This window comes from Athene noctua, chromosome 4, assembly GCF_965140245.1.
Source record: "Athene noctua chromosome 4, bAthNoc1.hap1.1, whole genome shotgun sequence".
Lineage (NCBI taxonomy): Eukaryota > Metazoa > Chordata > Aves > Strigiformes > Strigidae > Athene > Athene noctua.
Window position 1 is genome coordinate 56,725,016 of NC_134040.1, and position 72,089 is coordinate 56,797,104.

The 72,089-nt window shown below is 40.4% G+C and overlaps 1 protein-coding gene across 1 annotated transcript; it reads right to left on the minus strand.

Annotated features, from left to right (window-relative positions):
* Positions 1-14,914: 14,914 nt before the first annotated feature.
* On the minus strand, positions 14,915-50,768 carry ENPEP (glutamyl aminopeptidase). The gene is made up of 20 exons (XM_074903969.1): positions 50,155-50,768; positions 45,023-45,164; positions 42,321-42,452; positions 38,049-38,169; positions 35,745-35,899; positions 35,000-35,113; positions 33,179-33,313; positions 29,228-29,293; positions 27,749-27,814; positions 26,339-26,490; positions 22,480-22,559; positions 20,736-20,863; positions 20,566-20,621; positions 19,579-19,729; positions 18,753-18,826; positions 18,549-18,650; positions 18,270-18,440; positions 16,213-16,353; positions 15,316-15,394; positions 14,915-15,064 (listed from the first exon to the last, which is right to left on the minus strand). Exons 1-20 carry the CDS (start codon positions 50,766-50,768, stop codon positions 14,915-14,917), a joined length of 2,829 nt encoding a protein of 942 aa, XP_074760070.1.
* Between the last annotated feature and the right edge of the window lie 21,321 nt (positions 50,769-72,089).

The following is a 72,089-nucleotide window of genomic DNA, read 5'->3' on the forward strand; positions in this document are numbered from 1 at the left end:
AATTCCATTTTTGTGTGATTTTTTTTAATGGCTCCCATTCAGACACCAACAAAACAAATCAGACACAAGTATTATTTGTTGTACCAGTAAATGCTAGAGTCCCTGGAAGAATTTAGCAGCAATTACTTTTTTTCTAAAGATTTGGGAAGGGAGGTGTGTTTGAAGGAGGAATAGAAGGAAGAGAGGTAGCTTGAGAACAAAGAGAAGGGTAATTAATAGAGTACAACCTTCTTTATCTTCTTTGTCTCCAGATACCAAAAATATTCAGGTGAGTAAGGAAAATGGCAAGTAGGTGTTACATCCCCGATGAGAACCTCAGTCAAATGAAACATACTTTCAGATAAATCCATTTTCTTCTTCAGATTAATATATTCAAAAAGGCACAAGCTTGTCAGCTTGGGCTCTAGACTTATTTTTAAACATTTATCTAGTCAGCATGCCAAGCTCCTAGATATGCTCACAAGCAAAATTCTTAAGCTCAGTGCTTTATAACTGCAGAATGGCTCTGTTGGCTTTCTTGGGAAATGCATTATTTTGGCTGGGTCTGCACACAGAAGCTGTGTCTCTTCGACCATTCGGGCATAAGAGCACCAGCGCAACCTTTCCCCTCTCCCCCACGTTGTGACTGCCATTATACCAACATAAAGACCCCATACTGATATTATTATTCCTTGCCAGGCAAAGGAGTGAATTGCAAACACCTTCCTGCCACTGTAAGTGAATTGATACCAGGAGCTGTAGATGCAGTTAAAAGACCCCCGTCATGCTCCCCGCCCCCCCCCCCCCCCCCCCCCCCCCCGCCCGCCAGGTCTCCCACACATCCGACACAGTTACACTTGTACAAAATCTAGCTATAGAGCAGGCTTTCATGGACCAGAAGTCTTAGTCTTTACCCTTTTTTAATCCACTTAGATTAACAACAGTGCACTGCTAATTCATATGGCAAAGGGCAAAGGCCTTTTTGCAAAGCACAACTTTTTCTTGTAGCAAAAATAGATGAACCCACTTTCCTCCAAAGAACTGATTACTGGATGCCTTTGTGGGTTTTGTACAGCACTATGGTCATGTGAATTAGGTGTAGTTTGGTGAATGCAAAAGCTTAACCCCCCTTCTTCCAACCATATGTGGGGAAGGAATGAATTTGTGTTTAAGTTTAGGATTGTAAAAAATACAACAGCTGTATTTTTTTTTTTAACACATAACATTTTTGGGTTTACATGTAGTAGCAAGCATTTTAAAATAACAGAAATACAGAGCTCTCCAAAGTTTTCCTAAAATATCTGTCATGCTAAGAATCTCAATCTCCATTAAACCAGCAACCATTTTAATGGGAAACAAATAAAATAAAAAATTGGTTAAGGGCTAACTTTGTCCTGTTAACATTGCTGCTAGTCCAAAGGATCCTTGGTCCATAAAGAAGTTTTTTATGAGATGGAAAACTAAATAGTATGAATTTATTAAATATTAAAGGATTATATGTACTTTACATACATAACTTGTTTAGATTGGTTTTTAGGCCACTCACGATTTTTTGCCAAAAAATCAAGCAATTCAGAATCCAGGCTATTGCTGCTGCCTCTGTTGAGCTAAACTGCTAAAGGAATTTTTAGATATTACATTGTCTCCTATGTACTATCCCACCACTTGGCTACATCAGTACTATTTGACCTAATATGATAAAGATAGGTGCTGTAATAACTCTAAGAGAACAGAAATACATGTATATACACACAGTGACAGGAGTCACCAGCAATGATTGCAAGCTGGAGGGGAGGCACATGAAGGCAGTTTTCACCCATATTCATTTAAATTTTTAAAATTTCCTTTAGTACTCAGAATTTCCTTTCTGGAAATTTTCTCAAAGCAGTGGGAATTAAATGAAGATGCAAATATTTTAAAATTTCTAACACTGGGTGTACATATATGAACTCAGTCAGTGACATTATTCACATAGTTTAAGTTGGGCTTGTGCTTCAGTATTTTGCTGAAAGAAACAAACAGATTTTTCTCTGCTCACTCAGCAAAAGAATTTACAACGGTGTTAACAAAAAGACTTTTTGTATGAACTGGTTATTAGTCACATTCTGTCAGATTTTGCTTCCTCCTTGCCTGACATCACATCTACTAAATCTCCATTCACCTGTAGAGTAAGGCAAATAGAATAAACCAGGACCTGATTTTTTTGTATAAAGTATTACCAGAAAACCTCAGGTTGGAACCAAAAAGAAAAAAACCTCATAGATTAGTAGAGATTAAAACTACAGAAAGTTACTTCCTCCCACTATTCAATCACATTTGAGGGTAGCCTTAAATCTGCACTCACTTGAGCTTGCCATTCATTTAAAATCTTCCAGTGAAAATGGAGATTTGATTTTCTTGACAGTAAAATGTCAGCAACAGTGAAAGAGAGCCTGTTCTTCCAGGCCATGGTAGAGATGAAGATTGCATGGCCAGCTCTCCTTTTCTTCTTCCCTTCCTCTGTCTGTTTTAGTTTCTTACCCTGTGATAAATGGCACTGAGGTCCAGGCGGATCCTGCTGTATCGCAAGCACGGCTTCCTTAAGCATAACATCGTGCTCTCTGTACCAGTACACGGCCAGAACCTGGGGTAGTGCAGAGTGCATACCTCCATCCAGCCTCCTGAAATGCAGCAAGGATATGGGCATAACCTATCCTCTTGTGTACATCAGATCTGGAAAGTAAAAACTGATTTTTATTTGTATAAACCATAGAGTCAACATTGTCACCAAACATAACTGCGATGCTGATAATTTCTAAGTTTGGTCTAATGTGTATCATGGGGGGTAGTGATGTTATCTTGCTTGCGAACAGGTAGACCTTTTCAGCTCCCATCCTGCAAATTATATCACACAGTTGGTGCTCCACAGAGAGAAGGCTCCTCTTTACTCGACCAGACGGCAGGTTTAGGGCTTTTAAAGGCTGTATCCAAAATGCACTGGAGCATAACAGACTCAGTCATTTTGTATCCAGTGACTCTTTTCTGAGCATGTGAAACAAAGCTAGCTGCGGCACTCACATAGATGAACAAAGCTGATCATTTTGGCTTTGTGAGGAGGGATTAATTCCTGGTGTCTGTGTCTTGCCTGTGGAACAGGGCTGCTCCATATTACTGCATCTCATCGAGGTCACTCTGGTTCCCTCCCAGCACACAGACCTCCTTTCCTCCCTCCAGACTGGGCAGGGGGCAAAGCAGAGGGATTGCATTCCCACATTTCATCCCAACACAGAGTCAAGACGTAGCTGAGGCAGACAGCAAGGACCCAGGAGCTAAGCAGTACTCAGGGTCAGACTGCATAAACACAGTCAGTATTAAACCTGTATTATTTGCTTTCGCTGCAGTGCCTCGGGTCTCTGAGAACCTTATTGTGCCAGGCACTGTACAAGTCCAGAACAAACTTACCCTGATATAGACTGAATAAGAACAGTATTGAACCGTGACAGATTTAGAACGCAGCCTTTAAATATATCATTTAAAATATTTTAAAACCCTGGGGGTTTTGAGCAATACCACCCCTCACCCCTTTAGAGAGGAGCCCTTGTCAGGCACTAAATAAATGTTTACAGAAAGGTGTTTATGACTCAACATTAAATAATGATTTAAGATGGAAATGTTGACAGACCCTGAGTGCTAGCAATACTTCTAAGAATCTTGATGCATCTGGGAATTTATTTCCATTTACAGCCTATGATAAAAAAGAGAATAGCTCTATCCAAGTTTTAAATCAAAGCAAAATTTCACATCAAGGGCTAAACAAAATTCCCTTGAAAATGGGAATCTCTACTGGAAACAGGGACAAAAAACTATCTCCATATGTTGCATAGATTCCTTTTTCTATTTGCAACTCATTGTTTCAGAAGTTAGGATTTTTAAATAGCGCTGTCTTTTCATTTCTCTATTCTCCTTGTTTGTCTTTTTATCTTAAAATGTGTATTTGCCTCAGAAAAGTCTTCTTAATTCTGACCCACTAGTGGCCTAGCTAAGCGCTGAGCTAATATTGACTAATATTTCAAAATAAATTGCTCCCTCTAGTGAGATTGCAGCAGTACTGAAGTCTAGCAGATGTGACTGAAAACTGCTTGAATGTGTTTTTCTGTGCCACTCGATTAAGCGGTTGGCTCATTATGGATTTGATTCTGTGCTCCTTACTCAGACAAAACTCCAGATGATCTCAAGAGGAGATTTGCCTGAGCAAGGAGTGCATGATAAGGCCTTCTGCATTTAAGATAATATTATTTACAAAGGCTTATGCCTCCTACACCATTAAAACCTTTTCTTAAACAACGCGCCAATTAACTAGCAGACCCTTGGAGAAGCACCCCAGCTTGCAGAATGCTAAAGCCTTTGCTATGAATAGGTTTCATACAAACAATACTGTTATCACTGTCTCTGTCTCTTTCAGCTTCAAGTTATTTGAAAAAAAAAAAATCCAATTAAAGGTAGACCTCGCTCCAAACATGAGCCAGATTCTTCTGGATGCTCCTCTACATCCAGCAGCTTTTAAAGGAAAAAATATTAATATGGCATATTTTGTGTCATCTTCAAGAGGCTCCTGAGTAAAGAGACATTAAAAAGGAATAGCATTAGCATTCTTTTCAGCACCTTCTACCATGTTGGCATGGTAGTATCAGAAGTAAAGCATTTCAGAAGGAAATGGATGCCCTTTCTCTTTTTGATTAATAGTCTTACTATGGGAACACTTGGGAATAACTCCCAGAGAGGCAAGTACCGGGGTGCTGGGATGCTTCTCTGCTAATTGTGAGCTCCTCACTAGCAGTATTATTTTGAAGCTGGCTATGCAGTCACTGCAAGTGCTGCAGACATCATCTCCCTCCCCGAGCATCTGAGCCATGCAGTCTGGAGAGGCCAATTGCCCGTGGAGGCCCCAACCCCAGCCCCAGCGGCCTCCCCTCCCAGCACACACAGGTGGCAGCTCCCCAAGAAAAACCATGCTGTTAGAGAAGTGGAAAGCGAGTAATTGCTGTCTTGTTATCAGCCATCCTGCTCTCTTCTCCCTGCTGTCTGCCTAGCAGGGCAGGGGCTGCTGCTGGTGGGGGGCTTGAGCCCATGCTGCCAGAATGGCTGGCAGTGGACCTGCTGCCTGTGCCCACCACGGGAGTGGGTATGGGGGGCTCTCGGCAGAGCCAGCACAGCTGACCCAATGCCGAGAGCAGCAGCGCTGTGAAGTGATCTGGCTGCTGCAGGGTGATTTCATTAGCAGCGCAGCCTGATTTCATTAGCGGAATGATTGGATTAGCATCCGATGAGTGGCTGTAACGAGAGCGTCCCTGGCCACCCGTCTCTGCCCTCCCTCGCGCGCCAGCGGTGTGGGGGGGTTGACCTGCTGAAGGTTTGGGTGTTGCCCAATCTCACACAGGGGGCATGGGGCACGGCAGGACCACACAGTATGGAGGCAGCGCCTTTCTTTTTCCCTTCCACATCCCTGCCTGCTACGTGCAGAAGACACAAACACTTGGCAGGCTCCCAGCCCCAGGAAAGAGGTCTCCCTCACGATGGCGGCCTGTTGTGCCGGGAGGGGCCATCCCCTCCTTCAGGCTGAGCTCATCCCCAAGCGCTGCTGCCATCCGTTCCCCACAGTGGTGAGGAGGCAGAGCGGGCTACGGGTGACCCTGCCGAGGAGGCCCCACGAGGGGAGCTGAGGCAGTGACATTTTTGGGGGTTGTGAAGAGAGCTCACTGCCCAGTGGCCAGTGTGAGGTGAAGCCAGAGCTGCCCTGGGCACTCACAGGGGTGCAGCAGCAGGAGGCCGCCATGCCACAGGGGCCCAACTCAGCTGCTGCCCAGAGACCAGTGGCAGCGCCAAGCCCCAGCCTGTGCTCTCAGGGAGAGGCTTTTTACTTTAAAAGAAAAATGACGGCTCGACTAGTGTGAGATGAGTCTCTGGAAGAGGTCTCAGCCCCCTCGGACTGTGTAAGAGCAAGGTCACCTCACCGGAGCAGGTAGGTGTGAGGGGAGGCAGGAGACATGCCTGAATACAGGGATTGTGCTCCAAACCCTCATTTCTCTTTGAGTGAACTTTGCCCCACCTCTGGGCACAAGGCTTTGTTCACCATAGCCTGTGGAAAGGGAGGCCTGTCCCTCCACTGGCTTCTCCTCCTGGTCTGCCTGTCTGGCTGCCTGAGGGAGAGGGGTGCTGCACTGCCTGTGCTAGATGCTGCCCTTCCATGCTGAGGGGACAGGTGCCCAACTCCTGGCTGCTGACACCTGTCCTGAGACACCATTTCCTGGCCTCACTCTTGCTCTCCAGCCTCCCTTTTTAACACCATGAAAGTGTCACTGAACCGTTGAGGCTAGAGACACAGTCATGACTGTGAGCCTGGGTCCATTTTCTGTAAGCAAAGCTTGACTGGCCAAAGCAGTTCTCTGGAGGTCTGAGCAGACCCATGTCTGCAGGGGAGCAGCTGCCACAGGCAGCGGTGAATGATTTGTTCTACAAATGAAGTAGTGACTTAAAGGCAGGTGCTAAGGTTCTTAAACAAATATTTCCTAACTTCTTTTCAGTGAGGAATAAAAGAACATATGACTCCCAAAAGCAATGGATTAAAAAACCCAAACACAAGCCCATTTTGGAAATGTTGAGGGCTTTGTTGCAGACTACTGGCAGGCCTGAGGGGGAGACTGCCTCTGGGGGGACGCGACTCTGCAGCACCGGCCCTGCCATTCCCTGCCACACCTCTGGCAGCAAGAGCTTGTACTCAACTGCAGCGTGGGTCCTGCCATGGCCCCTCAGCGTTTTGCTGAGCGCAGCGAGTTACCCAGCATGATCACGGGCAGATGCTTGTTTCCACAACTCCTCGAAGCATAAGTGTGTGTTCATAAAGAAAGTCAGGTTTGCAAGGAGAGGTAATATCTTTTTAAACGCCTCCGTGCTATAGGTGAAAAAAGCTAATACTTGGCTCAGGATGGTGTAAGGACATTTATGGGCATTTATGATTGCTACAAATTACACATGGCTGTTTTTGCTAGGAAGCTTTCTTTTTAAGTTGTGAACAACTGCTTGAGCTAAAATAGCCATCCTGCCCGAGCCCAGTGGGCCTGCTGCGTATAGGTGTGTGCGTAAGCTCATCTCAACTGTCTGGAGCTCTGAGTCCTTGTCTTCTTGGTCCTTCATAGCAGTGCCCACTGCTTTTTGAAACATAACTTGCATTTTCAGCAATTTCTAATGATTCAGATGGTTACATGGAATCTTCAAAAGTGACATAGAAACTTATTTTATGGGTTGGATTTTTTTTTTCATGCCTACAAATTTTAGCCTTAATGATTGCCATTTATTCTAGGTCAAGCAGTCTTATCGGATGTTACTTAGAAGCCCCTGTGTGCTTAATGACTGCTGTTTATGAGATCTCTAAGGCAACTTTGTAGTATTTTTAAGATGTACCACAAAAAGTTAAAGAAGTGTTTCCGTAAGCATGCATGCTGTGTTAAAACCGGTATAATTAAATGTAATGGCCACCAACTGTCACTAGAGGCTGCTCTTAATACACTGTGGAGAAATAAAAACAGGGAAAAACACTGCATGTCCTCCATCTCCCATAAAGGATATTTTTTTCCTTTTATGAGAGGAAAAAAAGTTCATCACCGAGACGCATCTGCATGGTTATCCTATTTATCTCCATTGCTAAACCACTCGTTTAACCATAAAATCATTCTAGCTATTACAAGCTTGTGAGATTAGGCAATACATGGACAAACCACATTTCCCAGATCACCAATATTCTTTTTTTTTTTTTTTTCTACTGCACACAGAAAATAGATCAAAAGTTTTGAGCTGCATTTTAAGAAGTATTTGAGCAATAGCTCCTAATTATAGTAGGAAAATTATGTTTTATTTTACCATGTTTTTGGACTAATACATTTCTCATAGTAAAAACTGAATGATAATTCACCCATATGTTTTCTGAAGCTTGTTGTTTTCTGTCCTTAATCTTCCCCATCTGATTTGTCTTTGATAGGTTGTATTCATCTCCTGTGTAAGGAGTCCTAGCTAAAATAATAAAAATCTCTTCAATATTTTGTTCAGAACTGTTAAATATTTTGTGCAGAACTGTTAACATCTAAACCAGGTGTGTTTAAATAAACAAAACACAAGCTCTTTGTGTTGCTAGGACATGCATGTCAACCTACTTTGGCAATTTAACTACCTCTCTGTTTCCCTGTCCTGCACATTGTTTCCATGTTCGTTTGGACAGCCCAGGAGGTACACCAAAAATGTCTTTTTCCTGAGTAGACCCACCCATCCATTAGATCAGAATGAGCAGTTTGTTTCAGCCAAATGAGGTGTTCTCTGTTCTTTCGAAATGGCCAAACATTTCTTGCCCTGCCCTGTTCTCTTTTAGCCGTTCATCTGCAGACATGAGTAGGGGACATGGGGAGCAGTCTGGCTGGGGTGCAGAGCAGAAGGTGCTGTATTGGCACATTAGCCTAGCATCATGCTTGCATGAATAACGTCCTTCGTCCTAGCCCTGACTTTTCTGACTGGGCCACTCCAGTGCCAGCTAAGACATGCTCTTTGGCATTGTACCTGATTTCCCCCTCCTGCAATCTGATCTTAGCCATAACTGACCTTCCCCTCGGTTGTGTTGTTTCAATGCTAATTATGCATTGTTGGCTCTGCTGGCTGTTCCGTTTTTGTAATACGTGGTGACTGACTCAGTGTTCATTAAAACCAGTCCCTGCTTGCATCAGCCTTTCTCAAATTATGCAATTGTGTGCTTCTGTTTTGTGGCTAGGGCACTACCTGAGGGTGTAGTTTGCTCCAGTTCACCTCCTAGTTTGCACTGGTTCACTTTTGTGCCTGGAGCTTGTCTTTCCTCTGTTGCAGTCTGGCCGGGGAGCTCAGCAGCTCATATGTGATGCCAACAGTCATGTTATTTCGGGGCAGTAGCTGGGGGAGAACATTTTTGTTTGTTTGTTTTTCTCCTGAACTAGGGAGGAGGGCAGTGAGTCTGTGCAGCTTGAATGAAGCTTTGTTTTCTGCTGAGGAAATGAAAAGCTGAAATCTTGTCTCGCCTGACACAGAAATGTTCCCTTTCACAGGACTGAGCCTTTTGGTTTGAAGTCCTTAAGGTGGTAAAGTAAAAGAAGGGCTGCATTTACAAGAGTGCTGGAGGAGAGGAACGCCCCTTACGTGCAGTGGTTGGAGACCTTGTGTGGGGAGTGGAAGACTTGGTGAATTATTGTTTCTGCTGGAGAGAATTTTAAACCACACGCCTGCCCTTTCAGGCTATTGCTCAAACCACTGTACTACTGAATGGTGCTCCTCTACATTTCTAATTACTTAGGGCCTATTAATACAGATCTGAGCTTATTAGCAGCCTCTGTTGAATACATCCATCTTTACTTAGAGTAATAATAAAATATAAGGGTCCTGTGTTCTCAGGTGCTCACGTGAAGCACTAAACTGGAAAGATACTAATTTGCTTTTGATCCTAGTTATTATTTAAGTACCACAGGAGAATCTGGAAGATCAGGCTCAGTACAGTCATGTGGAACAGTTCACATGCACTTCTGTGGAAGAGGAAGAACTGAGCCTTGAGCTGCTTGCTTTCTTTGCAAGTGCTCTAGCCCAAGAAAAAGGGAGAGTGATGACTTTTTGTCAGTGATTTTGTAACTTCAGGTCCATAGTGTTTTCTCCAGCTGAAGTTGCTCAATGAACCTGGGTGGGCCGTAATTTCAGTTTGCTGAAAGTGAATATTTGTTAAAATAAATGAATCAAATCAGGTTTTGGCTGCCCACCAGACACCTGGAAAATCTGCTCCTTAGACTGCCACAGCAATTCTTCTGGCTCGTAACAGCTTAACACCTTTTTTGCCATAATGTGCAACTTTTGCTCTGGCTAATAGCTATGTTAACTACACTCCAGAGAGCATCCTGCAGTTGGTTTCAGGCTCTCTCTTTGTCAAAGACATAAAAAATACCCCCAAGTTGCAGAGCAGCTGCAGGTAGCTCTCTAGCTCTGTGGTATGCAGTTCCTGGTGGAGAGGCTTCTTTGCCAGCCTGGGGTGCATGAATGCATTTGACAGCAGGCAATACAGAATGGGAACTCTGGAATGGCAGAAACTCATGATCTGCACTTGGTCTTGCACTCCTTGGAGGAAACCATATCAGTGACCAGTCTCTTGCTCATGGCAAACTATTTTAAAAATTCAGAAGTGCTGGAAAGGATATTTAGAGGTGACCTGGCCATTTCATTCATCTCTAAAGGGAAAACTAGAGTGAAGATTCTATGGTAGATATCACATATATGACTGCAACATCTATTTAAAATTAACCTTTGATTTTTACCCAGAATAATGACCCTGTATCCCCAGCCTTCCTTTTGAAAAATTAGGTTCCATTTCTCTCTCATGCCTGGATCTCTTCCTTTCCCTGACTGCCTCATTCTTGAGACCATGCACACACATTGTTTCAGCATCATTAAACCACCACCAAGCAGATGTCAGCTTGACAGCAGTCTCTTGGACATCAATTTTTGAAGAAGAGCAGTTGATATGGAAAGATTTTCTATGGGTGAGGGATTACTGAAACAATTAGTGAGTGCTACTTAAGAACGGTGGTGTCTCTCAGATACCATGTCATGGTCATATTTTTCAGGATTTGCTCTTCCTTCACAGCTCTTTAGAATATATTCTGGGAAGTCAGAAGGTCTCAGGCTTACTTGAACCAAATACATTTCAGATGCTTTTATAAATTTGCGTTTTTTTTCTGAAGTGCATCTTGGAAAAGTTCAGATATCTGGGCAGTCATATGAACCACTGTAGTACCTGTGAGCTGGAGAACATTTCCTTAGTCTCATATAGCTATATCTTTATGTACCTGTTTTCCACATACAGGCATACATTCAGCTGCCATAGCTGTGGATGTGAACCTGGAATACCTCCAACTCAACTGGCTTCTGCCTAAACGCTTGGGAAAGCAAACACAACCTTGCTTGACTAACTTTCAGAATTGGATAATATAACACAAGATGAAGTTTGAATCTGCAAGTATGGTATTGCTGCTGCTAGCAGCAGGATAAGGTCCTATCCTTCTGACCCTGTTTAGCTACTCTCTCCAGTGCCCATCACAAGCTAGCTCTTCCCTTTCACCTTGAGTCCCAAAAGCTGCTGGAAGATGCCATCACCCAAAATGATAGTAGCTGAGACACGGCACTGGTCATTGTGGGGAGACTGAATGGATACTTCCTAGTCATGTCCTGTTTCAACAGTGAGGCATACCATATGTATATGGTATTTTTTTTTTATGTCTGCATACTTTGTAGAGATCTTAACTGCTGTTTGAGAAACCGACTCAGCTCGGGAGTTGTAGACACTTTGGTATTTGCATTGGTGCTATTCATTTTTTGTTCTGTGCAGTAATACAATGTTTTCAGTTGTTTCTTTACCTGAATCATCAAGATAAAGCATTTTCATGTGCCTATCAGGCTTACAGCCTCCTGGGGCCCACGATCTCAGGCTCTACAGGATGCACAGCTGTGGCTGATATAAGGATTTGCAGAGCTGGTGTAAGGCAACACTACAGCAGTCACAGGTGGCCCCTCTTTAACTCCACCACATTGCACTTCGATTACTCAAAGTGTTTCTCTACTTCACTGCATGCAATAGCTTTTGCTGTCGTACAGCAGGAACAGCAGAGCCTCAAAAAGCTGTGTGGATCTAAGGGGCCAGCCGGTTCTGCACTCCCTCATTTGGCTTTATCAGTGGAAATTCCTTCCTTGCTGATCAAATGACCAAGGGAAAATTATCTCTTTTTAAAACAGTTCACATTTCTTTGGATTCAGTTTCAAATTGGCATTCTTAAGCTTATCACAGACCATTTGTAAATGCACTAGTTCCTGACCGAAAGATTTAGCATGTACCAGATTTGTTATCCGTCTAGGACAAACAGTCTGAAAGAGACACATGCCATGCAGTACATTCTCCATGAACCATTTTAAGGTAGCAAGAGCACTACATAATCTAGAGAACATTATTTAAAATTGACAGAACCTTTACCCTACCATAAAAACAGCCTTCTTCGAGGTCTTTTGGATTTACTTCCATGTTCACCTACCCGCTTAAGATCTGTGTAGAAACCTTTCTGTAAAAAACAAAAGCATCCAAACACTAGTCAAATGTCTCTGTGTTCCAGTGTGACTGAGGCACAAAACCTGCACGGGGTGCAATCTTCCTGCATAGAGGGAGAATCAAATGCCAAGTGTCAGTTGCTTGGTTCACTATTTAAATCTCCTTCTCTCCTCCATTCACTCAGGGTCATGAGCTCAGTAGTTGTTCAGGCTTGTCCTTGGCTTCTTGATCTCTCTTTGCCTCAGTGGTATTCTCCTGTTGTCTCTCTCTGCTTGACCTTTCTTATTTTTTTCTACTACAGTGATACACAGTGCTACCAATATGTCTTGAACAGTGGTATGTCTGTGTGGTTTGGATGAAGGCTGCTTTTGCTAAGCTTTCCAGCACCATTGAAAATCTTGATTATTTGTTATGTTTTCCTTGATGAAAACCTACTACTGTAGCCGACAACATTGGCTAGCCTGATCCCACTCAGTGGTAGTAGGGGCTACATGTAACAAAGGATAGAAATCTCTTAAAGTAACTACTTAATCTTGTACTATTCCCATAGTACTCATACTTTTCTTTCTAGAACAGATTGTGGGAGAAATGTATGAATAGATAGAGAATCAGTTCTTTCTGCCAAATTTCATTGTCTTCTCTGAAAGGGAAGACAGCTGAGCTCTGCGCTTGAACATTTGCATTGTTGCACATCATGGCCAGCTGGAGTTAAAAACTTATAATTAAAACATGCAGCACCATCAGTGCACAGAAAACTTTTCTGAGCTGATCATACTATGGTATAGTCACAGTGATACAACACACTGATAGTATTAGTGTGGTGCTACCAAACCAGTTCGTGACCTCGAAACCAAGAGAGTTGTTTGGCTTCTGCTCCTTCAGTCCACTCATCAAAACTGTAAAATCATGAAGGCAAGTTGGCATGTGTCATACTGAGCAGGCAGCTGCCCAAGAACAGCCTGCTCCCCGTGTGCTGAACTGCTGGTAGTTTGGGTGTGGGCAGCTACTTCACTTTCACTGTCCTCTGCGTGTGAATCTGGGCAAGAAGGAAAACTGGAAGAAATTGCCTGGCCCTTTGCCACCTCTTTACCTTAAAGAGCAGCCAGTATCTGTAGCAAGTTGTAACCACTCTTAGTCGAAATCCTGTCATGTTTTGTTTGCAGGAGGCAAATGACTGACATTTTCCTTTGACAGGACAACTGACTTGGTCACCAGATTTGTCTGGGCTTGTTGCAGCTATCTGGGTATCTAGGGAGAGGCTCAGAACTGTACCAGCCCTGAATCTCCTGGAGGAGGGGGGTAAAGGGCTTCTCTGGAGACCTCTGTGCTGTACCAAGACCCAGAGGCAGGCAGAGCCTGTACCCCAGGATTTCTGTACATTAGATTCGACTCCTCAACATCTCTAGAATTCCCTTTGAATAGCACTGCAGGATGAAGGGAACAGAAGTGATTTTCCATGCTTCAGTCCTCCCATCCTGCTGCAGTGTTCCCCAACAGGTGAGCCTGATCTTTCCCAGGGCTCCCTACTGTGAGGTGCTCTGTGGTCCTACTCCCAGGACATCCACACAGGGACTGGCTTTATCTGGTTCACTTTTCCTGCATCTTTCCACTCAGGAGACCAAAGAGAAGGCAAGAAGGATGGGGCTGATGCTCCCATCTGCTTCCCGTATGGTGCCAGGACACAGCACATGGAAACCTGCAAACTCCAAGGCACACCAACTCCCAGCTTGGGAGAGGTACTCAGAGCAGCCCTGCTGCCTTCTCCAGCATCATACTGGCAGAAAGATTTGGGATTAAGATTCATTCTTTTGCTGCCTGTACTTCTGCAGTAGACTGAATTGCAACAGTGGGACTCATCTGCCCCCTCTGCCTGAATTTGCCATTTTTGGGGGTATTTTCTCAGAGGAGATAATAGATTTTCCCCCTTAAAAGTCACTGAAGATATATGTACAGCACAGCTGGGCTGCATAACAGCTGCTTTTCTATATGGCAGGCAGTTTTACCACTTCATTAGAAAGAGACAGAGATTTTCAGTTAGATTTTTTAATTTTATTTTTCCCTAAGAGACAGTAACTACCATATGTCTTGTTTGCAGTAATGGCTGCCACAAGTTCTTCTTTTGAGAAGATTTAGAAATAAAACAAAAATAACCAAAACAACCCCTACCCCACATTACAGAATCCCAACTAATAAGATTGAGAAAGAAGCTGATAATATTGATCCCTTGTGTACTGGTAGTTAAACTTCAAAAATCAACGGAGAGGGAAGCTTAACTGGTCCTTCTGTAGTATCAGAATGCAAAGCTAAATCCCAAATGTGGAGTTTTTACACCTATAAATATAGGGGATGATTTTCAGACAATGTTAAAATTACTGCTTAATTCCCTTTCCTTCAGGAGAAAGCTCCTATTGAGGTGCCCTTGGAAAGGAATCCCTGAGTGTACTAGGTATACTTCTGTGCAAACCAAGAAGTAGATTTTCAGAGTTTCAAGATTTTCAGCAGAAGGAGTGAGACCAGCTTGATCAGTGATGACCCCAGTTCTGCCATCACTTCTGCCTTGAGTAACTTTAAGCATTTGTCCTGTTTGTTCAGGCAAATTAATCTCAAAATATAAAGCTATTCCTGCACACAAGTGCTTGCAGGATCTGGGATCAGCAACTACACAAACATTGCTCTGGCAGTGGTCTCCTGAGTGTAGAAAAAGTATTAGGCCTTGGTCCTCTAAGGTACCTAGGTGAGAAATCCACATTGCTAAATATCTCTGAGGATCTGAGTGCCCAGAGTGAGTGCCTGGTATTTTTAGCAAAGACCTTAAGGGCCTGGCTGTGCTTCTATCCACATTCTTATTTCCTCCTTGTTTACTTTTAGCCATTCAATGTTGTTCTTCACCTGCTCAATTGACTGACTCCTGGGCAATTCTCCTGCCCCAGCATTAGGATATTTCTCAAAGAAATTTTCCATCTGGAAAAGAGAGAAAAAGAGTGGACATGAAGCAAAAAACGCTGCTATTGGGCAAGTGGCTTTTTACAGGTACCTGGTCAAGGGCAGTATTTGCAGGGAGAGATATTTAAGCTCAAGCTAGTAACGCTGGTATTGATTTTTTTCAGTAACTCATACTGCTTTACACATTTAGAGTCTTAAAGGTCAAGTTTCCTGGCCAGTAGATTGTTAAATATATTGACTTAGAACCAAGAGAAGTGCTGTCACTATACCTGCCAAAGCTGGAGCTCAGTGTTGAAGTTTTGGGTAATAGTTACTATTCGTCCAAGGTTTCTGTCATTGATCGTGAATCTAGAAAAACAATTTAATAAATGATGTTTGATGCAAAACTGTTAGAAAAGAAAAGGCACAGGTAGTTATCTGAAGCTTGAACTTCTAACTGTGCTACAATAAAATAGATGCACTCAGATTTCAACACTTCAGGAAACACTTGAAAAATAGTACTCCTATACAGTATCTGTGCTGTTCTCAAGTATGTTTACTAATGGAGTGATCTCTTCTGGGGAAATTTTTTTTTTTTTTTAGTTAATGACTTATTGTCTTATGCTGGAAATTAGGTATATTGCTGCTCAGCAATACAAATGCTGTCCAGTTCACAGCTCTAGGCTTGCGGGTGTGCTTTGCTTTTGTGCCCTCACCAAGCACTTAGAAAGGAGAAGGATAGAAGTCACTCAAATAGGGAGGAGCAAAGCGAAAAAGTTTGCTGTTGCTTCAACTGCTTGTCTGTATGTCTGCTGCTTGCTGTTACCACTAGAAGGAATTTAAAAAAAATTCTGTCAGCTCTCTTTTTGTTATGAAATAAATAGAGTGGAGACACGACTGACTAATTTCCATGCAGTAACTAGATTTCTATGGCCTTGGTAGAACTTTCTATGCTTTTTAATCACTATTTATTGGTAGTTATCATTTAGGGAAAGAATGATTTTCAAGTTAGCAGCAAAGCAATTTTTCACAGCAGATGGATATGATTGTCTTGAATACGCTTCCAGTTTTCATTATGCAAAGGCCGGTGATTATAGCTGTATAGTGAAAATCTAGAAAAGCATGGCATATAACAAGATATACAGATGGGTGTAAACCTAAAGTTTCCAATGAGTTCAGTAGTGTACCTGTCAACTAAGTACTGCCAGTTAAGTCGTATCCAGTCCCAGGCCATTGTTTTCCCATAAGTGTTATACGAGATGTATCTCAGGACTGTGAACACATCTTGGCTTTTGATGAGGCTGGTGTTGTAAATATATTTCAGATACCTAAGGGAAATACCATAAGAATCATTAAAAAATTTTCATGAAAGGCAATGGAAAGCAAATAAGTTAATGTTTTCAGTGTAGACTTAACTGATGATGATGAGAAATAATGCAATGCTAATGTCTATATTTCTCAAGTATTTGCTACCACAGCCTACAGCCCATTTCCAAACAGGACTATTACTTTTGTATACAACATTTTAAAGGTGAAGTACACTGATGTAAAATGTAAGTATTTGTTGATAATTGTGTCAAGAGATAATTGTATTGAAAGAAATCAAGCAGTTAGGCATCTCTTTAAAAAGTAAGTAGGGTTTATGTCTCTACGTTACTTGAAAATAGCCAAAGCCCATTATTATTCCTATTTTTTAATCAAGTAGTGAAAACAAGATTGGATCAGTCAGTAATCCAGTCTGTTTGGGTAGCCAAGTACCAAAGAAGTAGTAGTTCAGGCTATAGGGACTTTTTTTAGGGACCATGAGTACACATGGAGGTGGCTTGCTCACACTGAAATCTGTGCTGTTCTGAAACTCTTATCCACACAAATTTAAAATTCATTTGGGCATAGCATGCCTGCAAGTGCTGCAATTATACTTCAGTTACAGCATGAATGCTTTGACTGGCAGTGTGGAGGGATCCCTCAGCACACACATTTTCAGGGAGATGAGTAGTGTGGTCACAGCTTCACAGCAGCTGCTGCAGAAGAACAGCATTAAACTGGGGTTAAGGATTGTCTTATTTTTTCCTATATGTAAGGGACAATTTTCTCAATCTGCTCTTTTCTCCTTCCTTGTTATTTTAATAGTAAATTAAGAGACAAGTTCTCCCTGCTTTAGGGGGAATTTTTTATTTTCTGAAATTATAGGCTGATCTAGCTAAATAATTAATGTCTTAATCATGTCAGTGATTAGTTATTGAATGGCTTTAGATTATGGCTGTTGTGGTCACAAGAATTTAGGAATACAGTTGCCTCCTACCACTATTTCAATTACTTTCTTATTTACTCGTCCTGAACCTCCTATAATTCCTTGTTTCATCTTGTTTAAACTTGGAACTCTTCCAGGCAGAGACTGCTCCATCTTATGATCTCTAGATAGGGTTCCAACAAAGTGGTGAATGGCCCTGGTGAAGATGTTTGCATCTGTGCTACATGATGTATCTACATGCAATGTTATCAGGTAAGCTTAAAGCAGCTGGTGTGTCTACACAGAGCAGCAGCCCAGGGAGATGCTCACCCAGTCTGACAGCTGGGCCAGCCTGGGGCGGTATCCAGACTCCTCATCACTGCCATGGATGCATGAATAGATCATATCTGGTTCTAGCTCAAGTACCTCTGTACAGCACTTCAGGGAACATTGTGACTTCACACAGATGCCTTCATAGGACTGTTAGTAGCAATTGCTCAAGGTTGTTTGCCTAATTTTGGCTACTTAGAAGGTAGACATCTATCTAAGCAAACTCCCTATGTAGCCATTGGAGGGTGACTGGCAACACCCAAAAGCAATTCTTCCCATTGATTTTAAGTCCCTTTCCTGGTCTGGAATAAACAGCACCCTGGAGGTTCTGCCTCCCTTCAGTGATTGTAGAAGAAACATAGACAACTAATTTTCTCCTGATGCTTAACTATTAGGCAGCTCAAATTACCCAGGGTGAAGGCACTGTTGGAAGAGATGAAGGCTGTTGATTGTGTGCAGACACTACCATGTGTTCAGTATCTTTCCACTAAAGGAGCAAGGCTTTTTTTCTACTATAGTGCAATCTCAGAGGGGGGTGTTAGATAACTGGTCTTGAAAATGTGTTGCATTCCTCATGCTGTATCCTGACAAAAATGACAGGACGGGAGAGAGGACAGGGGAATGAGCAAATGGTGACCAGTTGCTTCAGTAGGGAAAAAAAAATTCTTTTTGTGTTTAAATCACCTGTCCAAAAGGGTGGTGTTCTTCACCGATGCCAGGCCATACAGCAGCTTTTCTTTTTCTTGTGCTAATGAGGTTTCTTGGTATTTCTTGAACATGTAAGTCCATGATGATTCATTGCCTGAGTTCTGCATCCCATAGCGATATACTAGGAGTCGGAGATTTGCAGGAATGCTAAAATAAAGAAACAGTACAGGAATATACTTCCCACTTTCTGCTTGAGATTTGTGACCAAGTCACATGCTGTGTTCTTTACTAGCCACAACAACCATGAGCACTCACATTTTTCCTTGTAGCCATTGCTCAAATAGTTGAGAAGCGTTGTTCAAAGATTCTGTGTCATCCATACTGCAGGCAAAGTCTAGAACAGATGCACGAAGAAGCCTTTAAAAGAGAGAGAGAGGGAGAGAGATATTTTTCTACTGGTTAGCATTCTTTGAATCCATCAGTAATATGAGAAGGAAAAAAAAAAAAAGATTGCTCAACCTCTCCAAATGGCCTCCAGAATCATTCCAGTTCAGCTGATTCACAATGGGTTTTACCTGGTAGCGAAAATATTCCTGAGGTAGAAAAAGGGGGTTGGTTACTTGTGTAGATGTCTTTAAATAATATATTTGTGTTCATAGTTTATTCTTCTTTGCTTTTCTTAGAACTATCATCTCTTAAACAAAAAGTAACACAAACACACACACGCATAAACTCTCCAGATCACCCCAGCATGCAAAATCTGAATGCTTCCAGTACTGATGTGCAGATAGGACAAAGGCAACCTGCTCCTCTCCAGCCTTGTCTGTGCTCCCAAATGATGGTTGGGGTACAGCAAGGACACACTGCCACTACTGTTTTCCAGAGATAATGCTGAGTTCAGGACATACTTATTTTAGTGACCCTTAAATTGTGTTCAGTATGTTAGGTCAACTACAAACCTGCTCACTGCCACACTGAGATATAGCCATCCTTTGTGCTAAGGACAGGTGTCAGAGATTTTGCTGCCCTATACATATTTCTTTAATGGATACAGAACAGCCTTGACTAACAAATGTCTGTACTGTGACTTATGGGGATGGATTATAAGAATAATTAGGCATAATTTCTTTCCTCCAAGTGCATAGTCCTGAACTGAGAATCCAGGCAACTCAGAGATCAGTACTAAGCAGTTTTCAGTACTTTTTTTGAGTACAGTAGCAAAAAGTAAATCCTGATAGCTCAGCAACATTGAAAATCACTTGAACTTCAAGATTATTGGTGTTACAGATCCTGAACTGTCAGATTCAGTGCTCCCATGCAGGAATGTGGTTTTTTACTTCATCACCTGAAACCGGGGATAAAGATTTGTATCATCTTCAAGCATGTTTGCGAGGTAAGTTACAGATGATATAACTCTATGCCAAGGTAAATAGTCTGTTTCATTTGTTAGGTATTTTGTGAGCTCCAGGGGAACAGAGTAATTCACGAGTCCAGGTCTGTGGAAGGAGAAAACATAACTTCTGTTATTTTAATGATTTTGAAGAACTTGCTTCTTTAAAGGTATTAAAACACTATTTATTTTAGAAGGTCTGAAATAATAAATTTTGTGAGGGTGAAAATAGTCTGGAATGTAACTTGGGAGGTGTTTTCCAAAGAGACCATGGAGGATAGGATCACTGTTGATCAACGCCTAGCTGCAGGAGCTCTCACTGCCATGAGGAGGCTGCTCATGTTGTGCAGCAGCCCAGTGTGCCCAGAAGTGGGTAGCCCTCAACTGACTACATTAACTCCTGTCACACAAAAAGGATTTGTTAACTCTGGAGACATCCTGAAAGGCTGAGGAGATTCATTCTTACAGGCTGTCACAGAAGGTCACCTAAAGTTTATCTGTGTCAGCATGGCTGAGTACGAGAGCTAGAAGTTTCCAAGTGAGTTTCTAAGCAAGATAGCTGAGGTGGTAACTTCCTAATGCCATTCTGTGCATTGTAGACATGCCTCTGCTTTTCTGGACACCTAACTTTTTCTGGAGTGCTTCTATTATTGTTACTCATATGGTAAAACCACCCCTTTCTAAGACCTGTGCAACTAAAGACCTCTTTTTTTTTCTGTCACTGAACTGAAGGGGAGCATTTCTCTTGACTGCATTGGTACTGCAAGTTGCCAGTGCATACTTGAATTTGCCCTTTTGGAGGACAACATGAGCCAATAAACAATTAAGACTTGTAACACATTCAGAAATTTCCTTTCAACCACCTGAGTTGAGTTAATTCTAATTAATAGGCAATGGAAACTGAAAAACTAGTGTTGAGATCTCTGCAGAGAATTAGTGTACCTTGCTAAAGAAAAGGCATCATCCAAAATCCCTGCACGGTCAGCAGCTGAAAAACCCTGTGTGAAAAGAGAATAAGAATGATCAAAAATATATAGATTATTTGCAGAAAAAACAGCCTCTGAAGACCTCCATAAGAGACCCACCAGACCGGTTAATGTTATGACACTCACTTTGTGGTTGCTGACCAGAAGAGTGCTTAACCTGGCCCAGTTTTGACTATCATAATTCACCCGATAGAATCCAATGTGGTCTGGATTAATGTTCACAAAACTATTAGGAGGCAATGCTATTATAATTCCTGCAAAACAAACAAACAGTGATTGGTTTGTGCATTTTATAAGACACAGAACTCACTGGAGATTCCTTGACTCCAAAAGGAATATTTGGTTTTAATTTTATTAACCTTAAATTTATTAATTTATTTTTTAAATGTCTGTGAGTAAAGCTGAGTTATTATAGACTCCAATGAATCCCAGCACTTGTCTTAGAATAGTGAATTGTGGTAATTACTTGGGGCAGCTAGTTTGTTAAATTTAAAATGGAGATCACTGTGATTAGAATGAGGATGGTGAAAATCAGTGTAATTGTAAAAAGTAAAAATTGCAAAGAAACAGTTTTTGCAAATATCTCTTTTAAAAGGTTTTTCACCCTTGTGATTACTATTTTATCCTCTGTTTGTTTCATTTTTCAGTTTATTTCAACATTTTTAAAAAAGTTTTTCTTCCTTGTACACTTCTCGATTCAGTTTTTGTAGCTATACATAAAGGAATTATCAAATAGTCTGAGACTTCAATCAAGCACTCATGTTTAAGGAATTTCCCATTTAAAATGAATCCTTGACAAATGTTTCTCAGAAGCTTGGCCTAGTCCTGTTGGTGCTGCTAGTTAAAAGTTTTCCTATTGCCTCTTTGAAGCAGTGGTTTGAGGGTGGCTGGAGTTAAAAGCACTTTTCTGTTTGGATGACCCATACAAGGTATTTCAAAGGGCATTTTTTCCCTGTAGTTGCTGTGGCCCTACTAAGCAAGATTTTTACAGATGTAGAAGTAAGTATCTAATCATGCTGTTTCAGGCTTCGTCAAGTTAGTAACCCCTTGCAGCCTACCATAATGTCATGTGGAAGTCAGAGAAGGAAAATTTCATTGTGTTAATTTCTGATTTGTATCATGACACAAGACTTCTGTTTGCTTTTGCATGGATACTAAAAGCAACCAGGTTAAAACTAAAAAAAGCAGAACAAAAGATAAATTACATTTTAAACAGGTAACATTCAGACAAGTACAACAAAAGAAGAGCTGATCGTGATATTTCTTAAATTCCAACGTGTGATGAAATATAAAAAATAAAAAAATCTGTAATTTTGTCTTTTTTCCCCCCATTTTTCTCCATTTTTGGCCATTAGAGTTGTAGAATGAGAATTCAGATTTTACTGTGCAATAGAACACTGATCAAAAATATCCATGTAGGCATTTCCCCATTTCTGAAATAAACATTAGAAAACATGTTTAATCATTTGTAGTTCTTTAACTGAACTCAAATTGTCATTTTACCATACCACACATGTGTTCATCAGCCTCCCACTTCACCTCTTCTCTTGGACTTGACAAAGGGCATATCTGGGTCCCACTGATTTTAGTATATTACAATTAAGAGTATGCTTAGATGCTTCCTTGCATAAGACTGGATTTAAATACATGCTTAAGCACTTTACTGAATTGACCCTAAATTGATATAATGGTGTATAGGGGAAATAATAATCTTATTGCAGACTGCTGACTTTAGCCCAAATAAACTGTGTGCTGATTCCCAGATCTGAGAACTGAAAAGCATGAAAATTAATTCTGTAATTTATTTCTTGTTAAGGACATTGAAAAGCTTTATCCATTCACTACTCTTAAAAGAGAAAGGGAAGTTTACCTTCAGAATCTGATGTATTGTAGAAAGTATAATTTGTTGAATTCCCAAGTCTCCATTTCACTGGTATATTCCATCTGTAACTGAAATTATTTAAAGAGAAAGAGAATAAAATTATATTTGAAATCAAATGCTAACAATAAAACTCCAGTGTGTCTTTTTTGTTGTTTTAATGCTTACATCTTGTTTTACAAAGCAAACCTTGTGTTTACGTATATACACATTTACCAAATATCCCTTGTAACAAAGCACAGCATTGTACCAATAGCTGTTGTTTATGTTGTGAAGATGTTTCTGTGCTATGATACTCTATTCAGGCAACAGAATATCAGATATTGGTGTGGTACGACTGGGGCAGTTATATTCCCTGAAAAGCAAATTAAAAGCATGAAATGTATGAGCATGTTCATGCTCTAGAGAATAGCAGTAGCTTGTCTTAATACTTTGTATTTATCAATAGTTCTCAAAATGCATCTGGTGGACCTAACAAGGGAATGGAGTAAGATTTTGTCCAGTGTCCGATGTTGATGTATTCATTGAGTTGATATGGTACTGTGATAATCATGTGCCTAAAGTTAAGCCTGAAAGGTGCACAATTCATTTGATTATTTTTCTTTTTTTTGTGTTGTTTTGTTTTGTTTTGTTTTAAATCAGTGGAACTGCTAGAGCCATGTACTTCTGAATGTAGTCGTCACATCTTGGTTACTCTGTATGCTGGAGAAGTTAATAATTACCCATAATCATTCATGACTGAATTTCCATTGTGCTATTCAGTGTAGCTTAATACCACAGCTCTGGAACATGCAGCCCTGATAAACAGTATCTTCATGTCACGTCAGATAATAATCTAAGCAGGGCACAAAGAAATGAATTTAGTAAAAGATGGTTATATGTGGATGGTTGGTGTCAGAATTAATGTTGATGTGTCTAGGGCTTTGTGCAGACACTGATTAATCTTTGCAATGCTGACTTGAAATAAGTGGTTAAGTATTATGAAACCATTTTTACAGATGGGAAAACTGAAAGAGTTTAAGCAACCACTGTGATACAGTCAGTAGGACCTTTGTCTTTTCCAGCCTATTCTCCAAGATAACCCTAATTCCTCCATTATAAAGCACTAGGAGCCAAACATGACCTTACCTCTTGCTCCTCAATTCCTTGAATACCTTCAGTGGGTAGGTGCAAGCTCCTCAGACCAGGGCATACTCAGGGCAAGGCTGAGACATTTGGGCTGGAAGGGAGTCTGACCAGGACCATGACCATGCAGTCATGGGAAGGATGGCAGAGCATGCTGTGAGCATACCTGCTCAACCACCTGCATAGGGCTTCTAAAATTAAGCTGTTTTGAGCAGTCAACTGCTATTCCATGTTAGCTTATTTCAGCCCATCCCAGGGACATTTTCATCTTTCATCTTGAACCCTCAGGTGACAAGTGCGACAGGAAAACCAGAGTCATCTTTACAACCCTGGATTAAGTGAATGGTCATTAACTTCCAGAAAACACCAAAATGAAGGCTATGCTGTCTCCCGCTGCCTCCAAGGAAGAAAGAATGGCTATTGTTATCTGCTAAACAAAAATATCTTATTTGTGGAGATTTATACACTTCTAGATTTTACTGGTTCTCTTATGGAGTGTACTGCCATGGAAATTGGAAAGGTTATTTTTTACCCAGAAACCCCAGTATAGTGTTTTTCCAAGAGAAAGACCATAAAAGACTTTTTTTTTTTTTAAAAAAAAAACAAAACAAAAACAAAAACAAAAACCCACAAAAAAACAAAAAAACCCTGGTTTTGTACATGTATTTAATGAGGGAGATTTTATTTAGTTTCTTTATATGTTCCTGAGATTACATACATAAATACTTTTCCTGAGCATAAGATACAATAGCTGTGTCCTGTTAACTACGCACTGAGGACGTGTTCCTTGACATGCTATGCTGTAGCTACATATTTGCCCAGCAGCAGTATTTTAAGAGCATAGGTTTTTGAAATTCCATTTCTTTTGAGTGCCAGCATTCAGGAGAGGACTCTTTCAAGCCAAACAAGCTTGAAACAAGCAGGCAGCTCAGGAAACTATCCCTGCAGAGTTCAGAGAATAAAGCATGCACAAGACTGGAGTTTTCACTGCTTAAATCAAAACCCTGCACCTGGACGTGAAATAGGCCAGTCCCATCTTGGGTAGGATCTCTTTAGGAGCTTCCTCATCCCCATCTGCAAGGGTTGAAGGAGGAGGTATTCATTTTCAGTGGATTGACTTTTAGGCAAGGGAAAAAAATCTGTCCCAGGATAGATAATATCGGCATTATAGTATATATTACTGCATTTTTTTTTTAAGTAATTTATAAAAACATACTCAGAAACAAACTTCCCTCTCACTTTAGGAATAGCAGGGGCAGTGCACAGCTCAGCTTCTTGACAGATTAAGGTTGGAACAGTGATGGGATTTCTACTCAAGAAATGACAAATGGCAATGTACTGTAACTCTTGAAGTGAAACAAATGTAGGATTCCAGAGACTGCTACTTCAGAGAATGGTGCCATAAGTAAAAATTTTTAACACAGAGAAGTATTTTTGCCTGACTAGTCTGTAACACCAGCCTTCAGATGGCACAGTGCTGTAGTTTGCAGCTAGAGTTGCTTCAAAAGCCTGCAAACGTTTCTGCTTATGTTGAGAGAAATACAGCATTGCAAACACACAGTTAATTACCTCCTCACAGCTCTCTTGATACTTATCCAAAACTGTCAATACCATGGGCCTTCTCATTCCTCAAGTTTTTTCTTTGTAATCAGAAAGAAATAAAGTGGCCACAACTGTTTCTTAATTTTCTACTTGTTCTTGCTCTTTGTATCAAAACAACTAGTAGAAGCTAATGGAAAATTGCATTTGGGGAGATTTACTGCTGGTTCACATGGGCAAGTTATACTGGTTTAGTTGATTGGACTAATTCAAGGAACAAAATCTTCCTAATATGGGTTAATTTTAATCTCTTTCACTTAAATGTTAGCAAGTTGTGTTGCCTCAAAATTGGGGCTGGCTAAGAGTGTACACAATGCTAGCTCTGAACAGTTATCCAGCTGGTTAACACCACGGTCCAGCTGAGCCATTTTTCTGTGCAGGTCCACCAGCCCACAGGTAGGGTTCATCTTCCCTCAGGTTACTCATCTATTAATTAACAAATATGTTTCTATACAGTATTACACCTGTCTTGAATAGGGTAGAATGTCTGCAGCTGCCTGGCTGGCCACATAAGAGCCCAAGACGACTAACTTTGACTAGATAGCTGCCTTTCAGATGGGTAAATTTAGACAATACCATCCTGACTTAAATACAAAAAACCATCTCTTGATGAGGATTAACATTAATACATGACTATTTCACAGTAATTCATGCTTTTAAGACACGTAGAGAAGACCCTGTATTGTATGTGAAGACCCTGTGATGTATTATAGATCCTATACCATACAGGAAAAGGAATAAATTATGATGGTATAAAATACTTGGATCGTGGTAACTGATTTCTGGACTATTTTATGGCAGTTTTCCTTAATCAGGCAGACTATAATTTGCAGTGATTCAACAGATGACTTGCAATCATTTGAGCTGTGTGTGAAAATAATATTTTCTGAGAGAATCTGTCCAATTTTACTCTGCTGTGTTTGAGAAAGAAACCCTGAGACAAAGGGCTTATGCTGTCCTAAACTTGAAATATTTGTATCTAACTTCCTCCTGGTTTCTTTTCATAAAAAATGCTGAAAGTTTAGCAAGAATGGGTATAACCACTGCCTACATGCATGTCAGTTGGAGAGAGTATCTGTACAGTATTTCTACCTGTTTTGGATAAACATTTACAGCAGGAACTTACCCAAGATCAGAAGGAGGATGAGAAGCATTTGCACTGGGATCCAAGAGAAAACGTTTCTGTGTGAATACTGAATTACCTCCCATCTCCAAAACAGGGTAGCCCATCTGCCTAGTCCATGTGTCCATGACTTCCTTCACAGGTTTGTTACTTGCCTATGAATGGTGGGAGAAGGTTGCAGTAAAAAATCAAATTCAGAACAAAGCATTAAAAAAAAAAATCTCTGATATTGAGAGAAAAAAGAGCAGAAAGGGACAGAGGAAAGAGCATGTTCAGTACAAAAAATATTCCATTAAAACCTTTTATGGTGCCTGTCACTGAAAGAAGGAGTGAGATGGAAACTTGAACAGAGATAGAAGAAATGAGAAGTATGTGGTCAGGAGTCTGGCCAATAACATGGACAAGAAATACTGAGGAACCTTTGAGGCCCCTTGTATGCTCTAAGATCTCTCCATTTTGTCTGAGGAAATAATTGAACAGGACAGAAAGAGACTTCAAAGCCAGAAGTCTCCTTGCAGTATGCCCTGTTTTGAATGTGAAAGAGGAGACAGTATTAACCACCAGCAGCTGCACTAATGTAAATTTTGATCCACTGTGGACCATGAGCTTCTGTCCTAGAGACTGAAGATGGATAAAGCTGTGATTGCCTCCCCAGGATGCCACCTGTGAGGAAAGGGAGCTAGGGTCACTGTTTCCTTCTTCAAACAAGGTAGATGACGTGAAGATGCAGCGCACCAGAGAGTGAGAAGAAGTCCTGCTGGGCAGGAAGAAGTGTGGGACCAAGGAGAAGATGGGAACTTGAAAGGACACACAAAAGCACAACTTGGGCTGTGTGAGTGTCCACAGTGGTGGAAGAAAAGGAAATACCATCAGGGAAAGAACCTGGTATTAGGCAGATGGGCTTTTGGAGGTAATGAGATAGATGGAAAGATGGAAAGAAACAGGAAAGATTAGAAAATGGTGGCACAGAGAATGACCCAACTGTGACTCAGAAGCTAGAGATGGACATAAACACCAAAATTACTTGGGAATGGAAACTGTTGAGACCTTTTCAACAGCTGAATCTGGTTAGAGAAAAGGGAGAGTATGGGGTGCATGTGTGTGGTGGATGAGGGGTGTTTTCACCCATGAAACAAGTTTGAGTTGTGAGAGGAATGTTTCAGTAGCAGGTCATTTGTTAGCAAGGCCTCATTTCTTGTTTCTTATTCCACTCCCACAGACTTATGCCAAAAAATGAAGAAATAATATATATTTGCTAGAAATAAGACGCGTTGGAATATACTGAGAGGCTTCCTAGTTTGTGATGTCTTACTGACAGAAGAGCTGCAGCATATAAAAAGTTTGGGAAACTGAAATTACTGGGTGAAACATAAAACATTTATTAGCAAGGGTTTGGGTAGCTGCAAAACATACCTCTTCCAGAGCTTCCCAAAATTGTTGTGTCTTGGCATTCTGGAAATGGTGTTTCTTCAAATATGCCTAGAGAGAGAAGACTGTGAAAATACTACCAGGTCTTCTTTCTTTGCCTATGAAAAGTACACATATTCAATTGTACAGAGATACAGAGAGTACAGATCAGTTGTGCATAGCATCTATCCATGGGCAGTAGTATTGTGGGTAATAGGTTAAATGGATCAGTCTTCAGCTGGTGAAGTTGCTTTGCTTTCTAATGCATCCTGTAATGCTAAAAGTCAGAATATTCCAGTGTGACTTGATAGTATGAAATAAATTTGTATCTGAAGAGTTCTTTGTATTTTTTTTTTGAATGGACACCAGCATAACATGTTGCAAATTTCTGTCTAATGTAAGAGGTTGTTTAGAAGGAGGAAGCTATTTCAGAAGATTTCATTCACTGGCTGTGGACTCAGAAGGGAGGTAGGAAAGTCCACAACCTCTAAGTTGTGATCAAAATGACTATTACAAGGAATAATGGTATTCAGCTAAGTGTTTGCAACTCCTAAACACTATTCCTGTCCTGTGTCTCACCTGGCTGCTTAGCGAGTGCTTTCCTACCCTGTTATCTGGATCCTCGTGATGTTTAGTCAGTAGATGGTGCTGTTTGTTTCACTGTTAGGCACAGCTCCCTACTTTAATGTTCTTGAAGGCTCTGAGTAGAGGGGAAGTATTAATTAGTCTCTTGCAGACAAGGTGTCTGTATTTTCCCATCTTGTGGAACTGTCCTGATTGAATATATGAAAGGAAAAACAAAGAAATACACAACTGGCTTGTAGCAGCCCATAAATGTGCTCTCCAGGAGGGAGGGAGGTAAGAACAAATGTGGTAAACCTCTGCTGTAACTTCAGAGATGACAGCTGTCAGTTCAGATGACAGATAACCTTGCTCTTTCTGGGAGAGCTCCTTTCTTCCATTTTTTCTTTCCATTATTTTGTAGCACCACGTTTTTTCCTCCTCAAGAAAGAAATATGAAGTGTGCAATATCTCCCTTTTCTACTTGCTCCCTGTTACTTCAGCTCTCTAGGGCTGGGTGCCCCTGCATCAGGGCACAGATGAACTTATGCCTGTGAGAGTGTCCCTGCATAGCAGGCTTGGATGGGTTGGAAGATCATGAGTATATGAAGCTGCAGACATACTTTACAGCTGAATGAGCGTATCCTAACTGATAGCAGTGGGGTGGAGGAGGTTTCTCCACTAAAAGCTGTCATGAATTTAGGTCCTCACTGGCAGACTATCAAATCTTAATGCAGTTCACATTCCTGCTTGTGTGGGAGCACAGAACTTCTTCCCCTTGACATTGTCCACTCAGTACTGAAATGCATTAAATACTTTTGCTATTAATACCAAGATCTCTGACATTCACTTTTTGAATAATGCCTTTGCTACTGTCACATGAGGATGGGCTGCATTTCTGGCATGTTTTGGTGCCACTCTTACCTGACAGCCTTTCTGGAAGAGGTCTGGTGTAATCCAGTCTCGAAGCATTCTGAGGATTGATGCACCCTGAGGACAAAGGGAAAGGGGAGAAAGTCATTCCACACTGCTCTAACACTGGATTTCTGTTCATCTAAAAAGCCACGTGTGAATGAATATTTTATAAAGCAAAAATAGAAACCATCCAGCTGACTAAGGAAGTGTTTTTCCTGATTCCTTCATGGCATGGCATGCCTGCCTGCCTGAGCTTAATTCTGGATGTGAGAGCTGGTCTTTAGCTGTGATCAGATGCCTGTTTCCAAGTGCCAGCAGAAGGGCTTCCGAGCCCTGTTGCTGGGAGTTTCTGTGCTACCACTCCACCAGTCTGTGTGAGCAGGGCTCCCTGTTTCATTTTGAACAGGAGAGGGAGGAGGGCAGCTGGGGAACCAGCCCTGTCCAGCAGCACAGCCTGAGAGAGGAAGTGACTTTGGCTGAATGCCCAACAGGTAGAGAATTCCAAAAATGCTGCAAGTCTGGGGCTTTACATGTTGGGGATGCCATCTCAGGATTCAGAATGAGCTTTGTTGAGGACTGTTGTAAGAGCTTTGACCTCTGAAGCAGGGTAGAATTGGGATCAGAGAAGTTACCTGGGTGTCACAGAAGAAAAAACAGTTAGGACCATGGAAGAAGAAAGAAACAAAGGGAAAACAGGAGAGGGAAGTAGAAGAATCATGTGGAACAGAGTGGGCACAAAATGATGAAAAACAAAAGCAGTGCAAACCCAATCTAAATCTCAAAATACAATTTTAGGATTAGCATGTTTTCATTTTCTGAACTAAACCAAAGGGCAGCTGAGAGCCTAATGCTATGAATGGTTTAAAAATCCAGTTGTCTTATGAAAACAAGAATGTTATCTGAATTCTCTGTAAATCCTGTCTCCCCTATTTATGTGTCTGAGAATAACAACTTGACTGCACGACGCACGACAGAGGGACTGTTTGAACAGATATGCCTCAAACTGCTTTCCAGGCTATTGTGGCAGAATCAAGGTGGCCAGCAGCTGACTCTTTTCTGATACAGTAATTTAATGTGTTTGCCATGAAATATGTTCAAAAATGATTCAGTAAAATTTAGAACAGATATCCATTGGTGGTAATTATAAGGCTGCTTATGATTAATGGTGATCATAAGGCCACGTGTATGCACTAGGGTACCTCAGTTCCTCAGCTTGGTCTATCAGCCACTTCTTACCTGATACCACCTGTCATAGACAGTACCCTCCCATTTATATTAAAAGTCCAAATAGAAATATGCACTTGTGCATGCACTTGGGAACAGTGGAGATTTCTTTTGCTTTAAATTGCAATGTATAGTTAGCCCCTTGCGTCTTCTACCACTGCGTTTCAGTCTCTTCCCACTACTCTTGTCATTTCTCTACAGGCCATGATGGAGTGCATTTGAGAAAAACTCATCCTAGCAAAATCACTCGTTACAGGAACTCCAGTGTTTTAATAACTCTCCTTTTTTTTAACTATTAGGGGAGGTTCAGGAAGGTGACCTTGATTTGAATAGCTGACCTTGTCTGGTGAGGATGGGGGAGGGAGGAAGTTTTTTATCAACACCTCCATATTTTCTCCTAGAAAGTTGTAGTAATTGCCAAGTATATGACAAGATTGTATGTAGCAGATATATGGAACTTTTAATCCTAAATGTCTTTAGCTGGGAGGTTCCAAAGATGTGGGGGTTCCAAAAGCAAATTTCTAGCAGAACTTAACAAGTATCTGTTTTCTGAACAGGTAATCGATGTTTGAACTTGAAAGATGAAAAAAATCTCATTGTTATTTTAATAGACTCTTTCAAACTAAGAGAGAGGATTAAACTGGAAAAGAGGTGAGATGCAATTAATTCTTAAGAGCAGATTTTTAAAATTGTATACATTAATTGTATAGTCACCAGCTCTACTCTAGTACAGCTTTCCTAGGCACATAATGCCCTACTGATCATATAGCAGCTAGTGGCTCCCTTACAGAACACACCACAATGATTCCACAGACCCTTATGCAATTCATTAGGATTTTAGAACTGCATAAACCTTGTAATTGCTTGGTAAAACTAGCAGAGAGCATTCCAAATGATGCTTTATTTGTTTAGTGATGAATATTATCATGAGGAGATTGTTTTTATAAGAAAAATGCAAAAGACAGGCCAAAATAAAGTAAAAAAGAAACAAGTTAATTTTGTCACGCATTTATGTATAAATACCAATAGTAATTTGAGCTAAATCTACACGAAGACTTTCTCATTCAAGCCAAATTATATCCTAAGCCAAATTATATCCCAGGCAGACTGTTCCCAAACAATGCACAAGTCCTCAAGTGTTTTTGCTTAAAAAAAATGAGTTCATGTAGCAATTATCTGGGCACAAATAGATGAGTAAAAGCTAGGATTTTTTTTCTCCATTGTTTTTTCAGACCATGCAAAAGTATGTCTCTTGCTTATCTGGCCACTAAAATACATTTTGGTCCAGAGTATTTGATTTAACTGTACGTTTCTTGACTTTTGTTAGTTTGATTTAAGAACAGTGTTACACAATGTAGGTTTTCACATGGTTTATGATTTGACTGTGAGGCATTTATGATGCAATAAATACTGGTCATATTGTTGGATACAGGATTTAAAAATTGAAAACAGAAAACTGATGGAAGTGGAGGATCAAGTCTAGCTAATAAAAATAATATCTATGGCTACAGACTAGCACAGCTAAAGCTAAAGTCAATGCAATACATACTTTATGTTTAGCTGGTAATGGGAGCTTGGAGGGAAAGCAACAAGTAGGATTTAATAGTGGTTGATTTTGTGTGTTCAGTGGAAACTTGTTATGGCATCAGATAGGAAACACTGACAGAACCATACAAGAAACTGTCAACAAAAAAGGTGTATCAGGGTCAGAAGCAACATCATGGGAGATGGTTGAGGAGAGAGTGAGCAGAATCCTCACAGAGTTCCTCCTGTGCTTCTTCAAACTTGTCTCTTAATGCCCTGAAAAAAATAACTAGAAGCAACAGTGTAGGGTGTTTGAGTCAAGGGACTCCCTGTTTAGATACCAGGGAGCCCGTGGGAGACCTGCTTTGTTCCATGTTTAAGGACTGTTTAAGGACAAAATGGCTTTGGCTATAACTGTTATGGAGGGAGATGAGCCAGCTTCAGCCTGCTAGCCTGGATCCTGCTGCCCACAGCAAAGTGGTGACCCTCAGCTTGGCTGCTGGCCTCTCTAATATTCTGGACCTCAAAGCAATTTTCTGCAAGTGCTGAGCTCCTGGCTGCTGCCCCACACAGCTAGTACTACCAAAGGCCATGGGCTCAAGGAGGGCCTGCGTGCGCCTTGGTCATGAGAGCAGTTGGACAGCACCAGCATCCTGGCTGCTCAGACAGACCCAGAGTTACTTTCCCATTTTCACTGCTTGGTTCCCTCCCTGCCATGCTTCCTCAAAATAGAAGTTATAGTGCCCCAAAGGTGTGATGGGGAAGCGAGAGAGGACAGCTAGACATCTGCTCTTGCATCATCTGCCTTTGCGTTAGATTATGAGGCTTGACATAACTGGGCTGCATTAGCACATGAGGTGATGGGAGAGGGATGTGCTTAGTATTAAGTTTAGGATAATTTTAAAACTGACAACTCTGGTGGCAGAAGCTGCTGATGCTGTGATTTCCCTGCACCTTTGCACGCTGTAAGCAGGTTTGCATGGTGCACAGTGGCTGACCGAGGCTCTGGCTGCACTGCTCCTCTCACAGTTGCTTTTGACTGAATCATCGCTGACAACAATTAGGAATGTCCCAGAAAAAAGATACACACAGGCACACAAAAAAGATCCAAAGTGGGTTAGGAGTTATGATTACAAGCTCCTATGACTTTTATCTCCTCTCCCAAGCCTCCACTTTCTTTGCATCTGAAGTCACAACAGGAGGATATCCTACCTTGCTGTAGGATATCCCATCAAACACAGAGGTGATTTCAGCTGGAGATGACACGTCAACCACAATTGGATGGGAAGAGAGCAAAGAGTCATCCTTCATTACAGGAAGCACATCATCAATTAAAACCTGTTCAAGCTGAGGAAGCAAAGATTTTAGAATAAGAACAAAGGCAGAACTATACATGTAACTTCACAAAATAAGTAGCTTGAACTGCAGCTTCTCTAGGGGGAGAAAGTTGGAAATGGAATGAAATTTCACTACCACTAATGAAGGGCTTGCAAACTCTTGCTTTATGTCTGAGAGGGGAGGGATACATTTTTTCCTTAACTAAGATAAATTGCCTTTTGCAAGTCCTGTTTTCCCGTGTGTAACATAACAGAAAAACCCCCGCAGTAGGCAAAAAAAAAAAAAAAAAAGGAGCCTGAAATACTAATTTCAGCAGTGTGACAATATCTGCAAAACATTATGGGCCTCTCTTGCAGAAATGGAGCTGGGGAGGAAGGGAAGGAGGGAGGTAAGGGGGCAGTGTTTCCCAGCCCAAGGTTTATAATGTTTTAAAGTTTTCTAAAAGTAGCCTGCAGTCAAAATTCCCTTACTTCTTGATCAATACTGACAAAAAAAGACTGAATTTCTATTTAGTTTTCTTCTAATACTCACTAGGATGATAACACTGACATGGATCTAGATCTTAAAAACCATGGTATCTACATACAAAAAGTCTTTAAATTTTAGGCTCGTACTTAACATTTTTCTCATGTAGCTAGCATAACAGATTCTCTATTTCAAAGTGTAAAAAAAGTGACCCAGGAATTATTTTCTTCTCAGCTTCACGTAACGCAGATGAGAAGAGATATTTATGAGGAGCAGGGAGTGAGGCAGGACAAGTACCGAGTAGGCACTGCCTGCTTCTAAAGTCACTAGGCTCAGGAGCTAGTAGATTTTGACAATGGGCTCAACCTATGCAAAACCCATCTTGCTTCCTTCCTCTGGCATGTTACAAATTTTCTAGTAGCGAGAATCTCATTACATCTGGACAGCTGGGGGAAATATGCATGCTATGCGCCATCACATCTGTTTGGGAGGGGAGGAACGAGAAAGCAAGAAACCTCCCTTTATTCGCGCACTGTTATTCCTCAGAGGATAATGCATATTTAAGGCTACCCTCTTTGTCTGAGACTCCCTTAAAGTGACTGGAGTTGGTTTTGCTGCACAGTTAGAGTTGTGGGCTGTCCACTATCACTAACCATTTTCACACTGCAAGGAGTAGAGATTGTCTGAGTTGGATCATTTGAAATGACACTTAAAATGCTGGCAGGAGCTGAATGGGGGATCTGATATTTATCTTGATGGATAGCCTAAGCTCTGGAGACAGGCCCAGGTTCCCAACCCTCACCAGGCCAGATAAGTCCCTAAGACTAATCCTAAGAAAAGTCCCTTGAAGAACCACTACAGCCCAACTAAACAAATAATGGGGAATCTCCATATTCCAGGGTTAGACCTTTAAACAACCTCGCAAAGTTGCTAAGGCTCTGTCCAGAATCCACCTAGGTATTATTTGCCATAATAACAACCAAACACTTGACCCACTTGTTAAAAAAGTATGTCTCTTCCCTGCAGACTAAAACTTTACAAAGTTTACTTTGACTAGTTTCAGAGCATAACATAAGTAGGTGGAAAAGCTTAAACCAACTTTTTCTTTATGTTGCGCTGCACCATGTTAGTTTTCTATAAATACGTCTGCATCGTCCTCGTCTAATTTTTACTCTCTTCCAAAATGCTCCTCCCAGCCCCACCAACCCTCCAAAAGACAGAAATAATTACCATTTTCCAGTCTGGTTCTGCAGCATTTACTCCCAGGAACTCAAAATAGCTGGCAAATCCTTCATTTAACCACAAGTCATCCCACCAGTCCATGGTCACAATATTTCCAAACCACTACAATTATAAACATTGAAAGATGTAGTGTTAGTTAAATGGTAAATGTACATTTCAGTATCTCATATCTCCACATAGAACATTCATTTGTTCACTTTTCTTCCTGTTGCCAGATGAAAATTACCATAATTTGGGGGTTTAAATAGGAATTCAGGCCTTGCCTTGTGTTAAAACGTCACTTTTATTATAAAATTGCATATTATGGGGGAGATTGATAATAATTCATGTGCCACTGAAAATATTTTTAGCTTCTGCCTCTTGATTTGATGATTTGTGCTTGTAAGGATATGTTTTCAGACAGCCTCCACAGTGTATAGTTGTCTCTATTTGCTTGCCCAAAAGAGACATCTGCACATGCAAATTAGTTCCTTTAAGATATTTCAGACAGATTTTCATAAGCTGGCTCACAGTCTGGACCCAAGCATCTAGCTTCCTGAGAAAATTTAAAAGGCAGTAGTGATGGTACTTTAAAGCTCCAACAGGGAACAGTTTTAACATGATATTTTGCAACCAAATTGTGAGCACATGTAGAAGATCCCAAGACAGAGTTAATGACGGTATTTTCAAGATTTAAATGTTGCAACTAGACATTTGAAGCACTTGTAAAAATGAATCGTGTCCTAAAATGTACCTGATGAACTAGCTCATGGGCTATCACAGCAGCTACTCTCTGTTTGTTGGAAGTGGCCGACTCGTCTGGATCATACAGCAGGTTTGTTTCTCTGTATGTGATCAGCCCCCAGTTCTCCATAGCACCCGTCCCAAAATCTGGAATAGCTATTTTATCTACATTGAAAGAAAGAGAACATGATTACCACTGTATCCTTTAAGCCACTTAGCTCATCCTCTGTCTGTGTATTCACGGCCTGTTTGGCTTACCATTTGTGGTTCTGTTTTACTGCTGTAGACTGCAGTCTATAATCTGTGTTTAAGCAGCAGGGAACTGGCCTACAGCAGCTGATAGCAAGCACCCTGGCTCTGCTGAGATTAATAGAGCTAGGATCAGTTGCACTAGTTGAGGATCTGTCCTGCGAGGTGATGCTATGCATCCTCCTGGGAGTGTGCGTATCATACATTACTTAATTTTGGGTCTAGAAATTAATAGTATTGTCTGGGGATGTGCTGGAGGCAGTAAACCTCCTGAAACTATCTGTAACATAATGAGGCATGTCATTGTTTGTCCCACTGTTGTATTAAAAATATTTATTGACATGTTAACTGAAGTAAATCCCCCATGCAATGAACAACATCTGCTTCTACTCCTGGCAATTTGTGGGGGTCACTCATTTACGGTCAGTAATCAATAAATGAGAATTGCAAACTCAATTGGACTGACATTTTCTTCTCCAAATAATGACCACAGCCTTTCTATGTGGGTTAGTGAAAAAGTACAGATAGATTTCAAACTGAATAGAACAAACAATCCTCACTCCACCCTAACAGAAAATGGGGATTACTTATTTTAATGTAAACAACTTGATTACAGAATCAAAGCTGATAGTCTGGCAAGGGCTTCAGTGACAGTCAAAATGAGGATCACAAGGAGAATGGCAATGCCAGAAGTCTTAAATCAACGTGAAATACAATATATGCAGAAATATATTTGATTCATCACGTTTGATCCAGATAACTTCTAATACTGAGGGAACAACATAGTAAGCCAAGATTTGTGATCCAACAAATAGACATTCTGAGAAAAACAGTGTAAAATCTAAAAGAGCAACTATCCTCTGATACTACTGATCTGGGGTTACCAGTCCACCCTGTAGCACGGACCCTATCCATACACTGACATGGTAAAGTCATCAGGATCCTATGGAAATGAAAGTTTGAATATGAAGCGTAGGTGAGATATAGTCCCAATATTACTGGGGACTAGTGTGTGGAAGAACAACATTTTGTACTCATTTCCCTAATTCAGTTGTCACAGAAATGCAAACAGTTATTTACAGTAAACTCAGATGATGTTTTGAAAAGAGGTAAAAATCTGTTGTTAAAGTAATACAGGTTAGCCTGATAGATGCATGTACGAATAGCCAATAAAAGGTCTGCATAACATTGTTAATCATCTTCAAAGTTTGGGATTTTTTCCCCATTAACTTCCACATTTAATTCCCCATTACATTGCCTTAACTTGTTTGTAGTTTATATTTTTCCATCCTTTTAAGTTCATGAACCTAACAGAATTACCTCTTTGGAGGATTTAGGAGGGGGCATTTCCAAAACTCTGATTACATTCCCAACTTTCTTCGTTCAAACTGCACAGATCAAATCCACAATCCAGATTAGTCCAATCTAAAGGATGCTCAGCTGCACTACTTTTTCTTTGCTTGTTTTGTAACCATGGGCAAAATCTGATAGCATGTCCACTCTTGTTTAGCTTTGGCTATTTATTTAGCCCAGCAGTAAAAACTACAAATTATATGCTGGACCACATTCATCTTTCTAAGAAGTGGATACACACCCACTTTGCACTAAGGTTAATAAATGGTATGACATACTCTCTGGCAGTTTACATCTTCACTTATCTCACTGCTGACTTTTGTCCAGAAGTTCCCATGGAAGTGGTACATGTTTTTCTCAAAATTCTTCTGGCTCTATTTTAGCTCATGGTGTTCCTTTGTTGATGACACCAATGCTTCCCCTGATTTTCCACAAGACACTTTAAAATAACCATGCCAGGACCAGTGCTTCAGTTCAGCAAACTGAACTGTGAGAACTGGTAACTAAACTGTTACTGAGACCAACTCTCCCATCATGACATTTAAGAACATCTGAACTACATGGGTACAGTTTTAAAACATTGTGACATAGTATCAGTGGTTAGCAACCAAATGCTTTCATGCTGTTTTCCACCAAAGCACAGACACCTGTAGGAGAAACATAACTATGACAGTGAATTAACAAAATGAGAAATATAAGTATTAATAATCACCTAGTTTTGGAAGAGAATAGCTCAAATTAAAGTACTCTTCAAAGAAGTCAAATACTTTTTTTGTTACATTTGCTGCATATTCTGCCGTGTGTATTTGCAGTGGCTGGGCGTAAACTCTCAGCTGTAAAATACAGAGAGACAATTAGAGCAGTCTTCAGTTAAAAGAAATTAGAAGGTGGCAAGCACTGAAAAGCCATTTAACACATATACCTATAACACTGCAGGTGTTTTCTCTAGGAGGCTGACCTGAACACTGAATTCTGTTTCCTAACACAGTTATTCAACAAAGGTATTCAAATGTTGTACATAAGAGAGACCAAATCAACATAATCTGTGCACTTTCCACAGTATGCCTAAATTGTAAAACTGGCAAGACCCAAGAAGCTCATACTGGCCAAGCTTGGAGCAAGAGCTTGGAGCCTGGGTGCATGCTGGCCCCTCTTTCCTCAAGGACTGGTTTTCTCAAGATGGAAGCCTGGGTAAGCACAATCAAAGGGAATCCACTTGTTCCAAGCAGTTCATGGGTCTGAACTGATCCCACCAGAACAATTTTTAGGAGTCCATCTGTCCTGAAATGTGTCTGAAGTCCATAACACCTTATTTTCTTCAATTTCTTCCTACCTTTCCCACCTATTATCATCATAATTTCCTCTTGTCCTTTGTATGTTTGAAGATCTCGGACCCTCTGAAGACAGTGTGTTTATCAGATCTGTAACTCCTCCTGGACATGCTGGCCCATGCAGGACAAGTGGCTGTTTGCCCAGGACCTCAGGCCATACAGCCTGGACTGCTGTGCCTCTGGATATCCCAGACAAAAATCAGCTCTCTCTTTTCTCACCAGGCAAGCCCAGGAAAACTGGCACGTTTGCTAGCCCTGTGTGCAATGAGTGACCATCTCTGTGATCTCCTTGCATATCTAAGCATGCTTTTTCCTTCAACGCAAAAAATGGTGTGTTGAGTGCTGACCTTTCCATCCTTGAGGCTTGGTGCCTGGGACTGTTTTGACTATTACTGTGAAGCAATATAAAACCTCAGGCCCTGGAGGACTAGAGTCCTTATGGCATCCACAACCATGATGAGGAGGCTTACACCTTGAAAGAGCCTTTTGGGATGTTATCTGCACATCGTGAAGACAAAGTTTGAGTGCAGAATTTATGGAGTCTTTTGAGGGTCTTTCCCTAAACCTCTTTGTCCCAAAGCTCACACAGATCTCTGCCCCCAAGCAGAGCCATAGCACTGGTGTGTCCACTGGAAGGAGCTGTAAGCTGTTCTCTTCACCATCAGTGAAAATCTCCTGCATGGGAAGTAAAAGATCTTTATATGGCGTGAAGTTTCTGGCTTTAGGAAAACTGATCCATCTCATTTTGCAGGCTCTGTATCTCTTATGAATGGGACACATTCTTCTGATTGTGTTGGTGTGGCTTGTTTACTCCTCGACGTCGTCTTACAGCCAGCAGTTTAGGATTCAAACTGAGCAAAGGAGCTAGCCTACTCTAGGAGCCCTCTTGGAGCCTGACAACACATTGATTTCAATACCATGAAATCACACTTCCTCCAACGAGAGGGGAGGATGGGAAAGTGGTCAGAAATAAAGCTGGAATGAAAAAACAAAACCAAAAAAAGCTTATGAAATTCAATTGGGAATCTATTCTAGCCAGGGGATTTCCCTCAGGGTCAGTTTGCAATTACAATCTGCAATTTCCACTTCAGTAAGCTCTTTACCCAATTTAGCAGTCTTCGGTCCCCTAGCTGATCCATATTAATGGTTTCCAAAACCTTCAGCATGCACTGGAACTTACTTTGGATTTAATTTGTATCATCTCCTCTGTGATTTTCTAAACAAGGCATATGGTACCTGACAGGTAATCAGCTCAGGAGCATTGTTTCCAGCTGTAGCCACATTTCCCACCATTGATTTTATTAAAGTCTTTGTTAGGGTGATAGCTTTCAGAGAGAACAGCAGAGATTTTAAATAATTTACCATGTCATGTGAGCTGCATGCTGTTGCTGTTGTTTATGAAAGCAATATATGGATCACATGGATACTTTCTGTTGGATGAGGGATTTATTGCTAGCAATTTATACAGCAAACTATGGAATGTTCTTTTCAGCAGCTGGTGAATTTAAATACCTCATTGCTCAGCTGGGCTTCAAATGTTTTGGAAAAGAACTGTTTGGTTAGAAGAAGGACGTTCTAAATATCTGATTAAAGATAGTTTAGTTTTCTTGAGGAAAAGGTAATTTTTAGTGATGAGTTTATATGGCTCCTTTAATTAAAAAAAATCTTACACATGTATGTTATATTGGTAAAACTATGTCCATGCTAAGAGAAAGGAAATGGTTATGATTTTAACCTCACTTAAAAACCAAGTCTTTTAGTCAAGGCAAGTCCTCAGTCATTGTTTAGTGAATAGTGTTAATAAAATATGTAGTAACCAGGGCCTGAATTAGAAGATGTTTCCTCAGGCAACCTCTGTACTGATATGAATACCCCTGCTTCTACACACACACACACACACACACACTTTAATTACCACATTTCAGTGAACACTCCCTTCTATTTAGAAAACCTACAACCAGTCAGGAAGATTGTGGTCCTTACTGTTTTGCTGGGGAAAAAAAAAACAAATATTGACCTCAGAGCCATATTCTGGCGTCTGGCATGGGCAAGCAGAGAATGTTAACTTTGCATCTAGAAAATGAAGTTTTACATACATCTTCAGCACTTTTCCCCCCCCCTGCTGCTTTATGTTCTACAAAAGCTGCACAAATTCCGATTCTTAAAATAACTAAACTCTAGAGAATATCTATCGAGGCCAAATAACCAAAGTCCTGTCCCTGATCATGAATGAAGCAGCCTCTCTGAAGAGCATCTGGTTAAAAATATTATATGGCTGGGTGGCCTAAAACATTTTCCTGTTTTGCAAGTTACTCAGCCAAACAGTAGGGATCTAAGAATACTGCATTGCTATCTCAAACGAGGCTCCATTTGCTTGGTTAAGTGTAATTTAGCCTTAGTTACAGTAAGATATAATATAAGCGTACAGCATGATGCTAGTGAGGGCGTAGAGGAGGGAGGCCTCAGCACAGTGCTATGCCAGGATGTCTTTGCTAAGAACTTTGAAGACTGATACAAGGCAGATTTTCACATCAGTGGACAGCTTTCAGTAGGGAAGGATTGTCTGAGCTTTTTTGGATAAGGAAACTTGGGAAGAGCTTACCTGCTAGGGGAACAATGGTCTGGCTGCAGGTTTGCTCTAGATTCCCTGTCCATTTGTGTCACTGCCTCCAGAAGAGGAGGAAAGTGCTGCCAGCTCAGCTGAACTACAAGACCATGTGATACACCCCTAAGGGGAAAGGAAGGGGAAGCAGCAAGAGCATACAGCCCTGTGGTTATCTTCTGTCTCAGATGAAATAAAGATGTAAACCAATAAATAATTAATAGTGGATTGAGCATCCCTGACTAGGTTTAGGCTAAATGAGGAGTTCATGTTGAGGGGCAAATTGTATATAGGATTTCAGGTTGTGATTCAACATAATGTCTTGTGATCTCTTTACGCTTGCACAGCTGCACCTTCAGGAGATTTGAATATAAGTGAGAACTGGACTGGACTGCCTGTTGCATCGAAATAAAGGAGTTACGTACTCAGTTCATTATGGTGCCTACTAATATCCAGCTGTTTAAGCAGGTACTATCACTTCTACACTTATTTGTAAAGAACTTACACTGGGCAGTCCCTTTTAACCACTGTTGTTAAATAAAGAATATTAGACTCAATGAACAATGGCACATAGCATTGTAGTTTTATGTCTCCATGACTGTAAATAGGAATAGTTTCACACCTTTTAACCCACAGAAAACTGTAAAGCATTTGTATTCATGGTCTGTGAATGTCTTGTATCCCTGGACTTGTACATCCCCTCAGACTCTGGGCTTCAAGTCAGGGATGAGGTTGGAGAAATAGTCCTTCTTCCTCACCTATGTGTCTGTATGAGAGGTACTGACTGGGACCTCACCAAGACGGGAGCCAGGAAAGGACTGCAAAACACTGTATGTAGTCAAGGTCAGAGGGAGTACTGTGAGTGCCTAATCTGATAAAATAGGCTGCATAAAATAGGCCATAAAGAAAGGCAAAATATGTTCCTGTTTGTATTACAAAAGACGTTTCATTTTAAAAAAACAAAACAAAACAAAACAAAAAAAACACCACAAAAAAAGCAAAACACAGTACATCTGTCATCTGAACCATGTCCAGGCTCAACAGGACTTACAGGTTTTCCACTAGTGGAGATTGTCTCTACCCACTGAAACTGGTGCACTGCAAAGCATACCAAGTAAGTGCTCATGGGAACTGACTTCTCAAAAGTTGTCCGAGTCCAGCCATTGCCCAGCTGTACAGTTTTCTGCAGAAATGGAGAAACAATTAATTTGATTTTTGGAATTGCAAACACATGCAGAAGAGGGTACAATATTTCTACGAAGGCTGCAACTACATAGGAATGATAAATCACCTCTCCAAGTTCACCTCTTTTGGCATCCCATTACTGATGGCATGAGAACAGATGAAATGTTTTTTCTGCAATACATGAAATGGGACTTTGTTTTTCTGTGCTAACTAAGTTTACCTGGTTCTAATTTCCATCAAGGATTTGAAATCATTCACACACACAGGAATTTTGCCAACAGGAGTTTTCCAGTGCATGCTAGTGTGTTTTGTTCTTGGAATAGTTGCATAAAATACATCACTTTGGACAGATCAGAGAAGAGACTGGATTCTCCCCTTTCTTAAATATGTGCATCATGAAGGAGTCAGGGATTGCAGAGATATTACTTAAAATAAAGACCAGTCTTATGGATCTATCCTTAACTCATTCAGATACAAATTAGCACTGCTAATTGGTGGGTTGTTTAAATGTACGTAAGCTTTAGTGCTGATCATAGTTTTTATTTTGTAAATTAATTAAATTCTTGATTTTTCCATATGTCATTAACTCTCAGCTGAATTGTATGACCAAACCTTCAACCTGTTGTATGTGATTCATTCTCTAAATATTTATTTCTGCTATTTATTACCTACTATTGCTTGTCTGATAGCTTTTGTGCTTCTGACTGGATGACTAACTTAAATAAGACAAAAGCAAAAAGCATACAAAAGACACTAACCTTCTACTAGAGATACAATACTTCATGAGATTTGTCAATATAAATAAAGGAGAGATAGTGAATGTTACAGGTAATATGATTCTGTGAGCAAAAAAAGCCTTTTCATAGATATATTCACAGACTCCTTTTTAGAGAGATATTCGCAATCTACTTTTCCATTATTTGATCCTATTTTGATATCTTTCATTCTTTCAACAAAGTCAGAACTTCAGTGGAAAAGAATTTTAAAAAATAATCACTCCAGTGAAAAATGCAAATGAGGTGTGTAAGTTTCTGATTTTGCCAGGTTGATTATAAAGCTCCACACCACCAAAACTACTACAGGATGTGTAATGCACAATATGCCTTGAATTAACAAACTATTACATTTCCATCCATTGAAAAGATTTCCCAAAGATCTTTCACTACTAAGAACAGAGCTACTGACCTGAGCACACCAGATGAAAAAGTGCCCTGCTATCATCTGTGCTCAAACCTGAGCACAAGCCCAGCATAATCTACATTTCCCTGCCTGTACTTGGATTTTATCAAATTAATTAACAAGCCGTAGCTAGCCCTTTGAATGCTTATTTTTGTATGTCCATAATGGAGGCAAGGTCCATGTGTAAAGGTGTAAAGTAAATGTCAAAACCCACTGAATCTTGATAACATCTAGTCTGATCCCTTCACCTTCACTGCTGGTACCCTCGCTTAACTGAGGTCTGTGAGGAAAGGCACAGCAAACGCTCTTCTTTCATGTGTTGTTCATCAAAGTGCCTGATGCTCTTTTAGGTATCATAGAAATGTTTTTAATAACAATCGGTCAGAGCTTTAAATTTGCAAAGTGTCTGGGAGGCAACTGTATCAGATTGGTTATAGTTCTCTCAGCTGCATTGCTAGGGGATAGTTAAGGTTTTGGGGGACTCTTTAAACAAAATAGTACACGGTAAAGCAGACCTTTGTTTTCTGGGTGGAGGAATGATTGCGAAGATGTAAATGTCAAAAGCCTGGAGGCTGGAAGCTCTTTTTAATTTTTTCTTCTTTTTTTAAAAAACTTGTCACTTTATCCCCTACTTCAGAACACATTCACTAGAAAATATACATTGGAATACACATTCAGTTAAACTATTCATTAGAAACTTTCTCAGCTGAAAGACATTCAAGCTTCTTCCAGACAGCTCAGAGGTAGATAACTGATGCCATTGAATTTCATATAAAACTTGGAATTTGACCCACCTGGTCCAGAAATAGGTTATTTAGGAAATTACAGTCATGGTGGACTGACAAATGTCCACACCCACGCGCTGAGAGATGGGATTTCAGATCATGTATTATTAAGAAGAATAATCCTAGACTTTCTTGTTAGCAGGACCCTTTGCCACTATATTAGTGATCAGCAGACCTTCACTTTGGAACATTATGTAGTTTCAGTGATTATTTTAGACTTCCCATCTGGGAAGCAGCTGTCTTCCAAAGTATTCCTGCTCAGAGTTCATCTGATTTGACTGAAGAACCTTCCATTGCCTATTTATAATTAGTAGGCGATGCTCATCTAGAATATCTGAATAGAGGGCCAGCTAGCTAAAGACAGAAGAGACGTTTCTTTTCTGCTTAGGATTTGGCTCTGTATTGTCATGTTGTGTGCTGGTGGACCAATGGGAGTCCTAATCAGCCAACCAATCCTGTTTTATGGCATATTTATTAACCATTAGCTTTACAGTTTCTGGGTGGTAGGTTCTGTGAACGTGCAAGGACCTTGCAATACATTGCTATCTTTCTGGTGGCTTTACAGAACCATTCCATTTAGGCAGCAGAGTTGGGAAATACATACCTGTACTGGCATGTTTGAAAGTGCTTGGTACTCATCTTGATGGATGATAGATATGTTGTAAGTTGCCTTTTTGTTGGGCTCATCAAAGCAAGGAAATGATTTCCGTGCATCTGTTGGTTCATGATCAGTAGCTGCAATGCTCCTTAAACAAACAACACATTGGCAAGCTTTCATTATATACCTTTTAAATCTTATCTGCAATTTTAAAGCATTTTTTTTTGGCAATTTCACAAACTAAAGTCAACTACAAATATTTGTCTGCATATGTCCATTCATAAAAGTAGGTGGTGTCAGAAATGCACAATGGCATCGTATAGGCATGTGTAACATGTATACCTCGAAATCTGTCATCAACATCCTCTATGTTTCAGAGCAAAAGCTAAAGCCATTTGTGTATCATCAAATATTATTAGGACCCAGGCAATAAGACAGAAATGACCCATCATGGATGGTAAAAATTTTCCTCACCTTCCTGATGATGATGGCTTATGTGCCTAAAATAAACTACTGGTAGTAGTATTTTATTTATCTGAAAGGAAATTAAGGTCCTGGTATAGGGATGTTTACTTAAGTCACTCCATGTGTTTTTTACCTACTAGAGCATGTCTTGGGGTTGGAGTCATGAACATCTCCTGAGAAGACACCTTGGAATTGTGTAAGTGCCCCTAAAAATAACATCCTGCTTGTGTGCTTCTTTTTCTGCAGTTACCACATGGAGTTTTTTCACTGGCGCTGCTATGCTCCCCTGTCTCCATTAAAGAAACTGCTGGAGAAAGCATGAAGTTCATGTGAACATCCCAGTACATAACTGATGCTATGCTAGCCATGTTGGGGGGTTTAGAAAGTCATGTCAGCTATGCAAAAGCTACTGGAGAAGCTAGACAATAGGGGTCATGTCAGAAAATAAGGTGAAGGTCGTGAACATTTTCATATCATGTGCTTGCTTCTCACAGTGACATTGGGCTCCACCATTAATGTACCATACAGTGACAGAACATTTTCTCCAGTGATTGATGGTGAAAGGGATCACAGATGCTTCTTCAATTAATCTGGAATGTTGAGCATTTTCTGACAACACTTCTACAGCTGCTCCAACTATATTAAGGTAGTTTTTCTTTCTAAAAAGTAATTAAAAGAGTACATCATAAATTACAGATCTGCAGCAATCCTACAAGCTCACTTGACAACCAATTTTTCAGTGTTTCTGTTGCCCTTGGCATTTTCCTGTGATGGTTAAATACTAAGCTGGTCATTAGGAGCTTGTAGCAGCAAGGGTCATTTACAAACCTGAAGGAGGTAATATGTCTGAGTTCTTACCATTCATGTTCATTGGAATAGTAACTCAGAAGTTCATGGGCAGAAAGCATAATGAACATTCACCTCAACATAACTTCGGGCTCAACACAGCTTCTTTTGCTTGGTAAACTGTCTGATGTCACTCTCTACTTTTTGTAGGATTTGAAAGCTATTTCACAATTAAGTTAACTTCAAGTCCCCAGGGCAATGCTTCACAGCTATTGCTTAAAAAATTGGCTCTATATTTTGACACATTTATATCTTGTTCCTACAGACTGATAACACTGTGATATCTCTGTTGATTTATAAGGTGATAATCCATCTATGCTCATATATTTGTGGAGGCAGACAGACATCAGCAGTGCAAAACCTTAGCACTACCATTCCTGTGGGGCAGATGATGGGAACTCCAGGCCATGGCATGCATAGAAGTGGCATTAGAAACATGAAATGTTGTCATTTCCTTTCAAAATGTATAATGTAGTTTTTAGATAAGATTTTCTTCACGGCTTGGTGACTTCTGCTTCTACTTGTTGTTGCTGTGTGGACCTTTAAATGTGAACTAGAGGTGACAGTTGTAAGTATCATAGTAATAAGAAGTGAAGATCTGGCTGAGACTGCATCCAGCTGTTGTTCCCAAAATAAAACTGCTGCATTTAGAACCATGATGAATTTCCTTTTTTTTTTTTTTTTTTTTTTTTTTTTCCCCCAAAGCACAGGGGGTTAGTGTAAAAACCCTTCCTCTTGAACTAATTAAAGCAATTTTCTTCTAGTCTTTCCTTAAATTCAGATTCATTGCTGCTTCTGAGAAGTGCTAATTCTGTACACTAAAGATTATTTTGCATTTTCCTAAACAATAAAACCTAAATGCAAGTCTCCCTGTTAGAGATGTGCCCAGCTGGGTATCTTTTACAAGCCTCTTGCTCGCTTACAGGAGACAGAGAGAATTCCTATAAAAGGGAAGTCATACCTTGTCACTAACAGTAATGCAAAATCAAAACCAGCTGCTGTGACATGTTTGTATTATCTGTAATATTAAGGAGAAAATAAAAGGGGGGTTTAGCACATTCCTTGAGAGGAACTAGTGAGTGAAAAAAAAACATTACACCAGGCAGGGACTCTTGTGCTATTTTTCCTAATAGCTGAAAATAACACAATTGTAATGTGCTTATGCTCACTGCATCATGCAAAGTAGGGAAGGACTGCTAGTCTCCTTTCATCAACAGGGAAATAAAATGCACAGAGAGAGGAGCAGTTTTACCACAGGACTTCAGTGTTTACAGCTGGATTCAGGCACCCACAGGAGGATCTAGGCAAGTCTATGTCTAAAATCTGCATTCTCAAAGTTTCTGCTTTCCTGCTCCCTACTTGCACGCGCATGTCAATTTAAATAGTTGTGTTCCCAAGGTATCTCAAGATCCGCTTCTGGGCACGTCCAAAAGCACCTTTGTCCTGACGGGGATTGTGTGATCTGTCTCAACAGGATTCCCAAATGAGGCGTTCTTTTCCCTAAGCCTCCCAAAGATCCTAGACTTAGAGGCATGTTCAGCACATGTCTACCTGTTTTCCACAAAATGTGGTGGGAGATTTGAAACTAAGCAATAGCAGACCCTGGACATGTGCCCAGTTTGTAAACAAAAGACATTATAGCAATGCTTTGGCAAACCTTTGCCTTTGCAGATAGACAGCTGGGGAGCAGCTCAGCCCTGGAAGCTGACTTTCCAGTGTTATTAATTCTCTCAAAAGGTCCCACTGCTTCTAACACTGCCCAGAAGGGATGGCGAAGTCGGTCAATTACATGTTGGCTCTCATTTTCACCTCAGCCCCCTTCTCTCTAATATCAGCTATAAATAGACTTGCTTGACTTTTGCTGTTACCTGATCTAATTTGTATTTACTTACAACATGACAAAAAAGGAACTATTTGGGTTGAAATTATCCAAGGGTAATGTCTGCATCAGCCAAAGGTGAAATAAAAAAGTTAATTACGGTCAGCATTATTTTTGAGTAGAAAGCTAGGGAAAATGCAGTTTTAATAAGTAATAAACCCCTTCCTTTGCCATCCTTCCTCACCCCATCCTATCACCTACTCTCATGATGCATAGCAGCAACTTGGCTGGTGGTTGCTTTTGTTTCAAGGCTGTACTTATCACTGTCACGTACATTGCCTCTTCCATCCCCACAAACAATCTTCCCAAACTTAATCACATGAAAAGCATTTCAGAAATCACCATTCACTCATTCTTATTAGAGCCCCCCTCAAGCCCAACAAACTCACATGCTCAAGTTCCTGTCTGCATTGAATGTTTTCAGACTGCTGGCTAGGATCATCCTTGCAACTGTAGCTTCCATCATCCAAATCAAGAAGTAGGAACCCTCTCAAAGTGAGCTAACATTTTATACTTTCTTTAGCTTATGAAGTTCTCCTTTCTTTCTGACGTCAGATGCTTGGTCCTTGTCTTCCTACAGTGTCTGGATGTGAGGGATGGGCACTCACCTCTCCTGCTCTGTGACTCAGCAGACCTGCATTCTGGTCCTGCTATTCTGGTGTTGTGACAGACCTGAGGCGACTCATTTAATATCTAGGTATCCTTCACCAATAGAAAGGAATTAATACATCTCAGCTTAGAAAGATGCTAAAAGGTTACACTTTAAAACTGCTCTGGGGATGTCAGATGCTCAAAGTATAAAACCAAAGCACCCTCCAAGTCAGAGTAATACTGAGGGGGTAGATGGAGGTAAACAAGAGGGAAAGAGCTTGGCTGGGGTTTGAGCTGTTCTCTACATGGCTTCTTCCCAGATCAGATAACTATGTTTAAATATGAAAAATCATGCTTGTTTTTTCCTCTGCTTTTTGGATTTGCTGCTGCTGGTGCCTGTCACCGCTGCTACTCTTGGCATTGCCTGTCAGCTGCTGAAAGGAGCTGATGTGACTCTCACTCATGTCACCATTTTCCCAGAAGGGCAAACAAGTGCCATGAAAACACACCAGTGTTTGTCTCCATGTTCCTGTTACAGGGTCTTGGAAAAATCTAGCCAAGTTTATCTTCTAGACGTAAAGGCTGGAATGAGTCACTTCAGAAACATAAATATTAGAAAATGGATGAGTGTCCTCTCTATATGTTAACTGCAAAGAAATGCCTCTGAGCAGTAGGCAATGGCTTCTTCAAGCTTCCACCCTGAAGTAGTGCAAGAAAACCTGGGAAATTAAATGGGTTAAGTGAACTGTCATAGGCTTTATAATCTTTCAATAACTATCGATATATTAAAAAGGAAGAGCTGGAGCACAAAAAGTCCAAGTCAAAGATAACCTTTATCGTTTGGACTTTCCTACTTATAATTTAAATCAGCTGCAGGAGGGATAGGGACATTCTGGTTTGGAATAGTCCTCAGGCTTATAACTTCAAGGAGACATGATGTCAGGAAAACTATCACAAGAGCATTTTACAATGCAACTCTTACCTTGCAGAGTCATAGGAGAGAGTGGTGAGACCTATATGCTATTTATTGTACCACAGAGATGAAAACTGGCTTCGATCTCTCCAGCTCTCTGACGGAACCATTTGTAAAGGTAACCTGGGACCCGTAGAGTTTGAAAAAGTTTTTCAGAATAATAACAACAAACCCCTCATGTCTCCAGCCCACATTCAGTTGTCAACAGCCAAATGGTTTTGAATACAGCTTCTTCCTTAGGGGAATGAGAAAATTAAAGAACAGCCCAGAAATGTCAGCAAGTTGGTGAGAGACAAGACTGAGAAGCTGAAACAGGAATAGAGCAGGCCTGAGAAAGTAGAAATAGAGAAGAAAGTTTAATAAATAAAAGAAAAACTGCTTTACTTGATCTGTCCACTGTCATTGTAGGTGGTCCTATAAAACCCAACCAGGGAACCGTTCAGCCAGCCTTGAAACTTCAGGGTGAGTATATAGGGATCATTTTCATTAGTGACAGAGAGCTCTGTTTCTGCCTTCATCACTATGTACTCTTGTGGCTTGTATCCAAAGCAGTCATTCAGAGCAATCTGCTGTCCTGAGGATTTCTGAAGTGTGGGCATTTCTGTAATCTTGGTTTCTCGCAGGTGGAGCCACAGGTATCTGGTAGATTTTTCCAGAGCAATAGAAATACTGACTGTCCCAGTGTAAATGTCTCTCTCCATTTCAGGCTTCATTTCCAGATCATAGTGGACAGGCTTGACATAAGTAGGTAGCCTAAAATGTCGCCAGTCTCCAGTCTCATCATTTTTGGGAGGACAGGGACCCAAATCCACTGTGGGAGGAGGGTTTGTTGGTTGATCTGTTCCCCCTGAAGGCTGTTGAGATTTAGGTCTGCTCAATCCTACGCCAAGCCCCACAGCAAGACCTACAACAACCACGACGCCACAGATGACAGCCACATGCTTTGTCTTCATGCAGTATCTCTTGGACTTCTTATCCTCAAAATCCATGCCCTCCATCTCTGCTCCTGGGTCTGTTCTCACAGCAAAACATTAACTGTAAAAAAGCTTATTAGTCACTTCAGCAGTTGCATTCAGTAAACTCAGCAGACTTGGTTTGTATTTTAATTGTGTAGTTATAGCTGTTCTCTGCTTGTCTCCCCCACCTCGCTTTCCACAAGACACTCAATTAATTAAAGACAACACGCATTTGGAGGAAATGTGAATGATCAAAAGGAGTACAGCTGGGCTGGGAGACGGAGGGAACCGACACAGAAGAACATTGTTCCTGCCGTGCTCCCCTTATAAGCATCACAACCCCACCCCCAGCCGCTCCTGCTCTGGCCTGAGTTAAATATAAAACAGTGCTATGTTAATCAGCAGTTAGGAGATGATCAGATGCCAAAGCTCTGTCAGCAGCTTTCAGACAGAGTTTGCAGATAGAGGTGTAACTGCTCCAAACCCTCAACCTTTGCCACTACCTCTTTCCTTTTTTTCCCTGCTGTCCTGTTTGGGTTTTTGAGGTTTGAGGTTTTTTTACTTTTTCCACTTACTAGCAAAGATTTCCTTGAACTTCCACCCTATAGTTTGTAAAATGACATCTCCAAAGTCTCAAAAATCCAGCAAAAATCACATACATCTTTCAAGACCTTTTCAACTGTTTCCCCTCATTTCTAGGCTCATTTACCTTTGCCGAGTAATTTGAGGCAGAAGAATGCACAGTGGAACAATAAATTTTGATCACTGACTTCAGACTTTAAAACATGTCTAATTCCTCTCCCCCTCTCATAGTGTCAGTTTTCCAGGAGATTGCTCATAACCACGCATGCAAGCTGGTAGCCTGGGATAGCATTGCCTTGTTGGGCAGCACAATTACAGTGCTGCCTGTGAACCCTTGCTGTGAGGGACACTTCTAAATATGCAGTTATATGATCTGTGTACTAAAGATCTAATTTAGCATTTACTGCATGTCATCACGATATGTCACTTTGTCGAAACAAGTTAATTGAATAGAGCCTGATTATGCTTGGGACAACTCATTGTAAGTGAGGCCTTGCTAAGTCTGCAAGCAAGATGTTGCTAAGCAGTATGAAACTGAATACAGCAGTAGTCTTGACCTTGTTTGATGCTGAACTAAAGGAAAACAGTGTAGAATAGAAACCTCAATCCCTGGATCTCTTAACCTTTTTTCTCTACTTATGGAGCCCAGTTGAGTAGATTTTTAATCAAGCAATCGGTTTGGCTTCATGCTTCCCATTTCAGTTTATTAGGAGACAGATTAACATCACTCTTCACATCAGTAACAACTCTCTGCTACTTAGCCTCCTTTTCTCTTTTATTTTTTCTTTGAGATGGATGCATCTTCACCTGGATGGGTTGACTTAAGCCCTAGAATCAGTCAACACATGCTACAAGTGAAATGCACTGAATCAGTGAAGGAGCTTTTCCAGGATAGACTTCATCCAGTCTGTTCAGAAATGGATCAGCTCACAAGCTTTATGTCTCCCTTTGAAATATTGCCAGCTACCATGGGGAACTTTAGCCACCCAGTCAACATCAGCACTCTTACAGCACACTAGTATTTATATAGCATCCTGTTTTAAAGGCAAGGTTTTCCAACAAGAACTGAAAAAAGAAAAGGTCTTTTTTGCAGAGCATCAAGTTAACTATTACTTGGATATTTTAAAAAGTGAAAAACCAATGCAAAAAGAAAATCAAGCAGAAAGCTAAAAATCTGTTTCACATTATGTCTGTTTTTATTGTTTCCCATTTCTCCGCTGTGATCAAAACTAGATATGACATGGGAAACCAGTGCCCTTTAATGGATTGAGTAAGAATTTAACTTCTAGCAACAGAGCCAGCATTGAAGATCATGGTCTTAACATTTAAAACCATTTCAGCTTTTCTTTTGTTCTGATTGGACAGGACAAGGAAAAAGAGTGAGAATAGGTTTTAAATAAGACATCTTAAGCCAGAGCAGGCCATAACTTATGAGATATCAAATGCGTCTTGATTTCAGGCATGCTTTCTACATCACTGCCATTTTCATTCTTCTTAGCCATGAGGTTTTCTGTTGCATTTTTAATCTGAAGATGCTGTTTGAATTTATATACTGCAGAGCAGGTTATTTAATGTAATTATGAAAAGACTTGAAGATTTCTTCACTGGTAACAATTACCTCCTTCAGGAAGCGCTAGAAAACACATGTGGACAAGCTGGTCCTAAACGTCAAAAATATATGTATTTCTTATCCTAAGCCTTAAAAACAAGACTAGCAGTAAAAGCCATTACAAGCTAATGAGGAGTGACAAATGAATTAGCTAAAGAGTAGCAGAGATTATTGGTGTCTTCTGACAGTCAAGAGCAGTAGAGCAGTTATATGTAAACTCTAACATTGATCTTGTCTGTATAAAAACTGAGGTTCAAGCCTAGTTGCAGCCAAAAATACATATAATATATTTCTGATAGTGGTAGTTATGAGCAGACTTATCCCTCCCATATCAGAGATATGCTTTGTTCCTAGCTGACACCGCTGCGGTCAGCTAGCAATGTTAGGAAGCTGCCTAGCTGCCAATGACCCAGTGTACATGTCCAAGGATAAAACAGGGCTGAAACTATTAATTCCTCTACACAGGAGCAATAAAGGAGGGCAGAACCCCCAAAGGCAATGCCAGCGCTCTCTCTGCTTGGGTGTCTCCAGGTAGAAAGGGTCAGGGAACAGGATCTGCCTCCCCAGCAAGGAAAGCACCATGGCCTTCATCAACAAGGTATAGATCCTTTGTCTACCCTCTCCCCACAGGCCTAAAATGATGAATCCCCATATGGAAAGTGGAAGAAAGCTCACACAAAGCTGCTCCAGCATAAACCACATGCATGACTGCAGACAAGTGCTAGCCAAGCCTGGAGGGGTTTAAATTGCTTTAGTTTAATTTCTAGAAAACTGAAAAGAGATTAAAATAACCTTATCAGTCACCTGGACAATGCGAACACCTGCTATCATTTGTTTGGTGTTGATTTTTAATTGAAGCAATTTCACCTTAAGTTAGGATTTAGTTCTCAGTCTGCACCAGAATTATCACACTAGCTTAACCCTGTCCCTTTGGCTACCTAAAAAGGAGGGGGTATGAAGTCACCCTGCTCTGTCATAACATTGCTGGTGGGGACATGTATGTGCCTGTAGCAGCAATATCCAGTTATCTTTTCTGACGACTACCAGGAATATAAATGAATACTAATCTTTATCTGCAAATTGTCAGCCATTCATTTCCAATATAATTTCCAATTTCAAGTTTGGAAAATGGAATAAAATTTCCACAAGTGACCACCAGGATCAGCACTAGCACAGGCCCGCTGTAGGCATTCAGGGAGAAGTCACACAGACCCAGGAAATTCTTAATTGAATCTGACAACGAGAAAAGAGCTCCTCTGGAAAGCATCAAAGACATGGAAATAAATGAAATATATTAAAAAAAGAAAAAACCCTCCACTGCAACTCATAACAAATGAAACTTCTCTGAGCCAAGTCCTTCCTTGGAATAACATGTAACCCTTACTGGGCCTATGCCAAGGAGGTCTTTGGCTCTCTGTGTCCAGGGACACCAAGGCAACATGAAGGCAGCAGTCTAAGGACCTCTGATTTCCTTCTGTTCTCTGAGCTGCCCCTGCTACAAGACTTGAGGATAATAAATGGAGCCTCTCTGTCTTTATCAGGAGGAATTTGGCTCTCTTTATGCTAAACTAACACTCCTTGTTAGATCTCTCTTTGCAAAAAAAGAAGGCATGAGGCAATCTGCTGGAGTGACTGCTTTCTGCAGAGCTGCACTTGTAGACTTCTCCCCTGTGACCCTCTACCAAAAAAAATTTTAGGACATTAATCTGAGAAATGTGAAACTAATTGTGGAGTTCCACCAGGTCAGAAATGAACTGTGTCAGAAATAATTCCCTTGTCCAGTGTTTTCCTACGTCTGTAATGACTGATTTTGTCTCCGTCTTTGGCTTTGAACATCCTCTAGCAATCATTAATTCCCTAGAGTTCACAAGCCTTAGCAGTTACTGGCTTGCAGTGGTCCTTGTTTGACTCACGATCTTTTCTATGACAGTTTTCAACTACAAAACAAGTCCTTTTGTGTTTGTGTTGTTTGGAAATGCAAATGTTTTGAACTGATTTGAGAAAGGCAGTCAAGATTTCTTCAGTCATAATTGTTTCCCCATTTAGATCTTTAAAATCTGGCCCAGAAACACTGTGGAATGCTGTTGGCTGTGGTGCCTTGGGAGGACTGTGTTATTATTACCTGCTGCAGACTGACAAGCTCCTTGTATAACACGCTGGTTGAAGCGCAGTGCAGTCCCACCACCTATTCTGGGCTCTGCTGTGTTCCCTCAGCAGGTCAGTGCTGGATGTTTTATTTATCACTAGGGTCAAGGCTGAAGGGAGTTACCTCAAAGACGTTTCACAAGGAAGCACTGTCAGTTACCTTTAGTAGAGGCTTTATTTCCTTCCTTTCTTTTTTTCCTGTTTCAAATGCCTGGATGTAGATTCTGTGCCTCAAAATGTGTCATCTCTTATACTATTTGTGTAAACAAAGCAAGTTAAACTGTATTAATTTGCTTCACCATATCATATCATATCATTTAATCTTCCACTGTATTGCTACCAAGATGGGCTTACTTGGGTTCTTTCATTCTAATCATTAACCTTTAATACAAAACCAGAATAGTCTGGATCCTGGCAAATACAATTCCATCTTTCCAGTTCTAATGTGTTTTATTAATTTTACATTTTAGTACCCTATTTCTTGGTATCACTGGTCATTAAAATAGTTGTTTATGGCTCTGCACTTCAAAGTCTAGCTTCCAGTATGAAATTTCCTTTTTGTCTTTAAAAACATGCCTGAGGAGAGTTCTACTGTATCAACAAAATACAGTTTAATTTATACAGATATTTTTTCAAAGTGACTCAACATACATCTTGCTTAACAACTTCCTAAGCAAAAGTGAGAAAAGCAACAAGCTTTTATGGTGTAACCTCTAGGATATGTTGGGTCACCAGCAGGCCCACAGGAAAACCAAATGCTGCAGTTTAGAAATTCAGTGGGAAATTCCTTGATGAACTTCTGGAGGCATTTTATCCTCTTAGAATGGAAAACTTACTTTCCACACTCTTCACTTTTTTTTTTGTGAGTGAGAGGGATACCTTAGAAGACCTCTTCTGTCCACTTGCAATTCAGGGCACTACTTTTAATCTATCTGGTATGAATTGCAGTTCCCTGAGGTGCCACCTCTGCCCTTGAGCACTACTGTGTCATTTGGCATGCAGTTATATTGATCTGTTTCTACGTCTAGATAGCAGGGCATGGGAATAAAAACATTTTGATGGAGGAGAGGTGTAAAATCTCCTGCCTACCTTGACTGTCCCCAGCCTGAAACTGTTAACCTTCAGGGCAAGCTTCTTTGTACTGCTTTCTCCTTTAGAAACAGGGGGATGTTCAGAGGCTGAAAAAATGAAAACAAAGCATTAGTCAGCCCAGTAATGATGTCTGCTCAGCATGCAGTCATAGTACTAAATCCAAGCATGATTGAACAGGTAATGGAGGTTACTGTGGAAAACAGTATTTTCAGCTGAAGGCGTGTTTCCATTTACAGTAATGGGTTTCTCATCGTACTGAAAAAGATACAGTGGACATAAAATAAGGCATCAAACTAACTGGCAAGACAAACAGAATGGAAGGATCAATCATCCTTTTAATTACTAAAAGATATTAAGGCACTGAATCTTGCTTTCTTACAGCTGTGTGGACTGGGAGCATTTCCATAACAGTCAATAGCAAAGTGCTTGAGAATCTGGAAAAAAAGCAATAGGATATGATAGTGTAAAAATAATGGGTAGCTTAGATTAAGATAGTTTACCTATCCCATAATATAATAGCAAGGAAACTCACAGAGCTTTAAAAGGCAGTAAATTTGACACAGATTAGAAGAAAACCTTTCATATTAATTTCACATATATCTCATTCATAGTGGCGTTCATAATGAGGGGCCATAGATGCTGTTTATGAAGAATCTAACGCAAGCCACTGAGAAGCAGAACAGTGGACCAGAATATTTCTGGTCTGTTCTGCTATATAAATTCATGATGTCTTTTGCTGATGAAGGTGCATCAGAAATCATATAAAAATAATTGCTCACATGATTTCCTACATTAGAAAAGTCTCATAAATGAAACCAAGTTAATGAAAGAGGAAATGACAGTAAACAGTTTTTATCAGTTGGAGATTTAATCTCAGGGGAATTGTCTGTCAAAACGTATTTAGGTTACTTCCAAGTCTGTTACCTGTTTCATTTTCTTGGCCAGGGTGATGAAGCTGATAAAAGAGAAAACAATTGCAGTGACATAAACTGTTTCATTTACTATTATATTAAAAAAATCTTTTTTTTTTTCCCCTTTGTAAACAGGATTGTAGTTATTATAAGGCATTTGAAAACTAATCAAGAGATTGGAGGAATGAAAGAAAGTCGACAATTATAGATCTGGCTTCCTTCTCTGCCTGCCCCCCAGCTGAATCTATTTACTTGCAAAATGGAAATAGAACAAGCTATGTCTTTGGTATATGTATTTCATCTGTTTTGCCCTGCATGAAATACCTCTCTCTTTCAAGGACTAGCTCTGTTTTCATCAGTCCTTACCTCCTCACAGCCACTGCCAACAGCTGCTGCAGTGGTTGGGTAGAGCAGGAGACAGGGATCAGTTGATTCTTTCCCAGGCAAGTTCTTAAATCATTCACCACACACACTTTCACGAACAGGTGTATGTGAGTGGCAGTGAGGTATATGCACTGGAGTACCAGTTAGCAAGTTTGCCTGAAAGGAGGTGTCACATTAGAAGGTGGGGTCTGACACAAGTAATATTTATTTGATGTTATCTGGGAGTCATGGTTTTCAGAGCAATAGCCAGCCCAATGTTTTCATACAGAAAGAATACTATAAAATATTTTATTCTATTTTAGCAAACCCAAGCTGCTCTGGGAGTAAAATTTTATTGGCCAACAGTAAGTCCACATATCTAATTAACTTTTTATTATGAGCAGCAGCAAACAAAACAGTAGGTGTTTCTACACGAGGATGAGGACATCTGTATTCTTCAGTCATATGGTGTTTTGAGCTTTATGCAGCAGTACAGGTTGCCAAGAGCAGAAACGAACAGACCAGCAAAATTTAGCGCTTGGTAAAGATTGCACCGAAGAAAAAGCAACACAAGCAAAATTAAAGAAATCCAGAAATTTCAGATATTATAGATGATCAAAGCAATATTTCATCTTCCTTTTAAAACCAGCTAAGGAGTTGCATCCTTTGTCTCCAACATCAAATGGAGCCAAAGAGACTTGGAGTTGGGGAAACAATTAAATGGTGTCTTGGGCTATCTGGATCCAATTCAAGGTTTTAACCCCTTGTCCAAGACCTTCTCCACTGATAATCAGATGAAATGAGATTGGATCTTACGTACCAATTCACTTTTAAGTTTGTAAAATCGCTGCTTCTGCTGTCCCTGGAGAAGTTTAAGCATTGGTATTTTACAGGATAAGCTACAGGATGGAATACTGTTGTACAGCCAGGTATTTTCTTTCCCTTCTCACTTTAACTCATTTTTTTTCTTTTCATTTTCCTCAAACTCCAGTGATAGACTTTAGCAGGAATCTTTTACTAAAAAGAACTTCCTTCCAAGAGCCACAAAAAATACCAAAACCTAATAAATGAAAATGGATGTAAAAGACAACTTTTCAGCTTCTCTCCTAATGCCTACTTGTCTAATGCTACTACTTGTATATGTTGTTTTCAGGCTATTATTGGTTCCTTCTGAAGTCAATAATAATGTTTCCATTCACTGCGGAGAGACCAAGAAGTAGAGCAGAGAAGTGCAGGCCTACATTTATTGCTATGTCTGAGGGGAACGTTTAGACATAGGATGTTTGATGCTTCTTTGTCACGGAACTTTTTTCTATTTATACACTTCTATTCAAGAGCAGCCTAATGGTTTTAGATGGAGTAGAGGCTTGGTCCTTGCCCAGAGTGCATGTGCTGGTATTAGACACAAAAAACCAGTAGGGCCCTAAAAAATGGAACAGGAAAATGAAATGAAGTGATAGGACAATTATATTGGCATAGCTATGTAGGCAGGTAGGTGTGGGTTACCCATCTTGATTATTTGTAATCCAACATATGTAATTCATATTACATGTAATTCATATTACATAACAGGGTCTCATTCTGTTGGCTTGCTTCTCACAATGACACAGACTTCAAATGAAGTTCTTTTAAATTAAAGAATTCCATTAAAATATCTGCTCAGCTGAGAAGAGCACTTATTGGACTCTCAGACAAAGCAATTGCCAGCTGAATTATCAGAACTCATATCTGTGGTGCAATCAACAGTGTTTTTCAATTCTGATGAGTCAGTCTAAAGATTAAAAAGTCAAAGGACAAACTGTTCAGCATAGTTTTACAATGATTACATCTTACTTTTCCAAGAAAAGAAAGTTGTTTCTAATCATATACTTAGGGTAACAATAAAGCAAGGTGCAGTCTACTTAACTCCTCACACCTTTAAGTTCCATGTGATATTTAGAATGGAAATAACTTTTTTTTGAGGAAGATACACTACTACAGTGATACACAGCAACAAAAAGCTCTCACTTCAATAATTTTCTTAAGTTTATAAAAATTTTTTGTACGTCAAGTTGACTATGACATAAAGGCATCTCTGTACAAAATCTGAATCTGTCTACTCCAGTTGGAGGGCCAGCCTTTTTTTTCCCCAAGCTATGCCACACTCTTCCTTCCATCTAGTTTGGTCTATAATATCTCTATTATTGACAGAGATGTTCAGCTCTTCATACATGGTATGTAGGAGGGAAAAAATGGGAGAAGGGGCTAAAGCTAATCACAAGTTACAGAAAGGCTCAAAACAATACTGTGTTTGTAGTGAACTACGAAGTTGTTTATGTAAAAGGACAGTGAAACCTATTTTTGTCCCCCAGTCCTCCCTCCTTACTATTCCAATTGTCCGTTATCCCAGACCAGGACAGATACTTGGAATTGCTGATATTCTGGGGATACTTTTATTAGATTGCAAAGGAATTCTTATGACTACGTGGAACATTTTGACAGTGGTGTTTTAATAGTACTGAGTAAAAAAACCCTAAATGTTCTAGACAGAGAAACAGAAAGGGCTTTTTCTGCTTTTCCAAGGTGAGTCTTAACTCTTATCTTCCTCTAAGACGTAGCTGCACAGTTAGTGCTGGAGAGAAAGCAGAGTTCATAGCCTTGCCTTTAGACAGACTCACTGCAGTTTAACATGCTGCACAAGCAGTTCTCTATTGTCCCGTGGCAATATTTTGGCACACATTCAGCTGAGACTCCCAGATTCACATGAAGCATTTAAACAAGTGGCCCAGTTTTTCAAGTGCTTCCTAGTGAACTTAAGCATCCAATTTAACTCTAAATATTCAGGGGGGGGAAAAAAAAAAGAAAAAAAAAAAGAAAATGTCCAAAATTGTAATTTAATATTTTTGTGAAGATAAAAGAAGAAAGAAGGTAAGTAGTAAAAAATAAGTCAGCACCTGCTTTCCAAGGTTATCCTGAAAGCTTATATGCATTACATGCTACAGCTCTGCACTCCCAGAATCCTACCAAAACCAGTCTTATACCCCGACTATATTTAGACTTGCAGGCAGAAATACAGCCTCATTTTAACAAAAAGATGAGTTCTGGTTATGTTTCTGTGATCATTTGAATTATTGCCATCACCACATTGAGCTGGGTGTCTGCACTTAAGTCGTGCTAGTCCTTCCCTGCAGTACAGTAGGACTCAAGACTTTCTGACTCCTGTGATATACTGAAAAAGTCTCACATACAGTAACGTTGTTATGTTGCTTCAGGTCATGCACGTGACCAACAGTGGTGTCCAAGCAAATTCTCTCTGTGGCCTATCGGTGCCTTTTATCTGATGACTGTAGGGCTCAGAGGAGGACTCTGATATCCGGATCTGTCATTCCACCAGAAAATAGAATTCAGCACTAATCCTGGAGCTTCACCCAGGGCAGAGCACTCAGCATAGCAGGGATTACAACAATTCTCCCAAGCGGTGCTGATCTCACATTCAGCCCTGTATCACAACCCCTCTGAGTAGCCAAGTGGGATACTGTCTGTCCCAACAAGGGGTACTGTCTGTCCATACTGTCTGCTAACCAAGTGCTTGGGAGCTAGCTCGATTCAGACAGACCATCATTTCTGCAGTCTCTGATTCATTTCTCAATGCTACATACAGTGGCTTCTCAAAGCCTTTGCATTCCTCTTTTGGGATCAGTAGACCTTCAACTATCAATGCCTTTTGTCAGGGGAAAATTCTAAAATTCAGTTTCTTGTGTGTTTTCCAGCATGTTTGCAGCTTTAAGAGTGTCAGTAATCACTGTAACAGGGAAAGAAAGTGATTCTATGCAGAAAATCACTAAAGCCGCCCCCCACCCCCACCTTGGGAACAGCATGAACTAGTCTCTTAAATACAGTACCAAATCCTTTGATCTGCTGGGATTTACAACCTCACCCAGAACGCAAGGGGTGAACCCAGGCAATGACCAGGGAGCAGAGGAAATGACCTCAACGGCTCTGAATAAAAGGGCTGGAAAAAGAGTGGTCAAAGGAGGTAGTGGCTAAGGGAACTTGCTTTCCAAGGTGAGGCCTGATGACTGAGTGACATTTCCATATATCTGCTGTGGAGGATGGATGTAGGTAAAAATATTTCCCTGGATAGGCAGTTAATGGAGCAATCTGGTTGGTTTTAGTTGGTTTATTTTTATCACCTGTGTGACTCAATGACAGCATATCACTTCAGATTCTATTTCCTTGTGCTAACATTACACGTGCAGCCTCTTGTGTCCATCTCTCATCAATATAAAAGCAGCCAGGACCAGACCTATCTTTATGCCTGTCCCCAAAACGGTGTGATTATATTCATACTTTAGATAATCAAATTCCAAAAACTGTGAGCTAAGTGACCTGGCAGAAAGGGAAATGCGGCTCTGAGGGGTTTTTGTATCAGATTATGATTTACTTTCCTGTTCCAGCAAGTGGAAACCCATGCTGCTTTCCTAAGCTGCCTATCTTGAAAAGGTACTTTTACTATTCTCATGAGAACAAGCTTCCATTGTCTTACCCTGTGGCAACTTCATTGCACATTTATAAATAGGAACAGATGTTTCACTCACATACCAATGAAGAACAGGTGTGGAGAATAAAATTATTTCCTCCTGATTTAGTATTGTTTCCCTTTCTTCACACAAGCTTCTCTGTGAAGATAATCTACTCCCCTTTAGTCTGCGACTCAGGCTGGAGTGGAAGAGCTAGACTGTGCTCCCTCCCATACATGTTGCCCTGAGGACATACGGGTTTAACACTTCTGTTCTCTTCAGTGCCTAGAAGTACAAAAGAGATGACTTTCTGCAGCTGTATGAAGGTGGCAGTGAGGGAACCTGAATCAATATGCCTGATTATGTAAATGGTGTCAAGGTACTGTCCTGTTTTAGACTTGTGCTGACAGATTTGTAGTATTTTGAGTACAGGTAGCCACAGCTGTTGGCTCTAAGAGTAGCATGTTGCTTAAATGGAAACCGGGTATTCATTTTCGGAGGGATTCCTATACTATAGTACTGCAATTAGTCTTTTAGTTAAACAGGTTAATAGTTTACTTAGGATTCACTGGTATATTTTGAAATGCTAGAAATGGTTCTATCTTATTACATGTAGTTGGACTTTATTCTTTCATCAGGAGTGGCTTTAATGGTTGTTAAATTACACAGAAATAGCATTAGTGTTCTCATACATGGAAAACAGAACAAATTTAAAAAATAGACTGATATGAGTGTTTATTACTACAGAAAGATTTAAAAAAGTCACCTTCAGCTAAACAACCTCAATGTTTTATGAACAAGGCCCTAAGATTCAAATGCTAATTTGTTTGTGAGATTACCCAGCACATGACTGTTAACTTCTGTGCTTTAGGTGCATCCCTGCGTGATAGTTTTTGTTAAAAAGAAACCAGCAGGCTAAAAGGACAGGCTCTACAACATCTATATGACCTCCTTCTACTCATGTAAACAGCTTGCCATCCTATTCTAAGTTTAGATATTTAATATTGCTAATATTTAAGGTGCACTTGGTCATTCTGGTTCTGAAATAAACTTTTTATGAAGTTAACTGTGCTACTTCTTTTTACAATCTAGCTGGTTTTACAGCCAGACTCCAACATTTCATTACTATGTAAGTAGACTGTGCCACTGCTTGTGTCTGGTAGCTATAAGTTACTACTCTAGAATGAAAAGGGAATCTTCTCCATTAAAATGCTCAAACTGCTGACACACAGAGGATTCATTGGCAAGGCAATATACAGGCACCCAAAAGTTTAGCTGTTCAGATCCTTCATACTTATTCTGGTGCCATCTAAGAGAAGGGCTATACTTTCTAGAACGTGATTTTGAGGTCACAGTTCACACTTTGCTGACACTGTTGAGGTCATTTTTCCAAAGTGATAAGAGGTACATTTGTGTCAGTTACTTTCACAACTCATCTGAAGTTGTTCTCCTCAACTCTATTGGGCCATGTCTTTGTTCAGTCTTTGAGTCCTGGTCAACAATACACCTGTGTCATACTTGTTAAGGTGGTATTTTCCAGTAGGCAATGTTAATGTTTCTTTCAATGAGCTTTCAGGAGGGAGAACCTGCAGAAGAGAGATGTTTAGTGGAGATGCTTAGAAGCCCTTCTCCACGCACAAGGCTAAAGTACTATCGTTAGTGGCACTTTCTGCATGGCACATGGTAAAATGATAAAGCTCATATTCTTTAGAGAGGAGTTAGCAGGAAAAGTCTGCAGGCTTTTCATATCAGACTCCACAGCAGGTAGTACAGCTTGCCTTGCTATGAAATGCTGGGCTCCAAGCTGGGAAAACATGCTGGTACTCTGGGTTAGCAAATCAGACTTATCGTAAGTAGATTATTTTTTTCTGGGGGAAGAGGGATGTCAAATGAAGAAAGACTCATGTTCACTTTGACCAACTGATACGATGCTGAATGAGAGTATAACTTGAGCAATGAGTAGAAGCAAAGAGTGCTGTGAACAAAGGCAATGTGCATTTCATAGGAGTTACATGAGACCTCTTTTCTTGCATTGCTTTAAAGAAATAATGAAGTTACTTGACATGCCATATTTTCTAAAGTTTAGCTAATGATAATTAGTACAATGCTTACTTTTCATATTCTGGGAGTTTCAGTGCAAAAAATAAATCAGTTTGCCATAAGCATGTTGATAGTTATTAAAGAAACATTCATAATTTAGGAGACCTGAGTACAGTAACCTCTTGATAAAAATCAAATCCAATGCTTCTATAAGATATTCTCCTGTATTACTATGTCTGGGTACAAGATAGATGCTACAAGACTTCAATTTCCATGACAAGAAAGATTCTGGATTAGTATTTAACCTCTGTCCAGCCCCTTCACTGCCTAACTTTCCATCAGAAGTATACAAGAACTCCCATTAACACTATAAACAGAGGAGCCAACATACTTTGAACCACTCGTAAAATCTGTACAGCAATGCGACTTTTGAATTAATACTTTTTTCCACAGCATATGTGTGGCAGCATCATGAGGTGTCACACCCATTACTGCTAGCTTTCAGTTCAGCATATGAAGGCTTCTACTGAGATTGGTTTGCTTGGTTTTAAGTACCTTCCATAAAAATATCCAATGACATCTTCAAATTCTTAAGAAGTGTTAAGGGAAGACAAAACAATAAAATGTTATATTGTATAATAAAACAGAACATAAGAACATAGCCTTGGAGTTTGACCACAGGTAAGTATGGCTGAAAGCATTTCTTCAATCTGGAAGCATTTTAGATTTAAGATTGAAATCCTCCCTCCCTCCCTCCTTCCCTCCTCCATCTCTAATAGAAGGTCTGCAAAACTTTGCACAGCCACAAAACAGATACTTAGCATGTTTCACGACTGATATTTTTTTCTCAAACCCTATTTATTTCCTTGGCTCCAATTTCGGACTTCAGACTAGGCTGCTTTTGGTGTCAAGGAAGGAGCTGCCTTTTCTCAAAGGGAAGGTTGCAACACCAAAAGCTTAGCATCCTTTGAGGAAAGTCCCCACCCTTAAAAGTGAGATTTCTGACAGATCACCAGGGCACCACATGGGTGCCTACAGTGATGAGGCAGGGCTGGGGTCTAGTTGGGAAGTCAGTCCACAGTGTGAGAATCCTTGGCCAGGCACAGGCTGTGACAGAGCCTGAAGGGAGTAAAAGCTCAACCTGATCCTAAATAGGGCCCCAATGAGTAGGAGTGTGGGTGGGGGTCCTACATGAGGCTTGTCAGGGCCATAGAGGCCTGTTAGTGCATTCAGGGCCTGACACAGAGGTGCAAAAATGGCTTTTGTTTCTTGCAAAGCATTGAAATGGCTAGTGTGTGTCAGGGTAAGGGAGTGGGAGAGAGATTCAGTGTTTCTAACCGTGCCAAGAGATCTTGAACAATGACTCTGATGAGGACTTTTTTTGATGAGGAATGAAGGGAAGCTCTGCCAAAGTGCTGATTACCACGATCAGCAGCAATGACTTCAAAACAAGGAAGGAAAAAAAATGAAGTTGCTTGTTTAGCAGCAAATAGGAAAGTTCTTAGCTGGAGACTCTCTTAAGAAATTCATAGTACCTTTAGCCAGTCACCACCTGCCAAGATCTAAATTAAAGATGAGACACACACCAGGGATAAGAAGAAGCAAGGTTAGGGAAAGGTATGATGCTCAAATGACTTTGATAACTATTTGAAAAATGTATGATAGTTATAGCAATTTCTGCATGACTTGTATATGTGGAGCAGCATTACAGAAGGATTCAACTTCATAACAACACAGTGAATTGGGAACCTAGCATTCCCACTTTGGTGATAATTTTTTGTCGATTGGATTGTACAGTACTGTACAGAGCTGCACAGGGACACTCAAGCCAGTTCTGAATGACCTGGTAGGCAGAGTCACCTACCTCATACACTGTATTGTTCCCATTTCAAATGAACTACCTTGATTATCCACTTGTGTGGCACAACAATGAAGCCAGGAGAGGCATGTCAGAGTAGGAATAGGAATTCAGGATTCCTTCTTTTTAGTCTTGTGCTCTTCAAAGGTTTAGAAATCACCACAAAGTCTGCTTTTGCTTTGGTACTGCAGGATAAGTAGAAAGAGTTGGGTACAACAGCTGAGAAATCAGGACCATCAGTGGAGCTGAAAGAGTGTGTGGATGCACACTGCAATTTTTGCTGGGCTGCAGAAGTGGCTGAAAGAATAGTTGCTTGCAGGTATGTCTCATCAGGGAGCCTTGGAAGTTGTGAGGATGTTGAAAGCATGTGGAAGACATAGGCACCACAGAGCTTCTGCGAGTGCACCATATAAATAGTGACTTAAGACATCTGTTCTGGGGAAAAAAAACCACTTTTTAAGGCCTAGAGTGTGTTAAGACTTCAGGGCCACAGGCAGAAAATGTGCACAGGTGCAGTAGGACCGTATACCTTTTAAATTCCACTTGTGGACACACCTTTTGGGGGATCTATATGGCATGCACTCTATTAGCAATGTGGCCTGGAAAGGAGGGAATTGTTCAGCTCTTGCAAGGACTGCATAGATTGTTCCTTTCAAATGAGCCCTGTGGGGGGTGTGGTTTTGATAGCCAAATGCAGCAGCTGCGGAAGGAGGAAAACAGATCCTGTGTGTTCCAAAGGGTGCTTATTTGACCTCTGCTGCCTGCCTAAAAGTTGAACTGGGTGCTTCATTTCCACCTTGAATGTAGGACTTTTTCCTAGAATTCAGTGCTGGGACTAGCTAAATAGAACAGAATCGTCAAGGGAGGGAAGAGTCTTCTTGTGCATCCTCATTTGCTCACTCGCATGGGGGCTGGGAATAGCTTGGCCTTTGACATTTGTCTGCTACTTAATAGACAGAAAGGAAAGGTATAACTAGTACTTACAGTGAGTATGAATATAAGCTAGGTCAGCTCTAGCCTTAACAGAAAGACTGGATGCATTTTCCATTCTTAGATAGCTCTTCCAAAGGAGCCTAGCTGCTCACATCACTCCTACTATTAGAAGTTAAGTGCAATAGCTGGTTTCCAAGGACACTAGACTTCCTTGACTTTTTGTATTCTTCAGAGTCTCTCTTACCATTTTACTATTCATGCCACTAAAATTTCCCTTGTTCCAGTACCTTATTCCTTGTTCAATGGGATTCTTATCTGTCTCCAACAAAAAGTTCTATTTACCATCTCCCCTCTGGAAACAACAGCTCTTACATCCGGATATACTTGAAGTTTACTTCACTTTGCCTGAAAGCATGCTTATAAGTTTCTGAGTTCTATGCAAAAGTTATAACACATAACCACGCAAATTTAATGACTGCCATCTTGGTATCTTAGATACTGAAGTGACAAATCTGACAGCACCACTATATTAGGCACACCTACATTCAAAATAACAATCAATTAAGCTTTATCTTTAGCTAATAAATGGCAATATCTCGATGGCCTCGAGGTTTAGACTACCAACCCTATGCACCTTAACATTTAATTAAGATCCTCTGTTGCTGAACTCATGGAAAGTCCCAGTGACTGGGAAAAACAGATTGTTAGAGAAAACCTTGTCCATTCTTAAGACTAAAGTGATGGATGAACCCACAGAAGGTCTTGGTTATATGAGCTGCTTAGTTGTAGATCTGCTTTGAGCCTGGACAAATTGTAGAATATCTCAACATTTCAGGGCTTCAACTATGTGTAAAGTTTCCTTGGAAATCTGTCAGACAAACATACATGGGGAAACTGGACTGGGACCTACAGATGTGACTGTAAGTAATGTGATGTTTTGCCACCTTGTAGATTTGTAGCTTGGATACTAGTAATCAGGCTGATATGACAGACAATTAGTTACGATATTGCTCTTTCTATTACCACCTTTCTGTTAGCAAATAAGTCCAATTAATTGCATTGTGTATGCAAGTTTGTTTGAGCAAGGAAAATGCTATTTATTCCACGTATGCACACACGAGTGTCTGTGCCCAAGAGCATTTCTCCTCTTTTAAACTGCTCTGTTAACTTATCACCAGGTCTTGTCTTTGCAATGCATTTGACAGCAAAGACTCAGTAACTGCTATTAGTGCTCAGCTACCTTCGAATTGTGCTGGGATATTATAATAGTATTTAGTCTCTGGGAAAATTACTGCAACAGTGTTCTTCCTGATTCATATGAAAGGGAAAATTATCTTAGCTTTACATAAACCTCACCTTTCAATTCTTGGTTTTTGAAATAGGAAGTTCCTAGGTAGATATCTGCCTGTTTGCAACACCTATTTTCATTTGATGCTCTCTGTTATTTAAATTTTTAATTACTTACTTAACTGCTCATTTCTAAAGTGTCACAGTGTGATGAGCTGAATGGCAAGAAATTTTCCCTTTTCATTCAGCTGTCAGCTCTCCTTTGGCTGAAGAAGGATTTAACTATGGTGAGGTGGTAGGGTTTCATGTGCTGCAAGCGGGCAACCTGAGCTTGAGGGATAAGATGAGCACTGGGTCTATTCACTTGTGTGACTGATACAGGGCTGGGGCAGACTCCTTGCTGGTGCCGGTCACTGTCCAAAGGTGAGGAAGATCTCTGGGTGGAGGTGAACACCAGAGAGGTACAGGGGCTATTTGCTTTTTGCTAACAAAGCTGACAGTTGCTGATTATTAGTACTGCTGTGAATGTGCTCTTTTGTAAAAGGTCAAAGGGGGGCTCCCTCAAGAGATCAGAGCACTCCATTGCCCTTGTCTGTATTTTATATCACTCTTGAGCAATGTCCTCTCTCGTAAGCTGTTGACTACCTGAGGGACATATTAACTCTGAATCTAAATGCAATGGTAGCAAGAAAATCTTCTGGATGTAGAGGTTTGAATTTGTACAGTTGTTGTCACACTAAAGTTCTAATGCTTATTAGATTCTTTAGATGCTCTTACAGCACAATAAATACAGAGATACTTGCAGATGCAGAAGGATATTTTCTACGTGTTGCGAAGTAAGATACTCGTAGCATCAAATAAATTTTTCTGTCCTGTCTAAATAGTACAGATCTATATCAGAAAAGTCCATTTAGTTATGTCATACTTTAAAGAGATGTAGTCTAGGTTTAAAGAATGCAATAATGTTTAATTTAGTCAGAGTATCTCCTGCTCCTAGATATCCTTGCATTAAAGATCAGTATTATTGCTAATACAGGTTTGTCTTGCAAAACTTAAAGGCAGCCATAGAAACCTTAATGTAAATTTAGGAAGTTCATCTCAGGAATAACCTCTACTATTGCAATACTAAGAAATACAGAGGGAATGGTGAGATCAGATCAGAAATTAGAGAATTAATCTGTTCTGTAGCTTGCTGCTGACAACAGTTGGCAGGGAGATAATCATTAACAGGATTAATGCAGTAAAAATTATACCATCTATGTGATTTCTTTTACTCTTTCCCTAGCGTGACAACCTTTAACCAACTTTCTCTGGTGAAGACCAATTTAGATAAAAGAGGAGGATTGCAGGTAGTATTCTGTGGCAAGGGTCTATTTCTTTGTTAATCCACTTTCTTCTTCCTGATCTCTGATTTTGCAGTTTAAGGGCTCACATGAGCTGCATTCACATCACTCGCAGTATACAGCCACTTCCTTATGGTAATGGCCCGGTGCAGAGGCAAGGCTTCTTATCGTCAATTGTGGATTAATCTAAAAAGCTGGAAACCTGATCATAGTGGTATGAAAGGGTCAGAGAACAAATTACAGGTAAATATTCTTGTGTTTCCAGGGACATCAGGGAAAAACGTTCTCCTTATCTTCAAAGGGGTTGTTAGCAGCTGCTCAGCTTCTACATCTTTAGAAGGTATTTCAGAAATAATGGACTCAGAGTGGGATCTCACTGAAACAAGCAGCACTGTGGCCTTGCTAGGAAAAAACCAAAGAGGAGTCAATAACTAATGGTGTATTGTCACTGATTTTTTTTTTTTCTGAGATTGCCAAAAATTCAGTGACAACCATCACATCGACTTTAAGAGACAAGAAAACCTTGTTTAGAGAATGCTGTATAACAAATACTAAAGCTACGTCAACCTGGAAAGCTGTGTGTGTCTGAAACTTGCATGTTTCTCCTACAAAGAGGAATTTTAACAACATTTAAAGACAGTTTTTTTCCTCAGGTCACTAGTCTTAAACTCAGACTAGGTGTAAGGAATATTGTTCTTGTCGTGTATGTGGAAAGAGGTGCTGGGTAGCAGGGTCTAATATTGCCTTAACATCTCTTCACAGGACTGGGACAAGGGAGGATCTGGACAACAGGAGCGTTTGGTCTTTAAGGCTCTGCAAAGTCTCCCCAAAGTGGAATGAAGGGACTATTTTAATCTCATCCCTCTTTTTTACCTTATTTTATCTTCTTCCGCAATTCTAATGATTTTATCTTAGTGAGATCTTTTCCTTATTACATCTATTAACCTCTGGCACATAAACGAGAAAATTTTATTAAAGTCTACCGAGGCTTTTAAGAGATTCAGAGGTTTGAATAATTATTAAAACATTCAATTCCTGCAACAAATTTTACAAATAGGCTTTTTCTAATACACTCATAATCAGGAAACTTCAGTGGGTGTTAGTCATAGGCCCGCTAACTTCGGTATAGTCCTAAGCAGTTCTCTTAGCCTTCAAGGCTGGGGCCCGGGTCCATAATTCTTCTCATTCTTGCTAACAATGATGACCTGGTTCAGTTATTTGAGAAGAAAGGGGTTCATTGCTACCTCAGAGCACCATCTTAGGGTATTGGAGATGGCTCTGTTTGTGTTTGACTTATTGCTGTGACATGGAGAATACTTTACTACTTGCAGACAGGCCTTCCTCAAAATAAAAAATGTGTCCAGTCCAGAAACTATTATTTTTTATTGTTGAAATGCCAGGAATCTTTAATTTTGCCAAAGTTTCCTTGTCACAAGGGGCTGAGCAGAGTTTTTATGTATCCCCAAATATTGCCAGTTGAAGACGGTCTGACACTGGGTTTCCCAACAGTGCAGAGGCAGAAGTGGTTAATGCTGTGCCCAATACCAGCCTGCACCTGGTGGTCATATGACTGTCTAAAAGAGTGAGTCTAAAAGGTCTACTATTACATTAACAGAAATGTCACATTTCTAACATTTGTACTGTGTGGGGTTTGTCACGCTCCACAGTGAGCCGGCCTTTAGATATGAAATTCCCTTGAAGACAGTAAATGCTGTTAATCTGCAGTGATACAAATGAGATGAGAATTTTCCCGAGAACTCTGAAAAGCCCAGAAAAAGCAAAGCGCTTTTCCTTCAAAAGCAAAATGCCTTTTCCTTCAGATTATGACAGCAAACATGTCCTCAAAGAACCCTGTATGGCATACATGGATGTGACATAGTGACATATTCTGTCAATCTACATGGCAGTACATACTTAGCTGTTGGAGCTCTTGTGGATGGACTACACAGCCATGCCCCTGAAGACAGATTAATAAGAATGATTTGTAATAATTATGATGGCCACAACTATGAAAGATGGCTCTGAGTTTTTCCTTACTACTCATGCAGAATAGAGCTGTCATAGACATTTTACAGTCAATACACTTTGAATCTTATGTATCTTGCTATGATAATTGTAACATAAATATTCCCACATGAATATTTAAGAAACTGTTTTCCCTTGGTATTGTATGGCATTTGCATAATTATCACTGAAATTCATGGCATATTCAAACTGTCAAGCCTGTTTACATTGGAGTGGAAAAGTATTTACTGATCCATACAAATGTTACATTTGCATCTGTAAGAGGAAGTGTATACCTCTTCAGTTTGCTAATGAGAAAAATTATACATCTGGTTAAAGAAACTTTGTCAGAGGCAGAGCTAGCATTTCCCATGTCCCATTAATGTATGGATACTCTTCTTCCCCCCCTGGAATTTCAGTCAGCTCTGAGAACATGTTGTTGAGGAAATTGAGTGATGCCAGAATTTATATGAAGTATTAAACCCCAGGCTTCTGAGCCATCAACTTATAAAAGTCACAGTCTCATTTGGCTGGCCAAGAAACAAGTACAGCATTAATACAGGATTTGAAACTAGAAGAACAAAATAAATGAGACATTGTCCTGTTCTTTAAAGGGCTAAACACTTGGGATCTTAAAAACAGTGTAGGAGAGAGGAGATGCTGAGTACCTGTCAGGATTTAGCACCAGTACACCCAG

What these genes read in the sequence shown, in the direction of transcription:
- ENPEP (XM_074903969.1), bottom strand. Translation starts at nt 50,768, where the DNA reads ATGGAGGGCATGGATTTTGAGGATAAGAAGTCCAAGAGATACTGCATG. An exon ending in CCCATGAGCTAGTTCATCAG is followed by an intron (nt 35,114 to 35,744) that starts GTACATTTTAGG and finishes TTATAATTGTAG; the next exon opens with TGGTTTGGAAATATTGTGAC. An exon ending in TTCTGGTCAGCAACCACAAA is followed by an intron (nt 20,622 to 20,735) that starts GTGAGTGTCATA and finishes CTTTTCACACAG; the next exon opens with GGTTTTTCAGCTGCTGACCG.